Source organism: Camellia sinensis, chromosome 5, assembly GCF_055761805.1.
Source record: "Camellia sinensis isolate YWXY chromosome 5, ASM5576180v1, whole genome shotgun sequence".
Lineage (NCBI taxonomy): Eukaryota > Viridiplantae > Streptophyta > Magnoliopsida > Ericales > Theaceae > Camellia > Camellia sinensis.
Window position 1 is genome coordinate 158,570,138 of NC_138965.1, and position 72,089 is coordinate 158,642,226.

At 34.2% G+C, this 72,089-nt stretch overlaps 2 protein-coding genes and 1 long non-coding RNA gene across 3 annotated transcripts; 2 read left to right on the forward strand and 1 right to left on the reverse strand.

Moving 5' to 3' along the window:
* The first annotated feature begins 19,328 nt into the window (after nucleotides 1-19,328).
* LOC114297997 (calmodulin-like protein 3) lies at nucleotides 19,329-21,337 on the forward strand. The gene has a single exon (XM_028242487.2). It carries the CDS (start codon nucleotides 20,012-20,014, stop codon nucleotides 20,720-20,722), a length of 711 nt encoding a protein of 236 aa, XP_028098288.2. The 5' UTR covers nucleotides 19,329-20,011; the 3' UTR covers nucleotides 20,723-21,337.
* A 1,080-nt stretch (nucleotides 21,338-22,417) lies between these two features.
* On the reverse strand, nucleotides 22,418-35,565 carry LOC114297996 (uncharacterized). The gene is made up of 5 exons (XM_028242486.2): nucleotides 34,242-35,565; nucleotides 28,187-28,340; nucleotides 24,220-24,440; nucleotides 23,404-23,577; nucleotides 22,418-22,868 (listed from the first exon to the last, which is right to left on the reverse strand). The coding sequence occupies exons 1-5, from the start codon at nucleotides 34,455-34,457 to the stop codon at nucleotides 22,782-22,784; spliced, it is 852 nt and encodes a 283-aa protein (XP_028098287.2). The 5' UTR covers nucleotides 34,458-35,565; the 3' UTR covers nucleotides 22,418-22,781.
* Nucleotides 27,038-27,678, forward strand: LOC145790942 (uncharacterized). Its single transcript, XR_014330383.1, has 2 exons — nucleotides 27,038-27,218; nucleotides 27,354-27,678. It is a non-coding gene; the product is annotated as an uncharacterized LOC145790942 (long non-coding RNA).
* Nucleotides 35,566-72,089: the final 36,524 nt, after the last annotated feature.

The following is a 72,089-nucleotide window of genomic DNA, read 5'->3' on the forward strand; positions in this document are numbered from 1 at the left end:
GGTTTCACTTTATAAACCTTGGGAAGTCTTCTTTGTTGGATGGTCGAAGGAGTTTACTGTGCTCACAGCACCAGTACTGTAAAAAAAAAATTGAAATATGTTAGATAGTTCAAAATAGGTGGATGTTTGATATTTTTGTGTGAAGTAGTTGAGTAGTGTGTTTACCAAAAGTAACATGACGCATCCAGTGACATGCCTTGGGTTGTTGTTTGCATTTGCCATTGAATTCATCAGTGTGTCTTTTATTACCTCAACCCAATTGTACTTCTTGATGTTGTTGAGATTGTCAACATAGTTGAGGAAACTCCAACTGAGTGTATGGCCTATTGTAGGCATGAGAAGTTTCAAGCACAAGTAAAGGGTGATGACCCTTGCAAGATCTTTACGATCATTGGTTAATTTTCCTTTTTTTGTTTGTTGAAACATTTTTGTTAATGACTTACCATCCAATCTCTTTACTGATTTGCATCTTCATTTGTAAAATGCAAGCTTAAAATCCTTTGGTCTTGCATAGGATTTGGTAGTGATGTTGTTTTCTCCACAGTCGATACCAAAAATGAGCCTGACATCACTGTTTCTGAGTTTCATTTCCTTTTTGCCAAGTATAAATGCTCTTTTTCTTTTGTTGTAGAGTGTTGTCATTTCTGCTACAATGGAATTGTAGCATCTGCATCAAGAGGCCTTCAGTTGTGTTGAGGAGAGAACATTTATAATAGGCCAAAAAGGGATTTTTTCCAGCTCTGTCTGTTGGGCTTTTGTGAATTTGACCCCCTTTAACAGTTTGATTATTGTTCCGATGTTGGAACGGTAATTAAACTATTGGACTCTCTTTGCAGGGACTATTCCTTTTTTCCCTTTTGATGGCTTGGTTTTTGTTTTGGGAGTTGATTGGATTTTTTGGAGCTTTCTTTTTTTGGTTGGAGGAACTTCTTGTTTTTTTGTTGGCTTTCTTTTGTTTTTTTGTTTGTTTGTTTTTTTTTTTTTGTGGTTGGAGATGTGGTTGGTGTTTGTTGTATGGGTTGGGTCTGTGGTGTAGTTCTTGGGCTTTTTCTTGTAGGTAGTATGGTTATTTTGTGGGTTTTTTTGGTTGTTTTTTGTTGTGGTGGTTGGGTTTTTTGTGGAGAGGGAGATTTTGGTGGCATTTCAGTGGATACAAGCGAAGGACTGCCAAAAGGGGAGATATTTAAATCCTTGATTGGATTTTTGAGCATATGGGTTTGTTTCTTCCAACATCTTCCAACAGCTATTTCTGAAAAAATGAAAACGACAACAGGGCATGAGTAATATAGTGACAAAACTGTATAATTTTGCAGTTTTATATGCAGTTTAATATGAAGTTATATCTATTTGTTGTTAATAGTTACAAAATTGTATAATTTGACAGTTTGATTTGCACTTTATAATAAGTTACCTATTTGTTTTGAATAGTGATTAAACTGTGTAATTTTACAGTTTCATTGGTAATTTGAATAAATTTAGATATGTTACTTGTAGAGTGATGAAATGAAACTTTCTGATGTTTCAGTTTTTATAAACAGTATCAACAATAAGAACAACCCATTGTATTTTGTAAATAACAACAATAATAACGAGAAGATTAAGTATTCAACGAAATGTTGCAACAATACGAAGAAGAAAAGCCAATATTTAACAACAAGAAGAAATAAGAACAACAAGAATAAGAACAAACAGTTGAATGTCTAAAAACATGGATTTATGTGTAAAAACAGTAGATTAGAATGTTTAAAAATAGGGGACTAAAATGTTTTAAAACAGGGGATTATATATAAAAGAGGGTTTATACATTTTGAAGTATGTAAAATGTGTTTTACGAGGGTTTTTTTTTATGAAAGTGTTATTGAAACGATATATACGAAATATGAAAGAATAATGTACAAATTTAAATGAAAAATAATAGGTGAAGAGAGATGTTACTTTTTTTCCTCATTTCTGTGAATCGGAAGTCAGGAACTATGAAATTTCTTCAGAGTGGTGATGGTTTTTCGTGTTGTTGAGAGTCACCGATTGGAGAAGATGAACGTCTTGGTGTTGTGTTGGTAAGAGTCGACGATTGGAGAAAATGAACAGGTTCGTTTTATGGTTAGGGTAGGGTTTCAGAGGGAGTGGAGTTGAACGGTGGAGAGATGGAGGACTGAGAATGCATAGTCGAGCGGCGGAGATGTGACAGTGTACTGATCAGACTGAGATGATTGTGGGTGAAGGTTGCACGCATGCAAATTGGATGATTTATTGTGGGTATTTTCGTCTGATTGATAATTTGAGGACTTAATGGAGTATTAAATTTGTTTTGGAGCTAAATGGGGCATGATATGTTAGGCTTGGACTTTTGAGTTAGTTTTCCATAAAAAAACAAAAAGGCCCTCCAGGCCTAGCCCGCGGCTCAAGCCTGTCAGCCTGGCTCGATGTCCTAATTTAAGTGGGCATGGGCTTGAATTGAACTTTTCAGCCTGTAAATCGGTCCTGCTTGAGAAAATGAGGAAGCCTGCGAGGCCCAAAAGTGGGCCGATCCAACCCAGACCCTGATGGACCAAGCCAGGCCCAAATTACACCCCTAGTTGAATCGCTCTCTCCAACCCACTTGGATAATGCTCTGTCCAACAATACCTCAAGTCTTTGTTTAAAATTCTTTCATTAATAAAGTCTACACATACATAAACGAAAAAAACAAAAAGTGGTTCAGTAGTGCCTTTATAATGTGAAACTTTGGACTATAATATGTCAAGATTATTTCATGTGATATTCTTTAAATATAATCTCATAATTACAGATGTTCGGATTTGGAAATAAAAAATTAAAACAAAATATCTCCCGTCAATTTATTTTATTTCATTTTATTCTTTTTTTGTCTCCAAATCTCTCTATTGTGGGGTGATTTAGAATGATATAAATAAATATATTTTTTGACTTTTTATAAAATATAAGTTGAGTATAGGTTGAGTTTGAAGTGATGTGTTAGAGAGGCGATGTGATTTAAATAAGGTGATGTGACTTAAATAGGATCGTGACTTTTTAACTTTTTTAGATCATGCTAAACAAAAAATTTTAGATCATATAAAAATCGCAAGATACAAAAATTTTGAAACTTAAGCTTTGTTTGGTTTAGTTTTTGAATCATGATTTAAGTTTTGAGTTGTATTTTGAGTTTTTAGTTTTTCAAATGAAAAAACTTGTTTGTTATAAATTTTGAAAAAGGTTTTGAGTTTTAAAAAGAGTTTTGAATTGTATTTTAAGTTTTGAATTTTTAAATTTTGAGTTGCATTTTGAAATTTTTTGGTTTATTCATTTTAGGGAATTGTTTTTAAAGTCTCTGCTATTAAGATTTTATAAGATAAATGACATACAATATTTTCATAATAGTTAAGTTTCCTTAAAATTTTTACAGAAAAAATTTAACTCAGAAAAATTTTACCCGACACTGAGAAATTTTGGGCCCAACATAAAGAAAATTTGAAATTTCTCCAATATGATCACAAAAAAATTTCATCAAGTGACCTTAGCTAATAAAAAAAATATATCTTAGACTTCTTCTACTACACAAATTTAGCGAGAGATGTTTCACTAATTTTTTTATTTTTTTAAATATTTAATTTTTTTTAATTTTATTCTTTTAGGGTAAATATTTTTTATTGTAAATATTTATTTATTTTTTAAATAAGCCTTGTATTTACTACATTTATGAGATGTATTTTTTTAAATATTTAAAAAAAAATTAAAAAATTTATTTTAAAATTTTTAGTATATAATTTTTATTTTTTAATTTAAATATTTTATTTTATTTTTCAAATATTTCAAATATTTTTAAAAAAAATTTATTTACTTTTCAACTATTTAATTTTTTTAAATTAAAAAAAAATTGGATTGCCCATATATATCTAAATCCTAACAAATTATTACATGTCCAGTACTTAAAAAAATAACAAATACTTTTTTTGGAAAATAAAAAAATAAAAATATTTTTCTACAAAAATAAAAATAATAAAATATTTTTAGAAAAAATAAAAAATAATTTTAAAAAACAAAATAAAAAAAAATTGAATTTAAAAAAAAAAAATAGAGTTTTGAAAAAGAGTTTTTGAATTAAAGTATATATATATATATACATTGAAAAAATAGGAGTGTTTTGAATATATATGTATATATATATACATAATCAATCAACCTTAAAGAAAGATTCTTTAAGATTCTATCCCTCATTGAGAGACAAAAACGAGTGTACTTGGAAAATTTAGGGAAATTTTCAGTTGAGTATAAACATTGAAAAACAATTATAAATTTTATTACTAGTAATAATTAAAATTATAAATTTTTCTATACATATATGTAATAATTTTCTCAACTTCCCATTGACAAGTAATTTCTCCCAAATTTATATATAAGCCAACTAAATGTCACTTTCAATTTAAAAATATACTTCAAAAGGCCTTTACACCATTACTCTCTCATAATTTTTTATGATCTTGGAACAATATTTTACCCAACTCAACACATGACACTTGTCATGTTCTCTCCTAAACCAAATAAAAACTATTAAATCCACTATAGTAACTAATGAAAATCATAGACTTGCTCCAACATCATCAAATAATTTTGCCTTGTTCTCATCCTCAATGGAATCTACCTACTTATCAAAAAGTCATCTCTCTCTCTCTCTCTCTCTCAGTATCAGTTTGATCAAACGGCTCAAGATTCAAATGATATTTTCTTAGATGGAAATGTTTGAAAATCATGATCAGAGCTTGTGTATTTGCATGGTGAGATTGTTGTTATGTGATGTTAGTTTTAAGAGAATTGCTATATATATATATATATATATTATTTAAGAAATGTATTACAATTAGCCCATAATACATTTTCTTCATCAATAAAGGCATAATTGGAAGAAAAAATTGCATTACATAGTGATCAAATTAAAATTCAAATAGTAAATCACATTTGCTAAACATAAATAAAACTCTTTAAAAAAAAAAAAAAACAACGGGATAAAAGATAATTTTATTCCTTAAAATATGCATTCTTTGTCATTTTAATCCCTCAAGTTTTAACTTTGTCATTTTAATCCTTAAAGTTATCAATTTGAGCCAATTTAGTTCTATCTCTAACATCTGACGACATTGATAACTGGAATAGTATTTTATCTTTAGATAAAGGGCAAATTACATATACACCCCTTGAGGTTTGGCTAAATTACAGATACCCCCTGAGGTTTCAGAAATTACATCCCGCCCCCTGAGGTTTGTATTTTCATAACAATTTGCCCCCTGAGGTTTATATTTCATAACAAATTACCCCCTAATTTCTTATGCAAATATAGCATTCAGGGGGGAATTCGTAATTTCTCAAACCTCAGGGGGGCATCTGTAATTTAGCCAAACCTCGAGGGGTGTATATGTAATTTGCCCTTAGATAAAAGACAATTTTTGGAAAAATTTCACTTACATCACAATTTTGTCTCTTTACACATATTTCCTCATTACGCCATTAAAAAATAATTGAAATTCTCGTTAAACCTTTTATAATACCAAAATTAATCCTAAATTAAACCCTTTTTAAAACCCCCAGAGATTTTTCTCATTACAGCTATTCGTTTTGAATTACTCCGTCGTTATGGTACCAAACAAATTATATTTGTCCAATCATTTGTTGTCACACGTTTATAGATTCACTTTTCTTAAAATATATATATATATATATATATATTCTAAATTTATGATGGCCTTGTTCGGTTATACATTGCCAAACAATTTGGATTATTCCAGTGTCATATTACCGAACAAACTAGATTTGTCCATCCATTTGTTGCCGTACGTTTACAGATTCGCTTTCCTTAAAATATCAAGCATCCATAAAATATGAAATATACAAACATCCATAAAAATATTCATAAAAATTTTTAATACACATATTTTTAAATTTGTCAATACAAACATATATAAAAATACACTGAGATGTTATCACAATCCATCTATTTATGTTAATAGTTTTGGTAGTTATACTATATCAAGGCTAACATGCATACAAAATTGATCAATATATGCCTTTTCCCATCCATTAACATACATGGTGATGAAAACGAATCCAATTACTTATTTTCGGGGATACTGGATGACTAGGAAATAGATAAATCTAACAAACTATTAACAATGCATTATTAGCATTATTGCAATGAATAGAAGCACAATCCTTCAAAGCAAAAAAATAAATAAATAAAAATGTCAGAAAAATGAAACTGCAAATTAGGGGTGGGCAACGGTTTATCCGAACCGCTCAACCCGCCCAACCCGCATATACATGGGTGGTTTCGCAAACATAATGCGGGCGGATGCGGCTTGAAATATGACAAATTTGCGGGTTGCGGATTTAACCCGCAACTCGCAAAAACCACCTGCACTTTAATTATCATTATTATTATTTTTTATATACCAACTTTGTAACTTTAATAGGAGCACCATTATGTTCTCTATAATACTACGATCCTTATTTTTAAGTATTTCTCAACTTTCTTAATGTCGTAGAATTATCAAGTCCTAAATTTGGTTTCTTATATGATTTTCATTGGTGACTCATCCACTTTTTCCTTATAAGATTTTCCTTCTGGTGGTCGATAGAACTTCTAGTTTGATCATTGATCACTGAACTGACAATTTTAATTGAATACAACCTTTAATGCATTGATATACAATTTGTGGGACTGTCTAATGGTTTCCCCATGGTGGTTATAGAAAAGATTTTTTTACTAAATAAATCAGTGAGAATGCTGTTTGAAGGAAGTTCATATTTTATTTATTTTTGAAATGATATTCATTTTTCTTTACTACAATGAATCCCAGAGGGCCAAGTACACAATTAATGTTGGAGCATGTTGAATGATTTTGAATGATTTGTTTGTATTAGGAATTGATTTTGTTGTGTTTTTAATTTTATAAGTTTTAATTCATTAATTATTAATGTTGGAGCATTTTAGAAAATTGGAAGAAAATGACCCAAATAAATATTTACAAAATGGGAAAAAAAAACTCAAAAATTAAATTTTGAAGGAAACAATCCAAACCGCAAACTGCCCGCATATCAGCAAACCCTATCCGCACAAACCGCAAACCGCACTACAGGCGGTTGCGGTTTGACTTTTTCCCAAACCGCATATATGCGGGCGAGTCAAAACCGAACCGCAAACCGCACAAAACCGATCCGCGAACACCCCTACTGCAAATGTTTAGTAGTGAGTTACCGGACATATACTTTTTGTTCGACAGTAGGTTATTGAACAAGTATTTTTTGTTTGGCAATGGATTACCGAATATGTATTTTTTGTTTGGCAGTGTGATTCTAAGTTATTTGATTTTGTTCTGTTCTAGTTCACCAAACAATAGTCAAACAACCCTCTACAAAAATGAAACATAAAAAATGAAAGAAACTCACCATTTCACTTTTTTGCTACTCCTTCATCACCATTTCTTTGTCTATTTATATATATATATATATATATGATCAAGACACTATGATTCTCACTTTTTAAAAGTAGATTTGTAGTAGAGTAGAAGAAATGAGTAAAGAAATAGGGATTGAAGTGTAATGGGTGTAAAGAGATAATCAAATCTATTTAATTTTTATCTTTTGTCCTTAAAAGTAATTTCACACATGGGTAAAACTGAAAAATATATATATATCTCAAATAGAGGATTTAAAGAGGTAAATGTATTTTGTAATTAAGGTTGAATTGTGCAACATTGAGTCTGTTAATTAGGTCCTCTTAATTTTACTTTCTTGTCAAACTATATATTTTATATCTGTTTAATATCAATCAGGTTGTACATAGTTGGAGCATAAAATGGACAAAAATATAGAATTTTGAGAGAAAAGAGCTTTTCACGCACGTGTATTGACTTTTCACGCACGTACGTTGACTTTTCCGCACGTGCGTTGATTTTTCCCGCACATGCGGCCGTACCTCAAAAAACGGGCCCGATGTTTTGAACCTGTTTGAAAGACAACAGAGGTATAAAAAGGCAAGAGAGAGGTTGGATTAGGGTTTTGAGATTTTTTCCAACGAGAGAGACGCTAGGGTTTGGAGAAAAGGATTTTCAAGCTTTTAATCTAACTTCCATGGGGTCTTCCATCTCTTCCCACTCCTCCATGAGTGGCTGGGCTCTTCTTTTTTAGGATTTTGATGAAACCCTAGCCATGTAATAAGATTTTTCATAAGCTTTCATTATGAATTGGTTTGAATCAATGTATGGATGATTTAGAAGTTTTTAATAATTGTTCATTTCATCTCTGCAAGTATTTTGCTCTCTGTGATTGTTTAATACATTTCATACATTAGTTTTCTTTGTATTTGTGTTCAAAGTACGAGACAAGTCATGCTACGAGAGACGGGTCGTGTTACTAACATAGTTTAGAGAAATGCCTCGTGCTACTTGGGATAATTCGTGCCTGTATGTTGAATGCGACAACTCTCTTGATCAATATTTCAAACTTGTAGTTGTGAAATATTGGGTATTTCAAACCGGATTGCAATTGATGGCCGATGTTAAATCTCATTTATGTGGTTAGTGGTGAATTCTTTGCTCTAGAATTTTTCCCAAAAATTAATATTTCAAACCCTAATTTTAATTGTCAATTTAATTTCTCAATTTCATTTAATTCATGTTTAGTCATAAAATCTCTCAATCTTTTTAATCAAAATTAATTTAAGAATTTAGCGATTGAATTAGTCTAATTTCACATTTGTCTCTATGGATTGATACTTGGACTTGCCATTATTCTAAAAGAATTTGGTATAGTTTAGTGTTTATTTTTTGTGTGTGTAACAACCCATCATTTTGCAAGTAAAATTTTTCCAATTTTAGTCCCTAAAGTTTGTGTTTCTTGTCATTTTAGTCCCTCAAGTTTTAAATTTTATCATTTTAGTCTTCAAAATTATCAATTTGAGTTAGGATTAAATTGACTTAAATTGATAACTTTAAGGATCAAAATGATAAAACTTAAAACTTGAAGGACTAAAATGATAAGAAATGCATACTTTAAAAAATAAAATTGTCTTTTATCCATATTTTTGTTATCAAATATAGACAGACATTAGACGTAGCACCAAATTAACTCAAATTGACAAATTTCATAATCAAAATGACAAAATTAAAATTTAAGAAATTAAAATAAAAAATAACGCATACCTTGGAACTAAAACTATTTTTTATCCCTAAAAATAAAAAAAGACAACACCACAAAAAAAAGTATGTTCTATAAAGTACAACCTCCTCTAGGCCAAAAAAAAAAAAAAAAGAGTACAAACCTATACACAAACTCCATGAAGAATTTGAAAAAGGAAAATTGAATGGTTTTAGGTTAGGTCCAACCATTCCAGTGGCTGGCTACACTTAACATCAACTATGCCTCATCACAAACAAAGAACTATTTTGTTTTGAATATATTGATAAATACTCAGAATTGGTGCCATGTAAGTTAAATTCAGAATTAATATAATTTATATATTTAAAAAATTAATTAAAAAGGCAATAAAGAAAATTTCAACCAAAAAAAAAAAAGAAGAAGAAGAAGAAGAAGGATCAATAAAGTATGATTTAAAATAACCAAAGAAAACTATGTCAAAGGAGGTAGCTCAAGACTTGGACCATAAAAAAAGTCAAACAGAAAGATAGCTTAGGATTAGAGCCTAATAGGAACAATGGAAGACAATGTCAAAAAGGAGGAAGTTTAGAACCTGTTTATAAGTATTCCATTCAACCTGCCAAGGACAATGTCAATAAAAGACAATCTGCCAAGGACAATGTCAATGGAAGACAATCTTTTAAAAAAAATTAAAAATTAAAAGGAGGATTATAAGCTTTTTATTTTATTTTATTCTTAAAATTGTGGATTTATGAACAAATTTATAAGTAGAGTAGAACATGTTATAATAGATAATTATTCAATAATCTTAGAGTACCAGTGACATTATTCATGCAGTGCTCTCAATCAATGCATAATAAAAAATTTTACAAGCTAAATAATATAAATTCACGTTTGTTAGGTAATTAAAAGACAAAGAAATGACCCACCCATTATCCTTTGAGCTTTCTCATTCGTCAAGATCACTGCATAAGTAACAACACATACTAAAATTACTTCTAGACTTCTAGCCCAACAAAGCTACCAATAATAACAAAATATATAATTACCAGCAGATCCTATATACCGAACTTATTTATTCATAAGTCTTGATTTTTTTTTACATATTTGCTCATTTTGATAAAAAAAAAAATTAAAAATTAAAAATTAGGACAACTTTTTAGATGTATATTTTGTAAATCGTAAAATCATCATTTTGTACTAATAATGATAACGAGAAATTTCTCAAAATGATAAATAACTATGACATTTTGACTTTTGTTTGTGAATTTTGATTTTTTTAATTTATTTGTGTTATTTTATATTCAAATATGGTGTGAAAAATATAAATAGATTAATTGTATTTGTTAAAGATATTTATATAATAAAAAATTTATTATTAAAAATTAAAACAGGACTTAATGATAAATAAATTCGATACATAGACTGACCCGAAAATAGACCAAAATTGCCCAATCGCAATGCCGGCCAATGCCGCCTCCCAAATTGTACGGGTCATTTTCCATTGACTCAAACCAAAAAATAATATTTTCAATTTTTTTTTTTTTTTGGCTTTGTAAATGACAGTCTTCTTTTACCCTGACTCTAGACCCTGTGTTTCGTTTGGAATGTTCGTTAATTTTTTGATTTTTTTGATTATTTTAATTTGAGATTAAAATTTTTTGTTTAAGATAAATTTTTTAATTTTTATGAGAAAAAAATAAAATGATCTTATTAATTTTTTAACTTATTTTATTTTTTATGACTAAAATAACTAAAAAAAACCTCCTATTTTTTTATGCCAAACGAGTGCAAAATTAAAAAGATGGTCGTCTCAACCCGTTTGAATTGGGTTCTATGAAAAACAAGAAGAACAAGAAGTGTATATATTTCTTTTGATTCATGTGACTCGTTTGGATAAGTAAAGGAGAGAAATAGGGTTAAATGGAAAAAAATTTAAAAAAAAAAAAAAAAAACTCATTTATCTTTGTATTTTTATGTTTTCATCAAAATCTTATTTTAATGGGGTACTTACGTGTAGGTCTTAATAAGTGGATTTATTGTCTAATAGGTCCTATGAAAAAAAATTGTCACAAAAAGTCACTAATTGTAAGTTTAACGACAATTTATAAAAATCATGACAAAAAAGTCACTAATTATTAATTTTTAGCGACGCATGTAAAAAATTGTCAAAAAAATAATTTTTAGCAACAACCTTATTAAAACTTTTTTTCAATAGGACTTGATGGGAATTAAATCTAACTATTAGGACCTATTGGTAGTTTATTCTATTTTTTTTTTTACAAAAATGTCTAAGACCCCATTTTTTTCTCACCCCCTTTGACCCTCTCTCTCTCTCTCATTGGTTGGATTTTTTTTTTTTTTTTTTGTTTCCCTTGTCCTCCAATCACCAACCGCCACATGTGTGTGGGGGGGGGGGGCTGGTGGGAGTGGTGATTGGAGAGGGTCTCCATCACTCCTCTTTTTTTTAATCACATCACTTTAGTCTTATCACCTTTAATTGTGATAGTCAATCTTCTACCCTTTAAGTTAATTTGTAACCTCACATTTTTATCCATCTAACAAAGTTGACGAAAATTTTCATTTGGAACATGTGACATTTTTATTATCTCATTAACATCATTACACTTTTAATAAATTGCCACTTTAGTCCTCAAATTTTTACTAAAATCTCATTTCAATCTCTTCGCTTTCAATTTATGTTATATTTATGAATGGTAGATGGACCAAATGATAAGATTAAAACTTTATGTATGGTATACGAGTTAGCCAATAGCTTCCCTCCGGTCTCAGATCATATTAAAGGGTGTTGTTGGGCCCGTAGGGGTTTACCACGAGTCCCGTTTCGATAATTTGAATCGTCAATATGTAGAACTCGTTGAGTAATATATATGTTACCCAAAAGACAACCTAAGAGGGGGGTGAATTAGGTTTTTACAAATAAAAATAATAATACCCTAATAAAAAATTATGACTAGCACAATAGATAAATATAGTTAATAAAATAAAAATAATTAAAACAAGTGTTCAAACAACTATGTCAATTAATGATTTTAGCACAATAAAAATATGAAATATAGTTATAGCAATTTAAATAAAATAAAGAGATAAGGGAGAGAGAGGCAAACAAATTTCTAGTGGTCCGGTTTCAACTCGGCCTACGTCCACTCCTCAAGCTTCACTTGAGATTTTCCACTATTCTCTAGCTTCACAGGGTGCTAGCAACCTTTTCACAGATGGAGCAATCCTCTACGGATTTTACACAGACTTTCTAAGTCCAAAAAACACTGAGAGTACTACACTCTTACAAGATTGAAAAGAAGGTATTTTTGCTTTTACAGAAAGTTACAAGAATTATCTCTCAAAAATAGATATAAAAGTGAGACTCTGATTTTTCTGTAATCCTCACACAGGAAAGATGGGCTTAAAGGTATACGATTTAATATATAATTTCTGAGAGAGGATGTAAACAAAAATTGAAGAACACTTCTTAGAAAAAATTTCAGAGAATAGCTGAGAGTGATTTTAGATCAAAGAATATTTTCTGGTTTCTGTAACTTGTTTGTTCTTGTTGTAACTTGTTCACATCAGAGGCTTTGGTATATATAATAAAACTTATAACTGTTTATAGCAGTTGTATTCATTTGAATTTATAACAATTTATAACCGTTGTATTCATTTGAATATCTTTCACTCCATCATTACTAATTTGAATATCTTCCACTCCATCATTACAAATTTGAATATCTTCCACTTGAACCTTTTGAACTACTGCTAGACTGGGTTGAGCTGTTTGAACCTCTGTTTTTGGACGGTTTGAACCTCTATTTTGGGCTGTTTGAACTCGTGGTTTAATCAAATATTGAATACATTCTAACAACATTTAAGATAAAGGTTTAGGTGAGAAATAATGGGACAAAAAAAATTTTGATTCTATTTTTCTCTTTTAAATAAATTAAAACACAATTAAATAAATCATAAAAATAAATGTCAATTCTATTTTTTTTCTTTCAAATAAATCATCAAAAATAAATTGTGATTCTATTTTTCTCCTCTAAATAAATTAAAACATAATTAAACAAATCATCAAAATAAATAAGTCTAACAATATACATGTAAAAAAATCACGTTGATCAAATATCGATAACTATCTCATCAGATCAGTTTTTTGTCAACCGTTTATTTTTTCACCGTCCTTTTTTTTTTTATATACAAAACTGATTTAATCACGCTGCTATCGATATCCGATCAACGTGATATTTTACACACATATAGTACTCAACAAATTCTATACATTCAACGGTTCGGATTATGGAAACGGGACCCGTGGTGAGACCTCACAAGCCCAACAACACCCTTCAGTCTGATCCAAGACTGGAGTGAAGCCAGGTCTTACTAGTTAACTGTTATAATTGAAAATAAAGAAATAGACAAATTACATTGCTAGTGCTCCTACGTCAGCTCTTGTGTCAATTTCATTCTTATAATTTCAATTAGATCGATTTTAATTATGATTTTTTTATTTTATCTCAAATTAGTCCATTTGATTCTAATTGTTAGCATTGTTTATGATAAATGCATACATAATCACACGTATCATGTTTTTAAAAGCAAAATTATAAACTTGATTTATAATTCAGTGACTAAACCTCAACTAGTTCAATGAAATTTTTTTGTCAAAAATCTTAACGACATTATCAATTAAAATACATGGACAAAAAATCTAAAATTAAGGATTAAAACTAAATCAATTAAAACTATAAAAGCTAAAATGATACAAATAACCAAATATATAGACGCGATCCGTATAAATTGTCATAAAGAAATTAAAGTAAAAGAGTAAACCCAAAAAAAAAAAATATTCCGTGTGTTTGGAATTTTAGGTAACAAACGTAATCGGAATTTAATAAGGGCATGGCCAACGCGTTGTAGTAGCTAACACGGTAAAAAAAAATTATTTAATAAATTAAATTAAAAAAGAAACAAAGAGGGGAAGATAGTGTTGTTTTATCCTGACTTTAAATTAGGATAAATTACAAACACTGCTAGAGATTTGGTGGAAATATAGATTCTCTCTTGAGATTTGAAAAATTACATCCGTCCCTTGAGATTTATATTTTCATAATAAATTGTTCCATGAGGTTTTTATTTTCATACAGATTCTCTCCTAATTTCCCTTAATTTGTTATGAAAATTTGACCCTCAGAAAGTAATTTGTAATTTCTCAAACCTTAGGGAGGAATCTGTATTTTTATCAAATCTTGAGTGGGTGTTTGTAATTTGCCCTTTAAATTAAAGCCATTGACCCAAAAAACAAATCACAAAGAATAAAACAAAAAAATGCATCCGATGCCCCCTCTGTAATTTAACACGGTTGTTGTTGGTTGCTTCACTCATTCTCTCTCTCTCTCTCTCCAATCCACTAGAAGAATAACGCTACATTCAACAATACCTCAGGTCTCTGTTTAAAATTCTTTCATTAATAAAGTCTACACATACATCAACATTATAATGTGAAATTTTGAATTTTAATATGTATTGTTAAGATTATTTTACGTAATTAGTTATATGCCCCTTCACATAATTCAAGAGGTAATTTATTCTACTTTATCTATTTTACTTTTGATACAGATTTGACGCTTTGACATGAAAAGTTATTTAGCGATTTTGGAATACAATTACGTGGTGCTCTAAGGGTGTTCTGATTGGTGAAAAATGTGAGTCAATAATTTTGTATTCAGTAATTGAAAAATAACATGAGACATAGTATATAATGATTGGTGAATGACACAAACACGTGGTACTTCACGAACACTAAATAACTTTTCCTTTGACATGTTAATTGAGAGCGTACAAAAGCCTCTTATTTTTATTTTTTTAATTTTTTTTTTTATTTGTAACATTATTGCTTTGTTAATCACAAATTCAATATTACTATGTTACCATCAGCCAAATTATTTTCTTCTTGCCCAACTACTTATAGACAAACCCAAAAAATAAAATCAAAAGATGCTACAAACTTTAAAGTCATTTTCTAGCGGCCTTTAATTCCTAGGTGCCCTCTTTGTCATTGATCTATCTTAACCAAATATATATATTTTTTATTTTTATTTTTTTTCTAAACTTGTCATATTGTCGAAAAACACTCAATCTTCAAGTCATACAAAAATTTTGAGATATAAAAATCTTTAAATATAATCTAATAATTATAGATGTTTTGAGATTTGAAAACAAAAAAACTTTTAAACAAAATATCTCTTGTAAATTTTTATTTTTATTTTTCTTCTCTAAATCTCTCGATTGTGCTATCTTTGGATCGTATAAAAATTGCAATCTACAAGAATTTCGAAACTTAATCTAACGGCTACGAGTTTTGAAAGAATATATCTATATATATAATCTACCTTAAAGAAAGATTCTATCCCTCAGTGAGAGGTGCACATTGTTCTAAAAACGAGTGTACTGAAAATTTAGGGAAATTTCAGTGTAAGCATTGAAAAACAATTAAAAATTAATGATAAATTGTATTAATATTAAAATTAAAATTATAAATATAAATTTTTCTATATATATGTAATAATTTTCTAAAATTTCCACCGACAAGTGATTTCTGTGAAATTTATATATAACCCAACTCAATGTCACTTTCAATTTATAAATATAAACAAAATTTACACTCTTGTTCTCTAGTGATTTTTTATAATCTTAGAACAATACTTTGCACAACTCAACACATGCTACTTGTCATGTTCTCTCATAAACCAAATAAAAAATATTAAATCTGACTATACTTACTAACTAATGAAAATTAAGTTATAACGCCACACATAGACTTGTCCCAACATTATCAAATAATTTTGCCTTGCTCTCATTCCCAATGGAGTCTACCTACTTACCAAAAACTCATCTCTCTCAATATTTTATCAGTTTAATCGAACGGCTCAGGATTCAAATGATACTTTCTTAGATGGAAATGTTTGGAAATCATGATCAGAGCTTGTGTGAAATGCATGGTGAGATTGTTGTTAATTATGTGATGTTAGTTTTAAGAGAATTGCTATATATCATTTATGCTGTGTTTTGTTGGGGGATTTGAGGAGGGATTGAAAAAGAAAGTAGAAAAGAAAGGTGAAATGTGAATAAAGCATGCCTATATTTCACCTAATTTCACATACTTTTTCCATTTTCCTTTCCCTTTCCACGTCCCTCACCAAATCCCCCAACCAAACACAGCGTTAAAAAATATATTACAATTAGTCCATAATACATTTCTTCATCAATAAAGGCCTAATAGATAAATTGCATTACATAGTGATAAAATTTAAATTCAAATAGTTGATAAGGAAGCAATCTCATTTGCTAAACATAAATAGAACTCTTTAAAAAAAACATGGGATAAAATACAATTTTAGTCCTTAAAATATACGTTCTTTGTCATTTTAGTCCCTCAAGTTTTAACTTTGTCGTTTTAATCTTTAAAGTTGTCAATTTAAATCAATTTAATCCTATCTCTAACGTCCGTTTACATTGATAATGAGAATAGTATCTTATCCTTGGATAAAAGACAATTTTAGTCCCTAAAATATGCATTTCTTGTTATTTTTGTCCCTCAAGTTTTAAATTTTATTATTTTGATCCTCAAAATTGTCAATTTGAGATAGGACCAAGTTGACTCAAATTGACAACTTTAAAGATCAAAATGACAATTTAAAACATGACAAACTAAAATGACAAAAAAATGTATATTTTATGAACTAAAACTATCTTTTATTCATATTTTTGTTATCAAATGTACCATGCATATGGAGATTGATAGACACTTCATCAAGGAAAAACTCATTAGTGGCATCATATGTATTCCATTTGTGAAGACTAGAGACTAACTAGCCGATGTCCTCACCAACAGGCTAAGGAACAAACCATTTCATGGCATTCTCAACAAGCTGGGCATGAGAGATATCTTCGCGCCAGTTTAAGGGGAAGTGTTGGAATAGGAAATAAATTAGAATAGAAAATAAGTGAGGCGTTAGATGTAGGACTAAATTGACTCAAATTGACAAATTTGAGGATTAAAATGACAAAATTAAAATTTAAAGGACTAAAAAAAAAGGGCATACTTTAGGAACTAAAACTATCTTTTATCCAAAAAAAAAAAAAAAGTATGTAATATAAAGTACAAACCTATACAAAACTCTGAAGAATTGGAAAAAGGAAAATTGAATGTTTTAGGCTGGCTACACTCAACAGCAACTATGCCCCATCACAAATAAGAACTATTTTGTTTTGAATATATTGAAAAAATGGTTTTAGGTCCAACCATTCCATTGGCTGGCTACACTCAACATCAACCATGCCTCATCACAAACAAAGAACTATTTTGTTTTAAATATATTGAAAAATACTCAGAATTGGTGTGATGCAAGTTAAATTCAGAATTAATATAATTTATATATTTTAAATTCTAAGTAATTTTTAGAGTGCATGGCATTACTAGCAAATATGAGTTTGTTTGTCTCTAGTCCAAACCGTGCTAATCCAGGCTTTTAAATCCACTACGAACCCTACTTCGATTATTTAATCTATTCATTTTATAAGTCTCTACATTTATGAAAAAAAAAATTACTTTGCACTTAAGCGTCGTTTGACAAGTGATTTTTTTAATCAAAAAGTCAAAAAATCACTAAAAAAATCAAAAATCCAACAACTCATACCAAAAAATCAAAGATTCTTTTTTCTCTATACTTTTTGCACATCTTTTTATAAAAAACCAAAAAATCATCCTAAGCATACTAGTTTTTTTTACATCACATTTCAACTTAAAAGTCAAAAAGTTACTAAAAAAAATTTGTTCCCAAACGAGGCCTTAATGCTGGGTGGGGTAACTATTGTGCCATACGTATTCACAAGAAGTCCTGTGCTGTGAGCAAGGGCGGGGCTCATTCTAATCCGTGGAGATTGTTAGGTAGAATCCGCCAAGTCAATTATTTAGACAAAAAATTAAATTGATGGAACATCAATAATCACATAATTAGATCACATTTATATTTAAAAATTGAAAAGTATATTCTTAAAATTACATTAGTCACTTAAAATGAATAATCTATTGACGTGTACTATTAAATAAAAGATTTAAATCATCTTAACAGACTTGGGTAAACCCCAAAAACAGTAGGCCTTATGCTGTGCCCCCAAATAGAGATGGCAATTTGATCCTGGCCTGATAAAGACCCAACCCCGATTAGAACGGGTTTTTCCCAAATATTACTCCATATAGGGCTGGGGATGGTATTAAAAATTAAATTCTCGATGATTTTTAGACCGGGGATGGTGATAGGTTCTCCAGCCCAAGCCCAGCCCGACCCTACCCCGAACAGCCCCCGAACAGTTATTATATTATATATCTTTATTATATATATATATATATATCTCAAGTTCTTTGAGCAGGTCGTAACTATCTTTATTATATTATATATCTCGAGTTCTCAACTTTCTCTCTCTCTCTCTCTCGTTCTTCTCCCTCTACTCTCTGTGAGAGAGATGAATAAGCATCTTCTAGATCTAAGCCGCGATGGAGAAGTCTAGAGACAAATCAGCGACAGAGAGCACTTTCCAGATCTGAGCCGCGATAAACATTTCTAACTATCACTGTCAGCCGCTGATCACACCACCGTCACCGACACCACCACCACCACTACCACTCTCTCTTTCTCACACCTCCATTTGCTGCCTCGTCTTTAGATCTATTGTCATTGTTCTTCTCTCATTGTTCTTCCGATCTAAGGTAATATATATACATACATATATACACTGGTTGGTTCTCAAGATCTTCACTATATCAACATCATTGATTTTGATATAGATATAGATATAGATATACATTTTGTTTTTGTTGTTGATGATCATTGATGATGATTTTTTAGACTATAGTTGTAGTTGTTGATGTTGATGATGATGAGATAGCTGTTGTTTTGCTTCTTTTTTTTTGGAAAAATTTTCGGGGTCAGGGAAACCCGATCCCCGTTAAGGGGCGGGGCTAGGGACGGTGATAGATTCCCCATCAAGGATCAAGGTCGAGGCCAAGGGAATTTTCACCATTGGAGATCGGGGACGGGGAGTGTGATCCCCGCCCCACCCTGCCCCGTTGCCATTCCAACCCCCAAATGGGAAGAAGGTTAAGTTAAAATAGTCTACTAAAAGAGAAAATAAATTAAAATAGTCAATAACACAAAAATATTACATCAAACCTATAATTATTTTATTTTTTTTCTTACAACCATCAAATCAACTATAAAAAAAATAAAAACAACAACAACCAACTTTCCAAAAAAAAAAAATTTTAGCCAAGTTAAAATAACCAAAAAATTAAATAATCAACTAAAATAGTTAATTTTCCAAAGAAGGCCAGTTTTAGATTAAGAGTTGTTTTGAGAAATTAAAAGCTGATTTTTTTTGAAAAAATATGTAAAAAATAAAAAAATAATGTGACTAAAAAAACAAAAAACAAAAAAGTGACTTTTAATCAGCAAGAGACTTGGAGAGGACCACCATAGCGCTTTACATATACTTAGGTTAATGGAAAAGACAGCACAGATATTTCCGTTCCTCCACGCGGCAGACAATTTATTTTACGGTTACATCAGATCAACGCGTTTTCTAGAATAAAAATTATGCACCAAACAACGCGTAACTTCTTTTCTCTTCAATGATCAATTTAAAAAATCACCCTCTGTCCCAACTAGTCCCCTTGCCCAACTCTCTATCCTTCTTTATAAAAACCATGTAACCAATCCTATTCCCTTGTTCTTTTGTGCTTTCTTCTCTCTAATTTTTCTCTGTTGCATTGAAGCTAGATCTACAGAAGAAGATGATGTTGATGGCCTTGGTATTTCTAGCACTTCTCTTCCTTGCAAGCCTCTTACACACACTCTTCAACTTTCCCAACAAGAAGACCATGGCTTGGCTTCAATCTTTCTTCACCAAAACCACTACTTCACAAGATCTTCGCAAGGCGGAGAAGAGTAGCAACACTACCACCACCACCACCACTGTTGCTGCTGCTGCTGCTGCTGCTGCCGTTGTCGCTCATAATAAGGGTGAGTTAAGGAGCGTCTTTGCCACGTTCGACAAGAACAACGATGGCTTTATAACGAAGCAAGAGCTCAAAGAATCGCTTGGGAACATTGGAATCGATATTACGGATAATGAGGTTGTGGATATGGTTGAGAAGGTGGATTCTAACGGGGATGGGTTGATTGATCTCGACGAGTTTTGTGGGTTGTATGAGTCTATGGTGAGCCGAGAGGAGGTGGTTGGGGAGGAGGAGGGTGGGGGTAAGGGAGTAGGAGAGGGGGATTTGAAGGAGGCTTTTGCTGTTTTTGATGGAAATGGGGATGGGTTGATTACAGTGGAGGAGCTAGGGTTGGTGTTGTCTTCCTTGGGGTTGAAGGAAGGGAAGAGAGTGGAGAGTTGCAAGGAGATGATAAGTAAGGTTGATATGGATGGAGATGGAATGGTTAACTTTGATGAGTTCAAGAGCATGATGAAGGCTGGTGGAAGGCTTCTTGCCGTCTCCTAAGCCTCTCTCTCTCTCTCTCTCTCTCTCTCTCTCTCTCTAAGTTGTGTAGTAAGCCCATTTCTCTCTCTCTCAAAATTGTACATATAACCAAGGGGAATTCTTACAACTATGTGTTCTATCTTCAATGCCTCTTCCCAACACACAACATCCTCTGCACTCAAAATTCCTATTCTATAGTTTTAATGCATTACCAGTAGTCACATGATCATATCTCGGAATTTTTTGTTTTGTGTCTTGAAATTTCTGTATTTCGAGATTCCTCCAAGTAGTATTATGGGTGGAAGTGCATTGGGTACAGAAAAACATGGGATTTTGGTGGTGTTAACAGATGCTGACCTGGATATTGATGAAGCATATAAAATGCTAGTGCAAGAAAACAAGTGAATCCCTTCCTACCTCAGTGTGCGAGATTCCCTGAAGCAAAGTCAAATGTTTTGGTGATTTGTCTGTCTGTCAACTCTCAGGCAAGTGGAGAGATTTTACTAGGTCAAGTATGTACTACTTTGTTGTTTTGTATCTTCTAACTTAGATGTCTGTGTGGTGTGGTGTGGTGTGATGTACAAAAGATTACATGCCATGTTTGAACTTTTAATGCAGATTGTCAGCATTTGGATACAGGAACTCTTGTTTGTTTAAGCATAAAATATTTTTTGCATTTTCTAACTATTGGTACAATATAAAACAAAAGTAAAAGAAAATATTTTCGGTGATCAATATAAAATATACTGTGGCAGAAACCTTTTTTTTTTTTTAATTTTAGAAAGGTGAAAAACATTTTTAAAACTAAAGTGTCACTAATATTAACACAATACCACCACAAACAACCACTAGTACATGAATTTTAAGGGGACAGCCAAAAATAGGAAAACATTTTCCGTTAAAAATATTTTCCGCTGAAACAAATATAGTTATACCTGTATTGAAAATCAAAAACTCCATCATATGATTGATAATTATAAAAATGTCACTTCTATACTAGTTTTCTATGCCTACATAAAAATTACAGTCAAAATATAATGATCCGACATGGCTTAGCCATTTTGAAAGTAGAAGAAAGACAAGCAAATGAAGTTGGATTGGTCTGCTGGCGTATATGGGCCCTTCTAAAAATGGTCTGAATTTTGTATGAGAGAGAGTCCCTACCCACTAGCCTCCAACAAAGTAGGCACATTGGCATATCATCAGCCAGATCCATCCCCTGCCGTCTCAATCCAACGGTAGTGCTCTACACAACAGAATGGGACAGAGAAGTGGGGCAAATAAGAGACTCCAGGCTGCTCAAGAGCTGTCAATAGCCTGTTTTGGGTGGGTTCTACTCTAGCATGAAAACACACACAAAGATTCCTAGCAATACCTAGCCTTTGCTAGGGTTTCAATATTCACTGGCCACCTGTGTGGACACCACAACAGTAGAGGTTAACGGCAAATATGCATAGAGCACTGGCAGGCATAATGGGTATTTTCTCGTTGTGATTGAATACTAAGGCCAACAAGAAAACCAAGCATAAACGGTATGTCATACATCAAGCATTCAGTTCTAGGGTTATAGCAAAACAATGGGACCCAACTACTAAGAAAATAAGAAAACTAATTAATTTCATGTCAATTGTATGTGATGCAACCAATTTAGGAAATAGATTACAATAGAGAGAGAAAATGCACAAATAGGAACAAAAAAGCACTAAACTCAGAAAATGCAATCTCAAAACATCATAAACTGATTATTAGGTGCTTAAACCACCTATTTATAGGCTAAAGACACAATTAGCCACCTCAAACAGCTCATGTATAGTTGGCCAACATTAAAAAAACACAACCCGACTCAAAATCTTAACGTCAGTATATCTCCTATTGTTAAGCAAATCCCCACAACATTTATGACTAGGAAATCCAATTTTGTAAAGAACAGAAATAGACAGATTCAGAAGCCTCTACTAAACATTAACTTACCTTTTGGCATGAAAGACGAGCGACTGCATGCTAAAAGTGTCTTTAAGATATCATTAGGCACTACCATTGCAGTAGTACTTGGGAGGAACCCTAGCATGTGACTAATGCATTAAAAGACATCAGGATTGAAATGCCCTGGGATGGAGTCGCTTTGTTGAGCCTGCTTGAGGTGCATTGTCAGAGCGTAATTATTGACCTGGTGACAATCACAAGGTCAAAAAGTGATCAGAAGCCAGTTAAATTGGTGAAATTAGCATAAACAAAGTAACAAGATTTTACTTCAGAGTTGCCAAATTGCAAGTAATCTATATGTTGATAGAAAGATAGTATGAAGATTCAACAAAGATGACTGTGTGGCCACAATACATAAATGCATTTTCCAAAGGGCCGGCCATAACAACCAAAAGAGGCTTTTGTAGGCTTAGAGTAATAAACAATTGTTTTATGCTCTAGAGCTGTACATTGCTTTAGCAAAAACGAAGTTGTTTTGGCAATAGCCTCACACATTTAACGTGTTATTCAGAATGCTAATGATTATCTGATTTTGTTTAAATTTAGAAAATAAAGTTGTCAATTACTCTATAGGAAATAACCAGTTTCCTTTTCTAACTTTTCCTCTTTCCATTCCCTTTTTTTTCTTTTTTGTTTTCAAACTGTCCTTCCTCACAAGAGCACCACCATAATGTTCTATTCATAAATATATAATCATTGTTTATGTCAGAAATTCCAACCTCAAGAGTTCTTAGTTGCTCCTGGTACTGAGATGCCAGCTGCTTCAGATGATGCAACTCCTGAGTCGTATCCTCAAACTCTTTTTGGCGCTCATGTTGAATAGCAACTGCTCTCTTAAGCACAGCATTCTCATGAATCAATGCTTCTAGTTGTCCCTTCAGCATAATGTTCTCCTAACAAGCCAAAATTAGAATTGTACAACAGCCATCAGAAACAAAATCCACCATCTATCACTACATTCTACCCACCCTAACAACCATCAGAAGGAAGAAATAAAAATAAAAAAATAAAAAAGAAATGAGAAATTGGCAAACCCTAGAGGGGGTGGGCTGGGACAAAAAAGCCATTAAATAGTAATAATAACAAAATCCATTTTAATTTTTGAATTATTATTTTATGCTAATCCAATCTGTATTAAACATGAGATCATCTATACAAGTTTAATACTCATTAAAGAATACTTATAAACAAGGAAGAGACTTGTCTCTAGTTGGGTCCTCGAACTGGAGCATAATGTTGGGCCTCAGTAGACCCACCACAGGATCCAACTTGATAATCTGAATCGTTCAGATCATCTGTGCAAAAAACTTAGGTTGATTGGATAATCCTAGCCACAGATAAATGCTTCCCGGTCATATGTGCCTATGGTTATTGAATTAAATTGATTTTTTGCATGAATGATCTGTGCTAGGAGGATCCTACAAAATGAACAATTCAAATCATCGAGGTGGGTCCTGTGGTGGGCCCATTGATGCCATCAGTATGCTCCAGTGGAAGACCCAACTGGAGACAAGCCTACTCTTATAAACAACTACCTGCTGGAAGTTCTGAGCTGCCTCTGCAGTTGCACGAGCACAAATGGACTTCTCCAAGGCCTCAAGTGCTCTGGATGCACGATCCCTAGCATCATCCATATTAGATGAATTCATCATTTCTCTAACAAACAGCTCCACCCAGTCTGCACCACCCATGGAAAGGTTCTGCAGAGCCGATGGATCCTCGGCAGATGCAACCTTGGTACTGGCTTCCACCACACCTGCAAAATAAATGTGAGAGTATTGCTTTTACTATTCTTAGTAAGTAGCTATGTCCAAAATGGCCTATAAGATAGAGATTAATGCTTGGATGCAAAATCAAATACAGTGATAATGCTGATGATTGTTTTATTATGTGTTCTGGAATGGAAGGTTGAGCAGGTAAGATCAGGATTCAGGCAGAGGGGAAGACAAATTTAATGAGACAATCATAAATGGCCCTTCAAAGAATGACAACAGTCCACAACAACGAATTCTTTACAAGAGTTCTAGAGGGAAAATTCCAAAGCCTAGCATATCTACTTAGCTATTGTCTTTGTGCGAACATGGATTGCAAGAGGTCATAAGACAACCAGGTTTTGCTTCTTATATAATAGATGGTCTTATAAAATAGATGGTGACTCCTCTTCAATCCAAATGCCATGTCAAACCAGCTTCTGCACAGTCCACTGACCTTGAATGTGGAATAAAAATTGATTTATAGAGGATCTCCACAAACAAGAGGGAGCTTGTCCATCGATTGAAGAACCCATTAATCCTGATCACAAGACTATCATGATCATAGTTGTTAAAATTGTACTATTTGCAATTCAAACCTTACAATTCTGAGTGGATTCAAGCCCTAAACAACATGAATTGGTATAGGGCCCGAATTGGTGAATCAATGAATCAACCAAAGAGATTGAGACCAAACTCTTCTTTTATTGGGAATAATTAACGTGTAGTGTAGACCAGTATTTAATTACTGTGGTGTAGTGCTTAGTCTAACATAATTAATTAGAGTGTGTTGATTGCACTTTTCATCACAAAATTCAGTACATATGACCACAATTTTGGGCTACTTGACATACAAAATTCGACTTTATCTCAGCATTCGGTTCATGGGCCCACGACCCAACCAGCTTTCCAAAGACCTTTTCAGTCTATGTTTGGCATGGACTTTTTTGGCTATTTTAGCCACAAAAAGACAAAATAAGCTAAAAAACCAATAAGACAAAATGTCACACCTGAACCATAATCATTTCATTTTTTCTCTCATAAAAGTCAAAAAAATTAAAAAGCCCATCCCAAACAAGACTTTTTAGCCCCAGGCTAAAATAGCCAAAAAGCCAAAAAATCAACCCACATCCCAAACGAAGGCTGAGATCTCATTCAGATAGACCAAGTCCCTAAAGAAGCCCAAGTTATAGCCCGGAAGAGACCCATTTGGGCACTTTATACACTAGAAAGCCCAAGGTCTTAACTCTAGAAATAAGCCCAAGGTCTTATCTGGCTTGGCACTTCGTCTAACTTGGCCTTAAGTGGCCCATTTTGGCATTTTTAAGCTCTTGGAGTTTTGGCAACAACAACTTTGATCAATTTTAGCCCTTTGAATGGTTGGACTCAGCTTATAATACAAAGCCCAAGACCCCTAGAGTGGCTTGGCACCCTCAGACGACTTCAAATACACAACATAGTCCATTTCAGACATTCTTCAGCAGCAAACAGCATAAAATTGCCATCAAGCAGCATCCACAACAAAGCCCAAGCACCTCAAACACTTGACACATCAGTTAAAGAACTAAGAAGGCCCAATCAGCAGCCCAAGAGCTCAACAAAATAAAGAAAAGCCACTTTTGGCCCACAATCTAGCATTTTGGCCCACTACTTCAGCAATATAGTACTGCCCGGCCCTTCCCCATGCATAGTAAGCCTTCTATAACAAAGCCCAAGTCCTCCTTGTCCTGGCCTAACCAACCACAACCTTGGGAGAACAACTTCAGTAAATTTTAGCCCATTTTCAGCCGAGCTGAAGCATATTTGGTCTATTAAATTAAGGGTCCAGATCAAATCTTGTGATCTTCAATCAGTTTGCCATGTAGCCAGCCCACTTCCATAGGGCTCTTGGGACCACTGATCTAGAGGGCATGAAAGTGTCCAAAAGGTCTAAACATGTACCCTCCAGTAGTGAGTTCAAAATACAATGAGCTGGTTGTACTGGAGCACTCCTTTGGACCTTTGAATACTTGCTTTGGATAGGGTCTCACCTCGTGTGTCAACACCTCATTGGTTGATGCCTTTTCAATCATTTTCAGCCATCATTTAGTCCGTTCAGCAGCAGTGGCAGATGACTGCCATTGCTGAAAATTATTATTTATGGTAAGATTCCTTTTCCATTAAAGAAAACAAAATCTGTACACATCAGATCAGTATCAATATGCACTAATTACTTTGTACACTTGTCAAAATCTAAGAGGCTCTGTTTCTCTATAAATAAGAGGCTCTTCTTCCACATTAAGTGGACTCTCTCAAGACTTCCACCATTAGAGAGTTTGGAATAAGCTTAAATTCCTCACAAACTTAGCTCCTTCAACTCTTTTTAACTAAGCCAGAGGTTCCAGCCTTATTCTGCATTCGTTTTCTCTCTGATTCAGCCTCCAAACTCAGTCTCCTTGCTCCCACGAGTGCTTTACAGCCAAATCTCTGCTACTGCACGCCTGCCTCTAGCAATAACGAAATCTACACTTATACACTAAACAGTGCATCATTTCAGCTATTTCTTACCATATCTGTCAACATTCCATTATATTCAGCTCTGATAACTGCTTTATCCCAATAGGCCAGCGGGCAAAACGAGGAGAGGGCCCGAAAATCATACCGCCGCCGCGGCGCCGCGGTTTACTCAGCTTCTTTGAGGTCTGAGACCACCTTGACACTCTCTCTCTCCCACCTTGAGCACTCTTCCAAGTGTTCCCCACTATTTTGGTTTACCAAGAATAGGCCTCCAAAACCCATTATCAGTATGTACCAGCTCATATTGAAGATTCAGCCTGCCTACCAAGCTTACAACACATCTCTCTCTCTCTCTGTTTTCTTTGTACATATGTTTACTTTAACATATTGCATTAGTAACTATCCTCAACACAATTTTGTAGATGCAAACGGAGGATGTTAGGGGTTGGACATGCCCCCTAATATCGTAAGCGCAGTGCTTGACTCCATCTAAACCCGAGGGTGTTTCTCCAATGGTAACTCAGCAGCCTTTCAAAAGCGTTTGGGAAGTCTCTCAGGTTTCTAAAACACCATAAGAAGGTCCAATGGCATCCAGACAATCTGCATGAGAAGCACCAACCGACAACATGGCATCCGAATATTATAGTATGATATCATCTAGTTTACCAACAAAAAAAATAGCTTCCAAATATTATAGTGTGATATCATCTACTTCAGAAATTCAAACCAAATAACATCACTTTATTATATTTAAAAGAAGGAATAAAATTCAAACTACATAATATCTATTTCCTAAATTTAACAAAGGCATGATTATAAATAAAGTAGTTGTTCCCTTTCTATTGGAAGCAAAATTCATCCTCTATAAGAGACAACAGAAATAAAAAGGAAGTATAGGGAACCCTTTCACAAACATAAACATTTAGGCAAGAGAACAATTCAAAGTTCAAATTCAAACACGCACAATTAAGGTACTTCAAAAGTTCTCCTTTTAATCACTAGTTACTGTTTTTCTACATAATGGACTAATAAATTCACACACACAAAAAACAAAACAAAACAAAAAAGAGAGAGAGAGAAAGAAAGAAAGATAAAGAAAAAAGAAATGGAGAACTGCGAGTTCAAGTTCAAGTTCAAGTAATTAAAACATTAACTCCCACATAAGTGAACCTGCACACGGCGTAAGGAAAGCCAGAAAAACCACGAGTATAGAACTTTAGTTCAATTAACAATGGAAGAAATCATTGACATGTACCTGAAGCTTGAAATTGCACATTTTCTTCTTGTGCAACACCACATTTGCTTGCAATAGAGCCCAAGTTTTCAGCGGATCCCAATCGTAGCTCATTCAAACTTCTGATAGCCAAATCGAGATCATCACCACATTCTTTGAGTGCTCTCTCAAGAAGCTGAAATCACAGGATTCAGAAATGATCAGTAACTTGTCCTATTGACTAAAGCAGATGTCTTAGAAATGCTCCACATATTCAAAAAAAAAAAAAAAATTGTATTTGTGTAGTGGGGGAGGGGAGGGGTAATCTACATTCAATCAAGAAAACAACATATATACTCAAAAGTAACAATATATAAAATCGAATGTTAATGATTTAAGGTCAGAAAAAACTCTATTTTATTTAATAATTCCCTTCGAAGAGGTAGCATATACAAAGATTGCAGTAATTGAGAACTCCAAATCAATTTCAACGAAGGAATAATATTGAATAAATGTTGCATCATATCCAAAAAATGGAACCCTAGGTCATACAGATACCATGATTAGACAAACAATAGACTTCTTCCTCGATTTGTTGGTTTTGTATCTACTCACAATCAAAAAATCTACATTCAATCAAGAAAACAACATATATTCTCACAAGCAACAATATATAAAATTGAATGTCGATGATTTAAGGTAAAAAAGAAAACTCCATTATATTTAATAATTTCCTTCGAAGAGGTAGCATATACGAGTATTGCAGTAATTGAGAACTCCAAATCAATTTCAACGAAGGAATAATATTGAATAAATGTTGCATCATCTCCAGAAATGGAACCCTAGGTCATACAGATACCATGATTAAACAAACAGTAAACTTCTTCCTTGATTCCTCGATTTGTTGGATCTATATCTACTCACAATCAAAAAATCTACATTCAATCAAGAAAACAACATATATTCTCAAAATTAACAATATACAAAATCAAATGTGAATGTGAATGTGAACGATTTTAGGTTGACAAAGCTTCATTTTATTTAGGGTAAATCACACTGGCACCCCTTGAATTTCTTTGATATCACATTTCCACCCCCTTTATTCACTGAAATATCACTGACCACCCCTGTCAGTTAACACTCCTAATTAAGTGATAAAAGTAACCATATTACCCTTGCATGTAAAAAATAAAAAATAAAAATTCCCCTTTTACTTCTTTTTTTTTTTTTTTTCTCATCAATTCTCTCTTCTAAGCCTACTGCCACCAACCTGTGGATATGGCAATGTGGGGGTGAACACCAAGCAGATTCACTACAGTGGGTTGTCTTCTCTCTTGAAATAAATATAGTGCAGAAAGTGATTGAAGTTAATCCTCGAAATAGAGCAGAGTTATTGAAGTACATGCTTTGGCTACTATAATTCAAGATGATAATTTTATATTGCACCGGTTAAAAGGTAAATCAATGACGTGAACCCACTTCATTTTCTCTTACAATGTTTGGGCAAGATATGAAGCTATCGTCTTATTCTATAATCATTCTTCTAAATTTCATATATGCTTATATGGATATCATTGCTCCAAATGGTAATTCAACAGCAAACAAAAAACCAACTGAAAAACCCTCGAATGACAAACCAATTGGGAGGCACATAATAGAATTGATAAAAGACATAGTTAAAGTGGCATTTTTGTTGTGATAATGCTCTTTGCAGAGAAGATAATTAAAGGGGCATTTCATCGAACACATGGTGTGTGATAGTGAAGAAGAGAGAGAACACATGAGGAAGAGAGAAATAAGAATAAAGAGAAGAAGGAACCACCAGCAGCTCCCGTAGCCCCACATCCTAGTTGCCTCCCCACTGCAGTCCAGCCATGCATCACATCCCCCTCCCCACCGCAATCCAGCCCCCTCCCAACCTATACTGCAGCAAGTCGCAGATTCCGAGATAAAAGGGAAAGATCATCATGGGTTCAAATTATGGAGGTGTTGTTCATCAGTGAAGAAAGAGATTGTTCATTTTCATTGGTAGAAGAAGTGGCAATAGTGGATAGAAGTGGTGGCTCTTCAATGGCTACTCTCTCTCATTATTATCTTTCTCTTTCTCTTTCTCATCTGCAAGGTAACAAACAGTAGGTGTTTTTTTGAGGCTCATTCCTCTCATCTATTTAATTTTTAACCCCAAGGGGTTGGCTGAGCGGTAAAGACTTGAGGATAAGATCCAATGTCTCAAGTTCGAGTCACCCAAGGGGCCACTAGAGGTTTACCCGGTTGTTAACTTCAAGGCCCTGGGCAGTTATCCAAAAAAAAAAACAAACAAACAAACAGTAGGTGTTGGTAAAAGTGAAAGGATGGTGTTTGGTAATTGGGGCAATGATAAAATAGGAATAATGTAACCCTATTGGGAAGAAGATTAGGAAGGGTAATTTTGGCATTTCAAAATATTAAATCAATGACATCAGCAAATTCTACTCAATCAACTCACGGTTGACTAATGGATGGGTCTATATGTTACACAAAATTCTATAGTAGGGGAGGTCAACAATATTTCAAAGAACAAAGGGGGTGACAGTGTGATATCAGATAAATCCAAGAGGTGTTAGTGTAATTTGCCCTTCTATTTAATAATTCCTTCAAAGAGCTAGCATATACGAAGATTGCAGTAATTAAGAACTCCAAATCAATTTCTGCGAATGAATAATGTTGAACACATGTTGCATCATCTCCAGAAATGGAACCCTAGGTCATGTCATACACATGCCATAATTAGACACACAACATATAGAATTTTTCCTCGATTTGTTGGTTTTGCTTCAACTCACAATCAAGAATTACTCCAATCTTATTATCTACTTACTCTAAAAAATATATATAAACTACAATAAGAAGGCAATAAATGCGAAACTACCACATAGTATGTGTCAATACTCATTTGGCTTAAGTTATGCGTTAAAGTTGCAAACTTGCAATACAGTTGGTGTACGAATTTAGAATGGAAGTAAACTTTGTAACGTTTCTATGCTTTTCAACCTAATAAAATTTCAACTATCTTGCAAACTAAGCAAGATATTTTAAGTCTATAAACCAAAAATAAGTAAATGAAGATAGTTTTTCAACACTTTTCAATTTGATATTTTTTTCTAAAAATATGAAGGCCAAGTTTGGAATCTTATAAATTGTTTCACATGATATATTGTCTCTATGTTCGTGATATTGTCTCACACAGCATACCGTATGTACTGTCTCTGTGATGAAGTTAGGCTAACTCTTTTTCTTTTCTTCTCTCTCTTATAAGATTAGAAATAGGAATATAATTAATGATGAAGGTAAATTGGCAAATGAAAATTCATTGTTTCTCGCCTCTGAAACACTTCAGAGGGAAAGGCCACCCATGAAAATTCTTCAAAGCATTTTCCTTTATAACTATAGATAAGAATGCATAAACTATGAAAACATATCCAAGTAATAGAATTCATAAGTATAATCAAAGACGCATCTAGACAATGCATCAAAGCAGACTTGCGGCGCCTCAATACCCCTGAAGAGAGGCAACTTTAATGAAGCGCAGCCGAGGCGCTCAAGGCATGCAAAGTGCGTAAAGAGGCGTGCACCTTTTTCAATTTTGAGATGTGATATCAACCATTTGATCTAATGAAGTCCATTATAATTTTATAAATTGTAGACATCCTATCAAAACTTTCCTAATAAATAGATAGCCTCAATCCTAAATAAGAAATTAAAAATAAACATCTAATTTTTTATGTTTTGGATCCGTATCTTTTATTTTACTTTTTTTCCCCTCTAGTCAGTAATAATGGACAAACAATAATTTGTTGTCCAAGCGTTTATCATTAAATGACTTAATTTGCTTAATTGATTATTTTAGTTACTTAATTTGTGTAATATTTAATTGCTTAATTATTTATTTAGTTGATTAACTGCTTTTAATTGTTTAATTTAAATTTCCTTCGTTTGAAATTGTTGATGTGGTGCAAGCTTTTAAGCGCAATGTAATGTACTTGGTGGTAATAATCTCATGTAAACATACAATGTTTCATTGGATAGCATATGGATATGGTAAATAAAATGCACAATAAATTTCTCATACCTATAAAAAAAAACCATGCAAAATATTTATAATATGTGCTTTGCTTCGATGAAGCCCGCACCTCGTAATGCGCCTTGTGCGTAGGCCCAAAAAGTTCTTGGAGCCTCAGTGCGCCTCTTGACTTAAATAACACTAGAATTTATAAATGTTTTATTTCTAGATTTAAAGCCAATAATCTAAACAGTTCATTAAAAGCATGGCAGAAAACTTACCTTTATGTAGCTAATTTTTAAAGTTTGAAGGGTTTAAAGACAAGGGAAGGTTCAGAATTGGCATATTGAGATAAGAACGAGTGAAAGATGAGTAGTAATTCGTAAAGCTTCAATAACCATTGTTTGCAAAAGACCATAAATATTTCATAATTGGAAAAGGCTAAAGAACTTGGATTGAGTACTGCCTTTAAAGTACAACCACTTCAAACATGTGATAACACAATACATGGCTATTTCTTCATCATTTTAAGAGGTGGTGAGGGCGTCTTAGTATTTCTAACAATCAAACAACTATTCGTAATTTAGAAATTTTAGTGCTATTGTTGTTTGACATGTAATATATCTATTAGTGAGACGGTTAAAGTAGGACAACAAAGATATAATGATGCAGGGAGACCCACCACTGATCATAAAAGTCATAGCTAGTGGTAGGAGGCAAATGAATCCCTCTTCCATAGCCCAGGTTCAAGTAAATCAAGGCAAGACCCACATTAGCACGAGGTGATCCTCCTGTTCACATGCCCGCAATGGAAGAGTTTCAAATGCAAGACCTATAGCTAAAATACTGTTTGATGCAAGTAGACTCGCCACTAATGCCAAATGTTGCAGTTACTAGGAGGAGGTGAATCAATCCCTTTATTTCATAGCCCAAGGTTCCAATCAATGGGGGTGAGACCTATGTTAGGGTGAGGTGATGCTCCACACTAAGGATGCTCCTACATCACATTACAGTACGAGTGCATCGATACAGTAAAACCTACAAAAGTAGTTATGGGTATGGCTAGGTATGTTCGTAAAAATAGTTATGGGTATGCTTAGCATGCTCCATAATAAGGATGCCCCTTTAATTTTTAATTTGGAATAATGCCAAAATTAGTTAACTGGTTTAGTTGGTTAAGATCCAACATACAATTTACATTCAATGCCAAAAGTCAGATATAAACCCAAAATCAAATGTCATTATATCAAATAACTCACGAACCAAAGCTTAATTACAAAATCATGCTAAGCATAAAAAAATCCAACGAAACTTGTACTTCTGAATAGAAAAAAAATACTATTTCAGCCAAGGTATGGCTTGGATATATACTAGGTAGCTAGGGTATGGCAAAAATTAAGAACAAAAAATTTAAATACGAGTTTTGTGTACTCCGTACACATGCGAAAGTACCATGCAAAGTACCAATACTCAGTACGGATACAACATTTTTGTTGAAGTACCTATGCTTCATAGAAGAGCATCCTGGGTGTTAAGCATGGTTCCGTGTTACCTCCTCCCACTAAATGTGACTTTTGGGATCAGTGGTGGGTCTCCCCTATATCATCTAATATTCAAATTTGCTTGCACGGAAATGTAAGCTTCCTCTAGGAATTTCAAATGATACTACTCACCAACTACCAACTAACAATAATTTGCTTGCACAATCATCATGCCCCATCCCACAGGGACACCGAAGAAATTTTAAACAAGAAGGCTCTAATTACATTCTTTTATTCACTCCTAAAGCTACCGAATTTTGAATCAAAACAAAGTCCAGAAACAAGAAATGGATTTTAATTTCCACCCTATAATTCCAAAAGATGCAATCACTTTAAAAAAAAAAAAAAATTATACAACAATCAAATTGAATGAAAATCACAAAAGAATAGAAAAGCCATCATCTCTCTCGAAATTAGCCCCCCAAAACAAATACAACTTCCAATTTAAAAAAAATAATTAAAAAAAAATAGCAAAAGTTTTATTTAACAGGGCTTAAATTCACAAAATAAAAGAAACCTGTTTGTCCATGTCAGGAAAGTGAGCTGAGAGGTAGTCAAGGGCCGATAAATGCGATGGAGACGACGATAAACTAAACGGAGAGCCGGTGGTGGGCCTCGGAGGAGAGAATCGAACCGGCGACGAAGAGGAACAGCGAATTCTCTTAGATACGGGCGGAGACGATGGGAGGTCTTCGAAGATGGATGATCTCTTCCCGCACACTATGGCAGACATGTTGTGTGCTCAGTTTTCTGATCCTACTCTCTGAGCAATCGATCCGATTCCTCTCCCCCCTGTATCGTTCATGCAGCGATTAATCAATCACAATTCCAATTCTCCCCAAAAATCAATTCCGCACTGTTTCTTGATCGAATCGGTGACCAAATGTATCAAAAAGAGGGCTTTTTTCAAATTTCTGAGATTGAAGACTCGATTTCAATGCCGAGTCGCTATACAGAGAGAGACTGCGAATGATTGTATACTTGCAGAGAGATGGAAAACTAAATAGTTTTCTATATATATATGTAAATGTAAATGTATGTATATATATATATATATATCTACACTTTCTCTTTCCAAGATTAGGGTTTGGTGTCTTAGGAAGGAAAGAGACTGCTCTTTCTCTCTGGTTGCTTCGTGTCGTCGTCTACGATTTATGTTGTGTCTCAAATGATGTATGATAAATTGATAGAATAACGCTTGGTGGGGGACAAAATGAGACGGACCATTAAAAATAAGCCACGTAAGCAAAATTGAGCAGTAATTTGGAACGTGGCTCGATTTAATTGGGTGTCAAAAACGGCCATTGCTGGGGTTAGTGTTTTTTTTACTCTTGACGACAGTAGTGTAGACTGAAGTTTAACAAATGATTGTATGATAGCCTCAGGGTGAGGTCAAAAAAATCATAATGTCAAAAGCCAAACATGTCAATAAATACTATTTTGGAAAATAAATTAAAAATTGATTTTTTGATTTTCTAATTTTTTTTAAAAATGTGTAAAAATTAAAGAGATTATGTGACTTTAAAAGTTAAAAAAAAATTAACGTTTAAGAAATTGGCTAAAAATTGATTTTTTTTAAAAAAACATGTAAAAAAATAAAATGATCCAAAATAACTTAAAAACAAAAAATTGACTTTTAACCAAATTCATATATTATTGCGTGTATAATCAATAAAAAATTAACATTTATCAAATCAAATCAAATCATTGCAGTTGAATTATGAGACATTTTTAAGGATCTAAAATATTTTCCTAATTAGGTAATGCTAGAGATCTGCAATTTAAATCCTTAAATTTATTCACAAAAATGTCAATAGAGATAAATTCTATACAATTGAGTATATGATAAATCAAAAATTAATATGTATTATGCTACATTATTATGGCTCAAATTATAAAAGATTTTTTATAAGTCTTAAATATTTTTCTTTTTTAAATGAAACCTATTAACAAATTTGGTAAACTTTTGTTTTTTTCATGCATGTGGTGATCCATTTAGTCCTGATGAATTTTTTATATATCAATTAGTCTCATTGATTTTGAAATGTAAATTTAATATATTATTTTTAAATTAAATTTACGGTTTATACCCTTATTTCTATTTTCTTCTCTCTTTTTTTTTTTTTGTAGTAGAAAAGTGAGGTACACAATATATGATAATCAAATTTAAGATGAATTTTTATATAACAATCTTTTTTATTTGGAAAACATTTCAAAATGACTTCAAATATAAGATTCTTCAAACATTCCAAAACGATGTGGGATTCTTCAAACATTTCAAAAAAAGTATAAAAACTCCTTACTAAGTTCCTTACTAAGTTTTGAACAAATTTATAATTTCAAATTGTAATACTCCAATGTAATACTTCATAAAAAAATCCTTAGTGTATTTTCCTCAAGCATAACACTTCAAAAACCTCTTTAGTGTAACACTATAATGTAACATATAAAAAAATTCCTTAGTGTACTTTTTCTAAATGTAACACTTTAATATAACATTCTAAAAAAACTTCTTAACGTAACACTTTAATGTAACATACAAAAAAATTCCTTAATGTAGCACTGTAGTGTACCATACACAAAAAAACTATTTAATGCACTTTTTCCAAACATAACACTTCAATATAACATTTCTAAAAAACTCCTTACTGTAACAATTATACAAAAAAATTCTTTAGTGTATCTTTCTCAAACATAATATTCCAATATAACACTCCAAAAAAAATGATGTGGGATTCTTCAAACAATTCTAAAAAGAGTACAAAAATTCATTACTCCCTCCATCCCAAAATAATGGTCCTTTTTGGGGAATCCAACTTTTTTTGGTAGTACAATTATTGCATTTGAAAAAAGTTGATTTTCCAAAATTATCCTTTTGATAGTACATTTTTTGAGAATATCAATGCATAATTGTACTTTTTATGTTGTTTATTAATTTAAAAGAAGGGTAAAATAGGAAATTTATATTATTTTTGTACTTGATTTTTGAAGAGGGACTAATATTTTGAGACGATGAAAAATGGAATAAGGGACTAATATTTTGGGACGGAGGGAGTACTAAGTTTTGAACAAATATATAATTTCAAACTGTAAGTGTTGCGTTTGGAAAAAATATACTAAGGAGTTTTTAGTGTTTTTGTGTGTATTACATTGAAGCGTGTTATATTAGAGTGTTACGTTTGGAATTACATTGATTGGAGTATGTTACTGTTGGCTTTTTTGGCTTTCAAAGGTTAATAATGTAATTTTAAATGCGCCAGTAAGGATCAATTAGTCCTTCTAGAATATTAATTACCAACAAATTATCAGACGATTGTGTTATAGTTCTCTCAGCCTCAATGAAAAGGACTTTTACTGGTGGCTTGTTTAGGAGAATTTGATAAATAACAACAAGTGAAGAACAATTTTAGAATCTGAATTTCATTAAGTAAAATGAAAAACTTACAATGATCTGACCCAATCTCGTAGAGGTTTACAGTAACAAGCTATTTGAAACTACTCCTAGGAAATGAAGTGTAATACAGGAATTGAAGTGCAGAAATGTAAAGAGCTGTAAAAACTGAAAGGAGAAACGAGGTAAATAAACTGGTTTTTTGATCTGAGTATGGGTCCTTCTTTCTAGGGCTTTCTCTGCTATTTATACTTTTCAATAATAACTGTCGAAGTGGGCTTTCAATCGTCAAAATGTCCTCCCATGATTGCTGAACATGCTCTCTCTCAGTCAATCTCACTACGCCACTCTTGCAGTTAAGCTTCCCTCCTGATTTTGAATTTAAACTTTGTGAGTAACCGTTAAGCCACATCATCTTGTATCTCTCGATTATTCCAGTGCTATGCAAATCCATTATTACAAATACGAACTGCCACGTGTCCAACTTTGGTTGGCAATTTGTATTAATTTCCCAAACTGCCCTTTTCATGCCACGTGTTGGATTGTGTTGGCTGTTACAAATTATACAGCCAACATTACCCCCCGCACTAATATACCCAATACTTGGTGATATTAGTGAACTAGTGCAATCCATCCACGTTCTAGGACGTGCATAGACTCTGTATATTGTGGTAGGATAAACGCTTTTTGAATAATGAAGCTGTGACAACCCTTACCTCTGATTAGTGCTAAACTGTGATTGAGCATGATAAGTAATTGATTAAGCTGAAATTCTGAACTGTTTGCATGAGTATGTTGCGTAATTGCATTTCTATTTGTTTGTCATTAAACGATCTGTTCATGTTTTGATTTTGAATTGCGAATTGAAAGCCTTATCGGCGACCGATTCAGAAATTGGTTAGTGTTATATGCTAATTAGGATTTATGTGATTTTATGGTAACTTTAATTAAATTTTGATTTGGAACGATTAAATTAGATTAAATAATATTAAAACAAATTAGTTTGAGTTATTTGCATTTTTGCCACTAGTGGGCATTTTAGGCCAATAATTGATTTTATATCATTTTGTTGCATCATCTCATCCATTTCCTAGACCAAAACTGAGAGAGAGAGAGAGATTAGGAGGAAACTTGAGTTCATCTAGATTTTGACTTGGAATTCAAAGGATTGAAGGATAATTGCAAAATTGAGCTAGCACACTTGGAGGTCAAGACCTAAGGTAGGGAATCCTTTCTCTTAATTGTGAATTTGAGTTATTTCTCGCATGGTTCATAGGAATATTGGAGATTTGAGCCAAGATATTGCTTAAAGAGTTGAATTGAGAATTAATTCATGCATACATGTACATATTCTTGAATTTTGAGGTTGTTTTCATGGGAATTTCTTCATGCATGTTCATATCTTGGTAGAGGTCCATGAATTGATCATGTTCTTGAGCTCAAACTTGCATTTGATCTTATTTTGGAACATTATAGTTCATGGGAACTCATGCATGTATGATTTTGCATTGTTCTTCATGTCTACATTTAATTTAGTGTGCAATTGGCTTACCTTTGGGCCTTGATTTTATCAAATGATCTTGAAAACATGTTGTATTATGAGTTTCCAAGTGTTTTTCAGAAAATTGGCCCAAAAGGTTGATTTTGTTGTGTTGAATTCTTGGTTTGAGCTTTGAAGGCAAATCTGGAAAACCCAGAATTTGGCTTCCTTGCTCGAGCGAAGGATTCCACGCTCAAGTGAACACCTTTGTTTTCTGAATTTTGCTCGAGCGACAGAATACTAGCTCGAGCGTAGATTGCATGCTCTCAGGTTTTTGTGCACGCAGATGCACACTCGAGCTACGAGACCTACGCTCGAGCGAGCATCGAGCGAGGATTTTCAATATCCAGTACGTTTGCATTTTTACAGACCGCTCGAGCGAAGGAGTTTACGCTCGAGCGACCCCTCTGTTTTGGCAAGCTCGCTCGAGCAAAGAAAGCCACACTCCAGCGAAACCCCTGTTTTTAGCAAATTTTGAAAAGTGTTTTAAAGTACATCTTTGCATCCTCATTTCATCCTAGGCATTCCTAGGCCATGTTTAAGGCATCTTAATGAGGATAATGTTATAGAACCACACCAAGTCAAGTTAAGGGGCTAAGCCATTAATCCCAAGAGTGCAACTTAGTGTGTGTGTTCATTCTACAACTGTATAGGGTTGGCACCCGGGGACGCTGACTAACCTGTCTGTAGCCCAGTACTCTGTAAGTAACAATGTTCTAAAGATACGTTCAATTATAACTATTTCTGAACGATTGATTATACTGCTTTCTAAAATGGCATCGTTTACTGAATGAATGTTTGTCCTATTTGTAAACTATATTCGTGGCATCCTTAGCAACTTACTGTTACTGTATTGTTACTGCTACTGTTACAGAGATCTCTGTCGGTTCCAATGTTGGGACCACTACTGTTTACTGTTTGATGGCCATCAACTGACTGTTCGGTCTGTCAAGACCTACTGTACTATTTTGCTATTGGATGTACCACATATGACTATTATGGTTTCTAAATAACTGTTATGGCATGAAATATGAGCCGCTGATTGAATAAATGATTTACTGATACAATTAACTGTTTTAATTACTGAAAGGACATTCATTCTTAACCCCTTTACGCATATGTTATTCACTGGGCTTTAGCTCACTATTTATATTTATATGTAGGTGTCCAGGCACCTGACCGAAGCTAGGTTCGTCGAGTTGAGCTCCCTTTTTGTTAAGCCAACCACTGTGCCTCACTTCGAGGTTCCGAGTCTGTTCAAGCTAAGGCTGTTTTGGGGTGTTATAGATTCCCCCTTTTGTCTCTGTTTTGTATTGACTGAATAAGTCTTGACTGTACAGTTATGGTAAAGGGATTTGGTCCCTAACCTGGATGTTTGTGTATATGATGGTTGTATATATGTTTCGGTTATGAACGTGGCTTGTTCATAAAAGTCTTTTTGCATTCAGTTTGTCACAGCTCATTGGACATCTTTTTATTACCGTATGGCTTCCACCAGCCCCTCACTCTGTATTATTGTTATGATTGTTAAGCAGACCTTTGGTAATCACGGATTACTGGCCGGTTACGATGCTAAACCCATAGGGGCGGGTTTGGGTCGTGACAGAAGTAGTAAACTTCATTAAATCCTTGCATCTTGCACTTCCATTCTTTGAGTAAACGAAAAGACTGTGCATCCCCAATGGCCAATCACGCCTTCTCTTACATTGATCGAGCATACGAGGAGTCTTTGGAAGATGATTGCAGGCCTTGAAAGAACTTTAGTGCATTTATTGGTTACCCCTATCCACCTTCATTCATACAAGTCATGGAAGTTTTACAAATTACCAATCTCTAGACCAACAATCTGTCAATTACAAACCTTTGGACCAAGCATTTACAAAAATGGATATTGGAAGCTCCTTTTCGGCCCCACCACCTTCTGCATGGGACACAGCTGCTGCTTCTTCTTCCAAGTCTACTGGTTGGGGAAGCTAGCCAGAACTTGATGAACCCAAATTGAGAGAGCGAATTCACCATCAATTTTTCGAATTCGATGATCCTCTGTCTATCCCTCATTATGCTCGGAGCTTAGTGGTTTACCCCCATGTACCCATTGATCACCAACGCAGTCTGGAGGACAACTTACTTGTGGCAAGGTACACATCTTCCATACTAACAAAAATAGTACGAGCAACTCTTCGTCCAGATGAAGCACAAGGATACAATCCGTCATTCTTGGCCAAGAAGGCAAAACTTTACTCTTCTGACTGTCTTGAATGCGTGAAGAATCCACAATTCCCCTATTCCTTTAGGATGGACCCCCCTGCGTCTCCTCTTCCTCAAAATCTTCACTGGTTAGAGGAACTGAAACTTACTTTTTCAAGAATTAGTTTCTTCCTTCCTACCAACCTCTAGATCTTCCCACTACATCTGAGCGACACCAAGCTCAACCACTGCTTGCTGCCTTCTCTCACTTGCCCTTTAATGTTCTTGGAGATGAGACTCCTCTCAAGAACTTCCAATGGACCTGTGATATTATGACTCGAGGTCATGTCTTCAATCCCATTGCTCAGACAGAGCTTCAAGCTTTCTTAGATCAACTCTAGCTCCTTCTTAATTGGTACCAAATTTCTTTGGCTACTAGTAATTATTTGGACAAAATATCGGCCAATCGAATTCAAACCCAATACGAAGCAGAGAATCTCATTGACGAATATAATGACTTCAAGAATAAGGATTCTGCTTATTGGGATGATCTAGATATGGACGAAATAGAACAAGGATTAAAGGAGATTGAGTTCGAGATGAAAGCTGAATAGCTTTTCCAACAAATAAGAATATATCAGCTGCAGCAACCCAGCCTTGATAGGACAAAAGACAGAATAAAGAAGGAACATAAATTCATTGACCACTGCTGGGCCAAATTTAATGAACTTGTTACTTTTTCCATTCCTTAGTTTTATGAAATTGAATTTGTAGCCAAGAAGGCTTTCTAATGTAATTGCTTACATATCAACAAACTAGTTTTTTTTTTTTTCTTAATTAGGCATGATCTAGTTTTATATTCCAATTACATGCTTGTGACCATTTTATTCACCCAATTCAAATAAACTTAGAGCTTCGAATTTGCCAATTTTTTCCTTCAAAGCCTGATTTGAACATTTCCAATGGAATGCTTGAAACCTGATTTGAATATCTCCAACATATGGAGTACAATTAACAATCTTTGCCTTAGATCTTTTCATTCTAATCGTATGGTCAATATAATTTTAACAGCTTTGAATTGACCAACCTTTGTATCAAAGTTACTTTTAAATACTTCGAAGTACTTAGTAACAATGCTGTTTTCCAAAAGGTTTACATTGACAGAAAATCCCATAAAGGCATTTTCCATATTCAGGCAAGTCCTTTTGGATCTTGATCTCTTTACTTGACTTAGTATTGGCTCTGCAACTTTGGAGTCTAGAACATCAAAAAGAATCAGATTCTAGCTTACAAAGTACTTAAAAATTTACTTTGAAGGATTTCATCTTTCTCAAGAAATATAAGAACAAGTCTCCAATACCTTTTAATCAGATCAAACCTGCATTCTCAGTAATAAAATATGTTTCGAAGTCAACTTCTTACTCTTGCAGCCTTGGTTGGTTGTTTGACATTCGGCTTTGGAACCAAATCTTGACTTCGAAGCCAAATATCTGTTTTCGAAGCCAATATAATTGTTTGAGATACATTTCCTGCCCAAACAATCACCCTTGAGAGAACCTTTTCATGTTGTGCTTTCAAGACTCCTACGAATTTTAAGACAAATTGTTAAACTCATATGGATTCCAAAATCAGACAAACAATTCATCTCGAGTCTTTTTTACCCATTTAGGCAAACTGGGTATCTTTCGTACAGAAATGTTTTTTTAAAAAAAAAACCCTTTCCCTTCACGCTTTTAATTTACTTACTTGCCCAAAACACAAACCCTTTATTTCTATTGCTCTTCTCTTGCTCTTTACCCTTTTCTTTGCTTCGTCCTTTGACAACTCTTGTTAATGGCTTCTTCCTCCTTGAAAGTTCCAGTTATGGAACGTGTGATCCCATCTTTAGCTTTAAAGAGGTGTATCGATGAAGAGATATCCAAGCTTAGAGCTGGTGAACCAAGTACCATAGATAGTTGCCTCTTTATTCCTCGCCATAATGAACAACAGGAATACGTCTTAGGACCTATCTTCGGAGAAGCCCCAGCTCAACTTCTTACTTTGTATCATCTTCTAGAGGATCACTGTCTCCTCTACGAAAAGCGTTTTGATTGGAGAAGCTGGAGGATAAACCACCCCCACCACCACTGGCCCACATTGAGGGCTGAATAGGAGGAATGGTATGACAGGGTAGTGCCTGCTAGAGAATGGAATTTGCAGGAGCTCTGTATTCTTGATGCCCTTCGCCTTTCCAGGCTTATTATCCCTAAGGATCCTTTCTTGATTCCTGCAGCCCTTTGTTTCTGAAATTCGGTTTTCAATTTTTTCCAGTTTCGGTGTGGTACAATGGCCCCACCATTCTTGATTTTTTCCATCTCTTAGGGCTCTCACCACTTAGTACTCCCTTTACGCTATGGAACTTGTTAACTATGTCTTGTAATAGACTGCTACAATCTTATCTTATTCTATAACTGATTTATGGGATAGATTGTAATAACCTGACCCTCTTATATGCTTTACATCCCTAATTCTATGAGAAATTATATGTTTAATGTGAAATTCCATGCAAAGTTATGCTTACATATGTGAATTGTTTGATCATGTTTTTCTACCTGTTGATTATTGGAATACATCTGTTAAAATTAAAATGTTAACTTGGAAATTTAAAGCTGTAGAGGCGCAATAAACCGAAATTGAGTATGTGAATATGCTAGTGGGAATTTTTAAAGCTACTCAGGAGGTTGAATTGAAAATTTATTTTGTCTGATTCACTAAGGCTCGTTTGGCAAGTCTAGAAGCTAAAGACTTATTTATGTGTTATATAAGTCCCTTTTTGAACTCATCTCCTTATATGTATTGAGTGGAAATTCTGAAGAGCACCAAAGAGAGAGAGAAAGAAGAGAAAAGAAATGGCACAAGGAGAAGAATTTGGGGATTCAAGATCTTGCTAGGGGAAATTGAAGAATACAATCTAAAGTAAGTATAGATCCCTAGTCAGTTCATACTTTCTCTTCAATTGGTTGAATTAAGCTTTGAAATGAAGCATCCTCCATAAAAACTAGGGTTGATTATGAGTAATCAATTCCACAAATGATTGTGTATCTCTTGGGTGTGTATAATAGGAAACTTGATCTCTATGATATGTTAAATCTCATTCTTTTGTATGTTTGAACTTGTGTGATACATAAGCATGTATATCTAAACATATATGTACATGGTGAAAATGAGGAAATTATGGAAAATTGGAAGTGTAAAAGCCTAAGTAAAACAAGCCTTGATCTTAATTGGCTAAAATTACATGTGTCACATGTTTATATGTTCTGTTTTAGGATAAAAGTTGCCTTGCTTCTAGCTATGTGACTATTCCCCTTGTGACTTAGAATTGTTGAGATTCGGACAAAAAAACAAAGCAAACAACCGCACGTGCGGCAGCCCATAGCCGCATGTACTGGAGGCACAACCGCACGTGCGAGGCTCACAGCCGCACGTGCAGAAAATAGGGGAAAAGACTGGAGCTATACTGCTAAAAAGGCACGTGCAGCGAGGACTTCCGCACGTGCGGCCCAAGTTAGAAAATTTTGGAACTTTCTTTCGCTCTTCTCAACCCTCTGAATGTGTTGTTATGTCCGTTCAGTGTTCCTATAATTTATTTAATTACATGAAACGTAACGAACCGAATAATTAAAAATTGAAAGGAAAACTAAGAATAGTGATGTGCTTACGATTTATGTGATATGTGTAGGGCATCCGCAGGAGGAGACCAGCGTTTACCCGCATCGCAGTGAGTGATAGCAGCGTAACATTATGCTCTATTCACATTTTGTGTTTATATATGTTATTCGAGATCTTATTCATTTTTGTGAGCACCTTATGTTATATGCGATATATCTAATGTATGCTTGAAGTTTGACATGTGTGATATGAACCCGAGGTCATTCTGTTTGCTAATTCGGTGGGCCCAAGACCATTTTGTTAATATGATGGGCCTAAGGCCGTTCTGTGTTTTGTTGGGCCCAAGGCTGTTTTGTTAATATGATGGGCCTAAGGTCGTTCTGTGTTTTGTTGGGCCTAAGGCCGTTTTGCTAATATAATAGGCCTAAGGCCGTTCTATACTACGATAAGCCTAAGGTCATTCTGTATTTTGTTGGGCCTAAGGCCATTCTGTCTTATGTGGGCCTGAGGCCGTTCAAAAAGGAAAAAACGAGTGAGATTATGATTTGTGAATATGCACTATTAACCCATGTTCATACTTTTAATTGTTGGTACTACTGTTATTCACTGAGCCTTGCTCACTCTACTTTCTTGAATGTTTTGTATGTAACTAGCTTGCGGGTCAACCCTAGGTCAGCCCAGAAGTCTGTAACTAAACCCGTTTCGCTGAGTCACCCAAAGTGACTCTTTTGTTTTATTTGGAAAAGCCTTTTGATGGCATGTTTTGTTATAACTGGGGAAAATAGATATGTATGTAAATATTGTCAACACTAAACATTTTGGGTTGGTTCCCTTTACATTCAGTAATATGAATGGTACATGGAATGTTATGCATGTATGGTATTGGAACATGATCTTGGCATTTAGACACAACTCAATGAATATTTATTCTTCTATTATTTTGCTTCCGTTCAGGCCCCAAAATTGAGTAACATTTAAAATAACTAAGTTAAGGCCTCGAGACAGGCCGGTTATGTCCAAACTTTTAGGGGCAGGTTTGGGTCGTAACAGTTGGTATCAGAGCACGAATTATTACTCACACAAGGGTTCATTGAGCTTTAGAGCGTCTAAAAAGGACTTACGTTTCATGTATGCGATGTTTAGTGTATACAAATGCTGTGTAGCAGTTAGGTGGCCCGTGAAATAATTATTGATACCCATCTTTATGCTTGCTTGTGCATTTTTTATGTATTATAACTAACCATTACGAAGATCATGGTAAAGACAAGGACGGATGATCCGGAAGATGCTACCGCCGTACGGTTGGATAGAATGGAAAGGATAATTATAGAGATGACGAAAACTCTGAGGCAGCAACAGTAACCACCACCACCACCTATTCCTGTACCACCGCCAAGGATACAATATTATCAAGCTGAAGATCGGACAATTACACTCACGAAGGAATTAAAAAAGATGAAGCCGCCTTCATTCAAAGGAGGAATTGAACCAATGAAAGTAAAAACGTGGGCGTTGGGTATAAAAAAGTTATTCGAGGTTTTCCTTGTACTGAAGCCTAAAAAGTGCAACTTGTTACCTTCACTCTCGAAGATGAAGCACGAAGGTGGTGGATGCTCACGAGAACTATACATCAAGGATTAACATGGGATAGATTTTTGGAGCTGTTCTATGACAAGTATTTTCCTCAAAGTATGCAAGATAAGAAGGTGACTGAGTTTGAGACTTTGAGGCAGGGAAACAGGACTGTTGTAGAGTATGAGGCTCAATTTGCAGAATTGGCCTGTTTCGCACCACATATGGTGGATACGGACTATAAGAAGGCGAGAAAGTTTGAAAGTGCATTACGGACTGCTATTCTCAACCAGATCATGTGTTGAAACTACCTACGTATGTCGATGTATTGGAAAGGGCAGTGATTGCTGAAAGTAATGTTGCCGCTCAAAGCCGAGTCTCGGAATGGAGAGGAAAGAGACAAAATACCCAAACCTCAAGGGGCTCAGTGGCATCGCCAAGTAAGAAATTAAATTCAGGAACTTCTAGTACATATACCTCTACCCGTGACTCTGCACCAATTTGTCCGGATTGTGAGAAGAGACACCTTGGGATTTGTTATCGGGTAACAGGGGCATGCTTCAGGTGTGGCAAAACAGGTCATGTGGCCAGGGAATGTCCGCAAAAGAATCTACAAAATGAGAATAGAACCACCTCAAGTTCAGCAGGGTCAACCCCTACCCCAACTACAAAGGCAACTACGAAACCCGCCAATGCTAAAGATACCGCCAAATAAGGAAGGGTGTTTGCGCTAATTCCGGGCGATATACAAAATACCAAGGCTGTGGTATCAGGTACATTTTCTGTTAATGGTCATTTCGTACATGTGTTATTTGATTCAGACTCTACCCATTCCTTTGTGTCAAAAGCATTTGCTAGTCATTTAAATAGGCCGATGGAACCACTACCTCATGTTTTGTGTGTATCTTCACCTTTGGGGGAGTCCATGGTATGTGCGGCAATTTACTTTGCTTATGAAATCCTAATTGGGGATGTTTGGGTAGATACCAATTTGCTACCTCTTGATATGGCTTATTTTGACATAATCTTAGGGATGGATTGGTTAAGCAAGTATCACACGATTATAGATTGTGTCTCAAACCAAGTTACTTTCCAACTTCCAAGACAATCTGAGTTTATTTTTAAGGGCTAGAGGGTAGTTTCCCCACCCTACCTGATTTCTGCAATGAAAGCGTGTAAGTTATTATAAAAGGGTTGTCAGGGGTATTTATGTAGTATATTGGGTGAACAACCAGTGGATCGGGGCATTGATACAATCGCAATTATACGGGATTTTCCGGATGTTTTTCCAAAAGAGTTACCGGGGGATCTTATTAACCGTGAAATTGAGTTTACAATTGATATTGTGCCAGGAACTCAGCTCATTTTTAAGACCCCTTATAGAATGTCTCCTGCTGAAATAAAAGAATTGAAAGTCCAACTGCAAGACCTCCTTAACAAAGGATTTATTCGCCCAAGTACTTCTCCTTGGGTGGCACCCATCCTTTTTGTAAAAAGAAAGATAGGACCTTTCGGTTGTGTATAGATTAGAGAGAGCTCAATAAAGTAACTATAAAGAATAGATATCCTTTGCCCAGAATCGATGATTTGTTTGATTAATTACAAGGTGCACAGGTCTTCTCTAAAATAGATTTGCGGTCTGGGTATCACCAACTAAAGGTTAAAGCTGAGGATGTCGAGAAAAATGCTTTCCGAACCCGTTACGGACATTATGAATTTTTAGTTATGCCATTTGGGGTCACTAATGCACCAGCGGCCTTCATGGATTTGATGAATCGAGTTTTTAGGCCCTATCTGGATGACTTTGTGGTTGTGTTTATTGATGATGTTCTTATTTACTCAACAAGTATGGCAGCTCATGAGAACCATCTACGGTAAATTCTTCAGACTCTTCGGGATAAAAAATTGTATGCAAAATTAAAGAAATGTGAATTTTGGCTACATGAAGTAGGATTTTTGGGACATGCGGTGATGAAGGAGGGTGTTGTCGTTGATCCGCACAAGATTGAAGCTATTGTGAATTGACCGACGCCTACTAATGTGTCAGAAGTGCGTAGTTTCTTGGGTTTGGCCGGATACTACCGACAGTTTGTTAAAGACTTTTCCAAAATTGTGGTACCACTTACTCAGTTAACCCAGAAAGGTGTTTTGTTTGAATGGTCGGAGCAACAGGAATCTGCCTTTCAGGAATTGAAGACAAGATTAATCACAGCACCTGTTCTAGCCTTACCGTCTGGTAACGAAGGATTTAAGATTTATAGTGACGCTTCTCACAAAGGTTTAGGCCGTGTACTTATGCAAAATGGAAGGGCTATTGCATATGCCTCTCGTCAACTTAAACCCCATGAAAAGAACTACTCTACACACGACCTTGAGCTAGCTGCAGTGGGCTTTGCTTTGAAAATATGGCATCACTATCTGTATGGGGCTAGATGTGAGGTTTATACCGATCATAAGAGTCTTAAGTACTTCTTCACTCAAAAGGAATTGAATATGCGTCAGAGACGGTGGTTAGAGCTTATTAAAGATTATGACCTACAAATTCATTACCACCCCGGTAAAGCTAATACAGTTGCAGATGCCCTCAGTCGAAAGAGTATGGGGAATTTGGAAAATTTGCTCATGAGGCAGAAGGAGTTATTACGTGACTTGGAAAGAATGAATGTAGGAATTGTGTTACATGATCAAAATACAACAGTAACAGTGATAGTAGCCTAACCAACAGTTATAGAAGAAATTAAACAACAGTAACTAGAAGATGAACTTCTACAGAAAATTTGTGATGAATTGGAAACGAAACCAAGGCCCAGGTTCATAACTAAAAATTCGGTATTGAAATTCCAAGGTAAGTGGTGTGTTCCCAATGTGCCAGAAATTAAGAAGAGAATCATGGAGGAAGCGCATAGCTCTAAATTTGCGATGCATTCGGGTAACACAAAAATGTACTATGACTTGAAGCAGAATTTTTGGTGGCCGGGTATGAAGAAGGAAATTGCAGAATATGTCTCAAAATGTTTGCAGTGTCATCAAGTAAAAGTGAAGTATCAAAGACCGACAGGTCTACTTCAACCCCTTCCAATTCCAGAATGGAAATGGAAACGGAAACATATAACTATGGATTTTATTATGGGCTTACCGCGAACTCCTCGGGGCATGAACTCCATATGGGTTATTGTTGATAGACTAACTAAGTCAGCTCACTTTATACCTGTAAAGACTCAATACAACGCAGACAAGCTGGCTACTATATATATAGATGAAATTGTGCGACTACATGGCATACCAATTTTAGTTGTGTCCGATAGAGATCCAAAGTTTGTATCAAGATTTTAGCAAAGTCTACAAGATGCCTTGGGAACAGAATTAAAATTCAGTACGGCCTTCTACGCTCAGACAGATGGTCAATCTGAGAGGACCATACAAACACTGGAAGACATGCTTCGAATGTGTGCTTTGGATTTCAAAAGAAGCTAGAAAACTCATCTACCATTGGCGGAGTTCACATACAACAACAGTTACCACTCGAGTATAAAAAAGGCACCCTATGAAGCTCTATATGGAAGAAAATGTCGCTCTCCTGTGTGCTGGATTGAAGTCGGTGAAAAATCGTTGTTTGGGCCAGAGATTGTGCAATTGACAACAGAGAAAATTAAAACTATTCAAGAAAAGTTAAAAACCATACAGAGTAGACAAAAGAGTTATGCAGATCACCGGCGAAGGGACTTAGAATTTGAAGTGGGTAATCACGTTTTTTGTAAAAGTCACACCAATAAAGGGGCATTCAAGATTTGGTAAAAAGGGTAAGTTAGCACCCCCGATATGTAGGTCTGTTTCAAATCCTGGAAAGGGTAGGCCCGGTAGCCTATTCTGTTGCTCTCCCGCCAAATATGGAGCAAGTGCATAACGTATTCCATGTTTCAATGTTACTAAGTTATTTGCAAGATCCATCCCATGTTATCGACTATCAGCAAATTACCTTGGATGATAAATTGATTTATGAGGAGAAACCAATTCAGATTCTGGACCGGCAAATAAAACAATTACGAAGTAAAGTGATTCCTATGGTGAAAGTAGAATGGCAGGAGTATTATGGAAAAGAAGCTACATGGGAACGAGAGGAGGAAATAAAACAACAGTACCCAGAGTTATTTACGACCTAAGGTAAAACAAGTTTGGGGACCAAACTTGTTTAAGGGAGGGAGAGTGTAATAACCCGACTCTCTTATATGCTTTACATCCCTAATTCTATGAGAAATTACATGTTTAATGTGAAATTCGATGCAAAGTTATGCTTATATGTGTGAATTGTTTGATTATGTTTTTCTACCTGTTGATTATTGGAATACATCTGTTAAAATTAAAATGTTAACTTGGAAATTTAAAGCTGTAGAGGCGCAATAAACCGAAATTGAGTATGTGAATATGCTAGTGGAAATTTTTAAAACTACTCGGGAGGTTGAATTGAAAATTTGTTCTGTCTGATTCGCTAAGGCTCATTTGGCAAGTCTAAAAGCTAAAGACTTATTTATGTGTTGTATAAGTCCCTTTTTGAACTCATCTCCTTATATGTATTAAGTGGAAATTCTGGAGAGCACCTAAGAGAGAGAGAAAGAAAAGAAAATAAAGGGCACAAGGAGAAGAATTTGGGGATTCAAGATCTTGTTAGGGGAAATTGAAGAATACAATCTAAAGTAAGTATAGATCCTTAGTCAATTCCTAATTTCTCTTCAATTGGTTGAATTAAGCTTTGAAATGAAGCATCCTCCATAAAAACTAGGGTTGATTGTGAGTAATCAATTCCACAAATGATTGTGTATCTTTTGGGTGTGTATAATAGGAAACTTGATCTCTATGATATGTTAAACCTCATTCTTTTGTATGTTTGAACTTGTGTGATACATAAGCATGTATATCTAAACATATATGTAAATGGTGGGAATGAGGAAATTATGGAAAATTGGAAGTGTAAAAACCTAAGTAAAACAAGCCTTGATCTTAATTGGCTAAAATTACATGTGTCACATGTTTATATGTTCTGTTTTAAGGTAAAAGTTGCCTTGCTTCTAACTATGTGACTATTCCTTTTGTGACTTAGAATTGTTGAGATTCAGATAAAAAAAACAAAGCAAATGACTGCACGTGCGGAAGCCCATGGCCGCACGTGCGAGAGGCACAACTGCACGTGCGAGGCTCACAGTCGCACGTGTAGAAAACAGGGGAAAAGGCTGGAGCTATACCGCTAAAAAGGCACGTGCGGCGAGGACTTCCGCACGTGCGGCCCAAGTTGGAAAATTCTGGAACTTTCTTTCGCTCTTCTCGACCCTTTGAATGTGTTGTTATGTGCGTTCGGTGTTCCTATAATGTATTTAATTACATGAAACGTAACGAATCGAATAATTAAAAATTGAAAGGAAAACTAAGAATAGTGATATGCTTACGATTTATGTGCTATGTGTAGGGCATCCGCAGGAGGGGACCAAAGTTCACCCGCATTACAGTGAGTGATAGTAGCGTAACATTATACTCTATTCACATTTTGTGTTTATATATGTTATTCGAGATCTTATTCACTTTTGTGAGCACCTTATGTTATATGCGATATATCTAATGTATGCTTGAACTTTGACATGTGGGATATGGACCCGAGGTCGTTCTGTTTGCTAATTCGGTGGGCCCAAGGCCGTTTTGTTAATATGACGGGCCCAAGGCCGTTCTGTGTTTTGTTGGGCCCAAGGCCGTTTTGTTAATATGATAGACCTAAGGCCGTTCTGTGTTTTGTTGGGCCTAAGGCTGTTTTGCTAATATAATGGGCCTAAGGCCGTTCTGTACTACGATAGGCCTAAGGCCGTTCTGTACTACGATAGGCCTAAGGCCATTCTGTATTCTGTTGGGCCTAAGGCCATTCTGTCTTATGTGGGCCCGAGGCTGTTCAGAAAGGGAAAAACGAGTGAGATTATGATTTGTGAACATGCACTATTAACCCATGTTCGTAGTTTTAATTGTTGGTACTACTATTATTCACTGAGCCTTGTTCACTCTACTTTCCTGATTGTTTTGTAGGTAACCAGCTTGTGAGTCAACCCTAGCTCAGCCCAGAAGCCTGTAACTGAACCCGTTTTGCTGAGTCACCTGAAGTGACTCTTATGTTTTATTTGGAAAGCCCTTTGATGGCATGTTTTGTTATAACTGGGGAAAATAGATATATATGTAAATATTGTCAACACTAAACATTTTGGGTTGGTTCCCTTTACATTCAATAATATGAATGGTACATGGAATGTTATGCATGTATGGTATTAGAACATGAACCTGGCATTTAGACACAACTCAATGAATGTAAAGGGAACCTATTATTTTGCTTCCGTTCAGGCCCCAAAATTGAGTAACATTTAAAATAACTAAGTTAAGGTCTCGAGTCAGGCCAGTCATGTCCAAACTTTTAGGAGCAGGTTTGGGTCGTAACATAGATATATGGAGTTGGTTGACTGAAATGGATCTTTGAATTGCATTGACCAAGTGTGATAGAATTGAATAATGTTATGAGACCGAGGTTTCTGATCTTGTTACAAGATAACATAAGTTTGGAGGACCAAACTTCTTAAGGTGGGGAGACTATAACTACCCCAAAATGCATATCACAATTATCTTAGTGGAATTAAGAGTTAATATGATTTAATTTGGAAATATCTATTTGAATTAGGAAAGTACCTATTAAGGCTACAGCTTCGGGACTGAAATTGACGACCATAATGGGTTCAGAAATCAAAATTGGGTACATGGATATGCTAATGGGAATTTTTATAGCCATTTGGGAAATTTAATTGAAAATTGATTTTGTCTGATTCGCTAAGTTATGTTTGGCTTCACTTATATACAATTATATGTATATATGAGATATGAGCTCATTGAGCTCATATTTATCAACTTAGACCCAACAAAAATTTGGGAGAGAGAGAGAGAGAGAGAGTTCTAGAGAACACCAGGGAAGAGAAGAATGAGAGAACTTGAAGAAGGAGGAAGAGTAAAGCTTTGACCTCCATTAATCATCTATCTAAGGTAAGACTTCACTCCTAATTCCTTGAATTTGAGACATCTCCATGCCTATCCTTTTGAATTTAAGCTTAATTAAGAAAGCATCATGTATCTTTGAGAGGGGTTTTGAGGTGTATGAGGTGGAATATCTATATGAACATTCATGGCTAGATTTGTAGGAGTTAGTTCAAGATCTTGTGCATACACTTGCTCTCTTGTATGGTTCTTGAGATTTAAAGAGGAAACTCCTAGATTTTGAGAATTAGGACTCGAGTATACATAATTTATGATTTTACATCTCAAGTCTAACTTTGATCTTTTACATGGCAATTGGGTTTTGTTATGAAGTTCTATTTTTTTTTATTTGATGTTAGAAATTGTTCATTCAACTTCTTTTAATGAGTTTTAAGCTTTGAATTGCATGAAAATAAAGTTGATTTTTGCAAAAGAATGAGTTCCCCTTCAAACAGATTTTCGGACTGAAAATATACCTAGACCGCTCGAGCGGCCAAGCCCTTTTTGGCTAAAATTGCATTCTGAAATCACCGCTTGAGCGGCCAGGCCATTGTACGTACGGCCAAACAGGGCACTTTTCCGGTTTTGTTTTCTATCCATTTTCTGACTTCTAGGCCTTTATTTACAGGGTTTTCACGTGAAATTTACATCCATTAGCATCTCATAAGCATGATAGAATTTAGAGGAAGCAAACGAATGAGTAACGGATAATTGAATAGAACTGACTGAATGAATAAGAGTTAATGTAAGAAACGCCAAGCCATGTTGGCCACTTTAATGTGTATAATGATAAGATATGTGTTATGTTATGCACATTGTGATTGTAGGTCACGAGTCAAGGACGACATATCCGTTTCTAGAAGCCACTGTGAGTAACAACTTATATATATTTTCTGATTAATATAATATGCTCTGTTGAACGTTCTTTCTTGAAATAAATGAATGATTGTTTATTCTTCTAAAATGTAATGTGGCTTTCTTATGATCACGCAGCCCTTACCGGGGAGTAACAATACCGTGGTTTATGTTTATATGTTCACGTGGCCTTTACCCGAGGGTAACAATACCGTGGTTTATGTTTATATGTTCACGTGGCCCTTACTCAGGGGTAATAATACCGCAGCCTATGATCATGTGGCCCTTGTTCGGGGGTAACAATATTGTAGCTTATGTTCACGTGTCCTTCGATTGAGAATAACAATACCATGGCTATATGTATATAGAAATCTCTGGTATGGATATATTGGAACCACCGTACCATTATGCTAAAAGACGTACTAACATAACTGTTTATAAGTATTAACAAGACTGTCTACAAGTAGTGGTATAACTGTTTACATGACCTGATAAGATATGATATAAAGTTCTGATTCAAGAATCACTAATGACCTGACTCTTTGAATTATTGATTTGGGACTTCATTCATTAACCATTTACCTTGTTGTTATTCACTGGGCTTTAGCTCACTGTTTTTATGTGTATGTATAGGTAAGCGTTCTGGAGGATAAGCCTAGAAGGGTCTTTAGCCGAGCCACTGTTCTAAAGTCTATCGAGTCGTTTTGTGTGCCTCCGAATTGGAGCTAGGCCTGGAAGGCCGTTGTCGAGCTTTTTGATTTTGGCGTACACTTTTAACTTGTGCATATGTTTTGTATAAGATATTATGTTATCGTTGTGTAATGTAAGTGGGTAAATTAACGTTTTTGCATGTAAATATTGGTTCATATAGATGTGCAGCTCATTGGACTATTGGTATTTTTGTATATTGCTTCCGCTAGCCCTGATTAATTTTGATTACAGGAAGGCCTTTGGTAATCCAAGGATTACTAGCTAGTTACGACGCCAAACTTTTGGGGGTGAGTTTGGGTCGTGACAAAATGGTATCAGAGCACGAGTCAATTTACCCACACACATGTCCATATGAGCTGTAGGGTGTCCTAAAAAGGAAGTAGGGACATTGCATTGGCATGTGTGAGTGTGTGAACTGTTATAAATAAGACTAACAAGAAAATAAAGATGAAGAATTATGTGAACTTTTGTGAACACATCCGAAAATGAAATGAAATGTACGCATGTGAATTGAAAGGAATATATCTGAACTGAATTGAAATCTCTGAAAATTGTAAAGCATTAATGGCCTATGGTTATGAGTGCTAGAAGGAATAAGGAATGAATCTGACTTGAATTGAACAATATGAGAACTGTAAGAGTTTTGCCTATGTTTATTAGTGTTTTGTTACATATAGAAAGAAAAAAAAAAGAACAAGAACAATCAATGGAAAGACAAAATGATGTGAACTGTGTGAATACATGAGAATGAAAGTTATATGGACTTGTATTATGTTAATTCTGATATTGAATATGAACTATAACATGTAGACGTATGATTCTCGTTTCAGCATGAATACGAAGGTTATGTAACCACATGTATGATTATGAACTTATCATTATGCGAATGTGACATATTAATATGAACGAAGTTATGAGACTTAATGTGTAGTAAACGAAATGTGCAACTTTGTTTGTTTATCCTGATACATGTTTATATATCTAGAAAAATAGAGAGAACAAGAAATCTAGATGGGATTGAATCCGGTGAGGCTAGAATAGAACGGTTAAAAAATAATAATAATAGAACTAGTAAGAACATTTAGAAAAGCAAATCGGAAAAGCAATGTTGTCACACCTAACTGTAAAGAGTATGGGAAACAACATTGGGGTATCTATCGCCGCTTATCTGGAGCTTGTTTCAGATATGGAAAGAGAGGACATTTAGCTAAATCTTACCCGCAAGCTCATACAAATAATGATAGACTGAATGCCAGTGGGACCGATTCTCTTCCTGTACTAAGAACCAACGCAACTGCTCTTTCCGAGAATAACAATATGAGACAAGGAAGGGTCTATACCCTAGTGCCAGAAAATACTAAGACGACTGGCGCAGGTACTATTTTATTTGTATGCAAAATGTATGTGTGAAAATTGATTTGGGGAAAATTCATATAACCTTTGGCAAGAAATGAATTGTTACTACGTTGACTGAATCATGAATCTATGCTTTACATTTTGGTATTACTGATGAGACATGTTATTCGAATTGATGAAATAGAACCCTACATATTGCATACTCTTGAACCTCTATTGTTTGACAACTTATCTATACTGTAGAAATGCTTGACTTTGTGGATGGATATGAAGCATTTGTTGATTAGTCCTCACACTGAACTTGGCAATTTACTATGATACCTATTGATATGATTATGATATGACATGGACATGAATTTGAGAACTGTAAGAGTTATTCCTAAAAAAAAATATGAACAACTGACACAAATTATGTGCAAAATGATTATGTGGCAATGAGTATGGAAATTGAACACTCCTTGATTCGCTAAAACTTGGGAACATGCTGACTGAACTCAAAGGGTTATTAGAACTCTGGATTTGAACTGCTAATGGGCTAGTAATAGACTTGTGAATGTATTAAATGTGAAAGAATTGACTTTGGTTTTTGAACTATTCTTGAGAATTATGGATGAACTTCTGAATTGCTAAATAGATGGGAGTAAAATTGTTTCGTTATTATATGGTATGTATTGTTACTGTTTGACTAATGATTGCCTATGGGAATCTAGGATAACATGAATGTATTTAATCGTATCTATGTATATGGAAAGGTTGACCTCACATTGTTGAATACTCCTAAAACTTACCAACTATATGAAATATATATGTGGTGCGTTGAAACTCTATGACATTAACAAAGTTGCCCTTGCTATGGTAATGTTTGGACTTGTGATTTTAAGACTGGTTATATGTTTGTTTATTGCGTGAAACTATTACGTACCTGCTTGAACCATAACTTCTAAGGATATTATGATGGGTTACTAACATGATCCCTACTATTATGCCTTTGAAGTGATTTTGAGAACTCGGGAACGTAGAACACCTTGTGAACTTATTAACCTTGTACCTAAATGAAAAGATTGTGACTGATGGAACTACACGTTGATGAGAATGATAGGGTAGGATTTGTGTCTCTATCTATCTAACTTGATTTTGGTTTATAAGGAACATTGTGAATTATTTATGAACAAATGACTGGATTATGATTGCTAAGGGAATGGATGAATTTATCTGAATACTTGACCTTCTAGTAAACTATTTGGGTAATGAACATATATGAAAACCAACATGCAATTATGGAGGCATATATGTAACTGAATTGTGATTGATTATTAAATGTTTCAAAGTAACCGCTTCTGTGATACCGTATTTAACCTCTGATACTATGGGAATTGTTAAAGATGGATTGTGTTGCTTATGAATAGTAATTGTATATGTATCTTAGACTGAGCGGGAACATATATATTATGCTAGACTTGGACTACGTCAATGGTATTGGATTTTGTGAATTCTACTACGGAACTATATGAATTAAGTGCTCCGGTATTACTTTTCCTATCATGGGAATATATGAATTATGTACTTAAGAGAATGACTGCTACCGTGTCATTATACTTGGAAATTGATGCTATAGAACTTGTTAACTATGTCTTGTAATAGATTGCTACAACCTTACCTTATTCTATAACTGATTTATGTGATAGATATGGAGTTGGTTGATTGAAATGGATCTTTGAATTGCATTGACCATGTGTGATAGAACTGAATAATGTTATGAGACCGAGGTTTTTGATCTTGTTACAGGACAAGATAAGTTTGGAGGACCAAATTTCTTAAGGTGGGGAGACTGTAACGACCCCAAAATGCATATCATAATTATCTTAGTGAAATTAAGAGTTAATATGATTTAATTTGGAAATATCTATTTGAATTAGGAAAATACCTATTGAGGCTACAACTTCGGGATTGAAATTGACGACCATAATGGGTTCAGAAACCGAAATTGGGTACATAGATATGCTAATGGAAATTTTTAGAGTCATTAGGGAAGTTTAATTGAAAATTGATTTCGTCTGATTCGTTAAGTTATGTTTGGCTTCACTTATATACAATTATATGTATATATGAGATATGAGCTCATTTGAGCTCATACGTATCAACTTAGACCCAACAAAAATCTGGGAGAGAGAGAGAGTTTTCTAGAGAACACCAAGTAAGAGAAGAATGAGAGAGCTTGAAGAAGGAGGAAGAGTGAAGCTTTGACCTCCATTCATCGTCCATCTAAGGTAAGACTTCACTCCTAATTCCTTGAATTTAAGACATCTCCATGCCTATCCTTTTGAATTTAAGCTTAATCAAGAAAGCATCATGCATCTTTGAAAGGGGTTTTAAGGTGTATGAGGTGGAATACCTATATGAATATGCATGGCTAGATCTGTAGGAGTTAGTTCAAGATCTTGTGCATACACTTGCTCTCTTGTATGGTTCTTGAGATTTAAAGAGGAAACTCCTAGATTTTGAGAATTGGGACTCAAGTATACATAATTTATGATTTTACATTTCAAGTCTAACTTTGATCTTTTACATGGCAATTGGGTTTTGTTATGAAGTTCTATTTTTTTTTATTTGATGTTAGAAATTGTTCATTCAACTTGTTTTGATGAGTTTTGAACCTTGAATTGCATGAAAATAAAGTTGATTTTTGCAAAACAATGAGTTCCCCTTCAAGCAGATTTTCGGACTGAAAATATACCCAGACCGCTCGAGCGGCCAAGCCCTTCTTGGCCAAAATTGCATTATGAAATCACCGCTCGAGCAGCCAGGCCATCGCAAGTGCGGCCAAACAGGGCACTTTTTCGATTTTGTTTTTTATCCTTTTTCTGAATTTCGGGCCTTCATTTACAGGGTTTTCCCGTGAAATTTACATCCATTAGCATCTCATAAGCATAATGGAATTTAGAGGAAGCAAACGAATGAGTAACGAATAATTGAATAGAACCGGCTGAATGAATAAGAGTTAATGTAAGAAACACCAAGCCATGTTGGCCACTTGAATGTGTATAATGATAAGATATGTGTTATGTTATGTGCATTGTGATTGTAGGTCGCGAGATGAGGACGACACAACCGTTTCTGGAAGCCATTGTGAGTAACAACTTATATGTATTTTCTGATTGACATAATATACTTTGTTGAACATTCTTTCCTGAAATAAATGAATGATTGTCTATTCTTCTGAAATGTAATGTGGCTTTCTTATGATCATGTGGCCCTTACCCAAGAGTAACAATACCATGGTTTGTGTTTATATGTTCACGTAGCCCTTACCTGGGGATAACAATACCATGGTTTGTGTTTATATGTTCATGTAGCCCTTACCCGGGGGTAACAATACCATAGTTTATGATTATATGTTCATGTGGCCCTTACTCGGGGATAACAATACCGCAGCCTATGAACATGTGGCCCTTGCTCGGGGGTAACAATACCGTAGCTTATGTTCACGTGGCCCTCGCTTAGGGATAACAATACCATGGCTATATGTACATAGAAATCTCTGGCATGGATGTATTGGAACCACCATACCGTTATGCTAAGGGACGTACTAACATAACTATTTATAAGTACTGACAAGACTGTCTACAAGTAGTGATATGATTGTTTATATGACCTGATAAGATATGCTATAAAGTTCTAATTCAAGAATCACTATTGACCTGACTGTTTGAATTCTTGATTTGGGACTTCATTCATTAACCATTTACCTTATTGTTATTCACTGGGTTTTAGCTCACTGTTTTTATGTGTATGTATAGGTGAGCGTTATGGAGAACAAGCCTAAAAAGGTCTTTAGCTGAGCCATTATTCTGAAGTCTATCAAGTCGTTTTGTGTGCCTCCGAATTGGGGCTAGGCCTGGAAGGCCGTTGTTGAGCTTTTTGATTTTGGCGTACACTTTTAACCCGTGCATATGTTTTATATAAGATATTATGTTATCGTTGTGTAATGTAAATGGGTAAATTAACGTTTTTGCATGTAAATATTGGTTCATGTAGATGTACAGCTCATTGGACTATTGGTGTTTTTGTATATTGCTTCCGCTAGCCCCAATTAATTTTGATTACAGGAAGGCCTTTGGTAATCCAAGGATTACTGGCCGGTTACGACGCCAAACTTTTAAAGACAGGTTTGGGTTGTGACAAATATTTCTTAAAAAGGTCTTTCTTTTTGAATTCCTGGTCTATTGTAGTGTCCTTATGAATTAACGCCTCACAGGTCATACGATTTTTCCCTACGATCTTTGTTGCATCAATTTCATAATTAGGGTCCCTATAATAAGTCTTATATGATGCATTACTTCGATCATGTTCTTCCTCAAGTAAAGATTCATACCTAGACACTTTATAGATTAATTCCACTAAGTCTCGAAACTCAGTTGAATCAAATTTCTTTCGAAGTCTAAACTCTAAATCATTTTGAGCCAATCTTACAAATTCAAGCTCTAATAGAATGGCCCTACACTTGTTTCGTGCCCTTTTTGAATCTGAAAATAAATTGAGCAGCTTTCTCATGAGGCCTTTAGCTCAACCTTGCCAAATCTACCATGGAAACTTCAGGCTCAATTTGGAAGAATTGGGCATGAAATGCCTCCTCCATTTGTTGCCAAGTTTGGATAAAACCAGGTGTAAGGTTAATATACCATACAAAAGCTGCCCACTTAAAGAATTTGGAAAAAGTCTTAATTTCATATAATCATTATTGGTAAATTCACCACATTGGGCTGCAAATATGGCAATGTGTTCTACTGTTGACTGGTTTCTATTTCCATGAAAGAGAACAAAGTCTGGTATTCTAAACCCCCTTGGGTATTCGTGCACCTTATCCACCCATTCTGGGTATGGCTTCCTATGTACAGGAGTCTGAACCCTCCTAAGCCATAGGTCCATACATTTCTCTGACAATATCAGCAATTTGGTCCCTGGGAACCATATTTTGTACTTGTTGGACTACTACTGGAGGAATAAACACAAGGTTTGGTAGAAACCCATGAGCTTGAGGTCCTCTTAGTCCATAGGGAGGTACATTTGGGATTGGTTGTCCTTATGGTACTAGTTGCTGTTGAGGGTATGGTTGGCCTCTCTGAGCCTGTCCTGTGAAAGGTGCTGCAATAGGAGGAACAGGTGTTGTTTCTCTCCCAGCCACAGGAAACCCTTCTAACCCCCCAAGTGTAAACTCAAACAGAGGGTTAGTGAACCCCCTTGTGCCAGGCATGGCTTCGAACATGGGATTTGGAAACATTCTCATGCTATTTTCTTGTGTTGGCCCAAATCCACCAATTTGTATGGTGGCTTCACTGTTGGGTAATAAGATATTTTGGTTTACCATAGGCCTCGAAAGAGGCTCATACCATGACCGAGGTATAGGTAATGGTCTTTCATAATTTTGATTACTAGTCTGACCATTAGTATGTTCACTAATTTGCATAGGCTATTTATTTCTAGCCAATCTTTGTTGAGGAACATTTGAATTTTCCTCCATATGCCTTGTGCTAGTTGGTTGATGGAAATTTATTCGATCCATGAAAGATGTTGCCTATCTTTCCATTGTATACATTAACTGTTGTCCCATGGCGTCTACCAAGCCTCTCCATGAATTTATTGGCTGGGTAGACGGAACAGTAGATGGTCCAATTCCATGGCCTTGTCTAATATTTTGAACATGTGGTGCATGTTCAGAATTACTGGTCTGTTCGACCATAGGTTCTGATGAGATAAGTGCTTCCATAGGATATGTTATCATATTATCCTCTGGATCAAGTACTTCTATCTCTCCCTTCACATCTTCTTCTAGGCATTCATTTTCTCCTTGTCTCATACGTCTAGCCATTTTAGTGTCCCATTAGGCGTGTCAAAAATATATGTTGACTTTTTTGGCTTTCGAAGGTTAATAATGTAATTTTAAGCGTGCCAATAAGGATTAATTAGTCATTACAAAATATTAATTGCCAACCAATTATCAAACGATTGTGTTATAGTTCTCTTAGCCTCAATAAAAAGGGCTTTTATTGGTGGCTTGTTTAGGAGAATTTGATAAATAACAACAAGTGAAGAACAATTTCAGAATCTGAATTTCATTAAGTAAAATAAAAAACTTACAATGATCTGACCCAATCTCGTAGAGGTTTACAGCAATAAGCCATTTGAAACTACTCCTAGGAAATGAAGTGCAGTACAGGAATTGAATTGCAGTACAGGAATTGAAGTGCAGAAATGTAAAGAACTATAAAAATTAGAACAAGAAACGATATAAATAAAACTGATTTTTTGATCTGAGTCTGGGTCCTTCATTCTGGGGCCTTTTCTGCTATTTATACTTTTCAATGATAACTGTCGAAGTGGGCTTTCAACCGTCGAAATGTCCTCCCATGATTACTGAACATGCTCTCTCTCAGTCAGTCATACTATGCCACTATTGCGGTTAGGCTTCCCTCTTGATTTTGAATTTAAACTTTGTGAGTAACCGTTAAGCCACATCATCTTGTATCTCTTGATTATTTCGGTGCTACGCAGATCCATTATTACCAATATGAACTACCACGTGTCCGACTTTGGTTGACAACTTGTATAAATTTCCCAAACTGCCATTTCCATGCCATGTGTTGAATTATGATTGGCTGTTACAAATTATACAGCCAACAATTACATTGAAGTGTTACATTTATGTTATATTTGAGTGTTGCATTTGAGAAAAATATACAAATAATTTTTTTTTGAGTGTTACGTTATTATGTTTAAAAAAAGTACATCAAAGAGTTTTTTAGTGTAGTACATTAATAAAATGTTACGTTTTTGTTCGAAGTGTGGAATTTGTTTTAAAATGAGGGAAAATCCAAAATTTCTATAATACGGATTGCCCAAATATATAATTTTATATTTGGAGAAACCTACCTTTATCCCTAAAAAATTTAACCCAGACATGTAAGTGACTATCATTTTGTGTAATTTTCACTTTAATGGGACCTTTAAGTTCCTAAGAAAAAAAGAAAAACTAAACAATTTACAATATCACATTTTGAAATTTATTAATATTTCACCCTATTTTTATTTATGTAATTTATTTTTATATTCATAGCTCAACTGTTCCCTAATTTCATTGATTCCATTTGAATTGATTTAACAGAAAAAAAAAAAAAAAAACAGAGAAGATGATCGTTAAAATGATAATTATATAAGATAAGTACAAGATATCAATTCTTTTTTTCTTTTTGACTCGAACTTATCTACAATAGATTAGATTTATAAAATTAAAACATAAAAAATATAATGTATCAGTGAAATTTTAAACATAATTCACACAATGATTTGAATAAATCTTAATCATGCTTGGTATGAGTGTGGTACAAAATTATAATCTTCTTTTGATTTATTTTTTAGAAAAATTAAAATTAATTTAGTAAAAAAATAAGTAAAAAACAATCATCAATCAAATAGTTTTTTACCTTTTTTTATGGAGAAAATATTTTTTTTAAATTTTAAAATATTTTTATTGGTGATTGCTTTTATCAAATTAATTTATATTTTTTTAAACAAAAATAGATATTTTTAAATTATTTTTACCCTCTAAAAGGTAAACTTATAAGGAAAGTTTTTTATTTTTTTTATTTTTCATCAAATTATTTTTTAATTTCCTTCTGAAACAGAGTTCAAAAACCAAACCTAACAGAGCCATTATTACTTATTTAATTATTTTTGTATTTTATTTCATGTAAATTGCACTTTTACCCCTTGAAATACAACAATTGTTCACTCTGAGTCTTAAAGAAAATATTTCCTTTTTAACCTATTTGTCTTTTGCCCCAAAAAATTAAGGATCCACTCCAATTTTCCACTAATAATTTTTTTTAACAATTACTATGTACGCTCTTTTAATTCTTCTTGAACCACGTCCGCGGAGAATGCACTTGAGTTTTCAAATTAGTCAAAATAGGCGTAAATTGGTCCGGACATTCCGATCATAAAAAAACACTCTTGTAATTCTAAAAAGAATTTACACTAAAAAAATATATGTTAAAAAATAATTGCCAGACCCACCATTGTTGACATTAGAATGTTATCATCACATGTAATGGGTCGGTCAACCAAACAATGTTACTTGTGATATATGGGTTTGTAGCTCTGCATTGAAGATATTAGGCCCAAAATAAGCCCATTCAGACAACCAAAGTGGGCTGGGTTGATCTAATTTGAATAGTCACAAAACTTCTAGAATATGTACATTTGCTTTTTAAACCATCGGAATTGTTATATATTATTTTTTTTTAGAATAATGTAATAGTGACATACTTTAAGTTATCATAATTTCTTATAATAATTTGTACAATTTTTTTATTTGTATAATATTATTTTTTAAAATATCTTTTAAAACAACCATAAGAACTAAGGAAAAAAATAGAAATCTTTCACCCTGGGTGTTTTGGAAAGATGGTTAAAAGTTGACTTTTTGATTTTTTTTTACTGTTTTATGTGAGACGTGATATGACCCAAAATGGATTAAAAAGCTGACTTTTAACTTTTTTGATGTGTTGCCAAAACAACCCTATGTAACTTCATTTTATATGGTCTAAAATAAAATAACTCGTGTTAAAATCGTTTTCAACCTTCAATAACCTATATGCCTCACACTTTTCTCTGTTTATTGTATAGTTCTGTGCAATTTTTCTATACACACAGCAAAACTCTATAGTTGGTGGAACAATTTGAAATTGGCAAAAATTTTGTCATTGAACAAGTGTCATGCATGGCTTGTTTTAGATGCTTTAGAACCAACAAAATGTCAAACGTCCCAAGGTTATTAATAAATAAAATTAAACTTCTTTTTAGCTACTTCCGATGATGCTAGTTGTCAAGTTGAATTGATTATTTGAGTTGACTCTCCATTTTGTAAAAAATGAATTTTGACATTCAATTGGAGAGGGTTTGTTGTATCTCATTCGACTCATTTTAGGATATATTTTAATAATTCGAATCATTCATCTTCTAAGACTCGTTCAGAAAAGCATTCATGTAAAAAATTAAGATGATCAAACATCAACAATTACATTTATCTTAAAAAATCATGACAATCTATAATTTTTTTAAAAATAAATGTGATTCAACCGTGTAGTTACTGATATCCAATCAATCTGATTTTTTGCATGGTTGACTAGTTCAATAGCATCTATAAAAAGAAAATTTTCAATTATCAAAATGATCACCAAAATGATTCCACAAAACCCAATAGTACATCTCCTAATATATGCCGAACTCGAAAAAACTATTTCCTTTTTTATTTTTATTTGTCAAAGTTTACTTTCAAACTATAATGGCAATTAGTCAAGAAAGCATCTTTGCATCAACCACATATTCTCATGGGATACTTATCCACCAATGGGATCTCATGAGATATAAATATATAGCTCTATAAACATGATGATGAGTTGCACAAGCAGTGCATTGTAGTGTTTATCAAATAAGGGAAGTCTTGCCTAGCTCAACATGGCTAGTCAACTACTATTATGCTCATATATCCCAAAGATTTGATGGTCCTGATGATTTGCATAGACCAGAGCCCAAACATGGTACCATGGAAGGATGCTACATCAATATACACTTCTACTACTATCTCTTTCTCTCAAATTATTATTTAAATTTAAAACATTAGGTCAATTCAATTCATATATGAAACTTTAGATATTTAAAGATGCTTTTGTTATTCTCAATAAAATAGTTTGATAGCAGATCGCTCTTACTACTTTTTAATCTTGTAACCCTTGTTATTAGATAGGCAAATCGTAAATGTGATGTTTCAAAAAACAGTAACATCACAATTAAAAAAAAAAAAATCATCAAAAACTTATCCATAATTCAAATTATATACGTTAATTTTTGGAGTATTTACACACAAGTTTTAATTTATGAACTTATACTCCATTAAGTCATAACTAAGATTTTTTAGACTTTTAAGTCCTATTAAATTTTTAATAGTCTGAATTACCTTTCAAATAATGATTGTTCATCATTTATAATTATCTATAAAAGAATATGATGATTTGACATTTATTTTGATTTTCAAAACTTTAAAAATCAACTTTCAAATTGGAAAAATAAAAATAAAAATTATGTGTAAAAAAAATGTTTTTTTTTAAACAACTGAAAAAACTTAATTATTTTTTAAAAATTTTGTGATTATAAAGAAGCATGATGATGGAACATTGATGTGCAAAACTTTAAAAAAAAAAAAAAAAAAACTTTAAAAATAAAAAAACTGATAATGTTCTCAATTTTTAAACTGGAAAAAACTGTTAATGTTATCAATTTTATTGGATAGTTGAATTAAACCAATAAGTAGAATGACAAAAATGTTTAATCTCATGCTTTATTTTTTTCATCCGTTAATGAAATAATTATCTGAAACATTACTATACAAAATTGATAATATTCTTAATTTTAAAAATTGGGAAAGATTGATAATATTATCAGTTTTACTAAATATGACTTATTGATTCAAACAATTTTAAATAGGACCTAAACTACCATAACATTTATAAATAAGATTTTAAGATAATTAACTCCCAATTTTATGACAAGTATGGCTCATAACACAACAAGTCTTCATTAACATCAACAATCATTTTTTAGGCAATTTCATAATAAAAATTCTGAGATTGTATGTTTTATGTTTGAAAAAACATGATAATTACTTCTCAAATATATACACATGGAAATTTATACTCAACCAATTATAATGCTTCAAAAATAGAATATCTTGTTTGCCTAAATGATGGCCTTGAGTGGGCTGCATAAAGTATTTGAAATCTCTCTTTGTGAAATCTCTCAATGTGGTGGGACCCTACACACTTAGTGAGGGGGCAATGGGCATCATACCTTTCCAACAAGGCCATGTCAAGTTGCAAAGCATAGTGCAATAAAAAATAATAATTAATTTTATAAAAAAATCTCATTGTTTTTTTCCCTCACACAAAGCATCACAGAATACATTTTGTCTATTTTTATGTTTTGATGAAATGACCTCTCACCAAGCTCTCTCCATCACCACCTTGTCCTCTAAGGGAAAAAAAGACACCCTTCAAAAGAAGCCTACTTATGATAAAAGCTTCCATTTCCAATCTATTTGGACTATCTATGATAAATAGTTAGTTATTATAATAATGAATAGTGACAAAATATTATATTTTGATGATGTTACTTTGAATGATGTAAATGTTGTTTCTTCTATTTTTTCACACAAATTTGCATTAAAATGATATATGTGATCCTTTCATGAGAGATGTAAAAATAAAAAGACTTGCCGAAAGCATCACGTATAAATATTCATTGGAGTGAAAAAAGTTGAGTTTATTATTATTTTTGGACAATAACAATCCATGTTAACCATCAGAAAAATAATAATATATATGAGTAATGCTAAAATCTCTAAGAATTCATCCATAAATTTATTCAAATTGATGTCACGGGAAATTATGCTTTAATTAGTTAATTTTCAAGCAAATCAATAATTAATATATAACAATCTAAGTCATTGAGAATTAATTTAGAAGTAATATTGTAAGAATTTAAAGTATTTTTTTTATGCATATGCCCTCATTGCTATTTAGAGATAGTGAGAGAGATTGATGGGATTGCACTCAAATATGCCCTTGACCATCTTCCTATTAGTTTTGACCACACAATAATACAACAAACTAATGTTTGTTAATTTAATGGAAGTTATTGGTCCCTCGCGAAGAAAAGCTCTTGAAGGACTCACAAAGTGCCTATACTCAACTGATTGGCAATAAAAATCATAACCCACACAAACTAAACTTAACAAATTAAAAATAAATAAATAAAGGAAATAAAATTAAAAACAAAAAGAAGGCAATGATTCTCTCTCTTTTTTAAATCAAACATCTAGAAGCTTGAGCAGCCATGCTATTTTAATTTTGTTATACTCTATCTTACTTTTATTTTTAAAACATATGTTGATCCTTTATATAATTTCATCACAATTATTGTTAGGTCTTCTTTGATGTAGATTATTGCAAGTTTAAAGTAATAATCTAAGCATGTAATAATTTGAAAAAAAAATCTGTTCTCCAACTTAAGTTCATTTTCTTATTGACATCTGAGTACATTTCTAACACCTTAATTTTTTTGTGACAATTAATAACTTAACATAGAGTTCTCATTTAACAGATTCGAGGCTCAAGTCTTGTTATCATTCCTCTATTTTGATTATGTACATTGAGGGTTATTTTAGGTATAACTTGTAGGTTGATTTTTTTAATTTATTACAAAAGACGTGTAAAAAAATAGAAAGATGATAAATAAGTCAATAAATTGACTTTTTTAAATGTTGTCAAAAGTATTATATTTTCATGTGCACAAAGTGAGAGTGTTAGTTTGATATTATTGACTATTCTTCTTTTTGCATTACAACAATGAAATGGGGAACAAAAAAAATGAAATGAAAAGAGATAAAATGTCAATAGTAAAAATGATTTTAGAAAAAATCTTTCATCCCACTTTATGCTTTAATAAAAATAAGTATTGAAGAATACAGAGCTCCACTACCTTAGTAACATTCTTTCTAATTGCAAGTTTCTCTGAGAGCAACTCATTCCTATCGGCTTGAGCATATCTATTTAGAAGGGAACAAATGTACAGATATTTTGGCTAACAAAGGTTTTGCTAGAAACCATGGTCTCACTATTCTGATTCTATATGTATTTCCATGCAACTTTTTGATGATGCTAGGGGTTATTTCTACCCCATGGTTGTAATCTCTTAATTTTGTTGTTTAATTTATTCCATCTTTTTACCAAATAAATAAATAATAAATATTAAATTTTGGTTTATGTTATGAGTAAAGTTTTTATTCACTAAAAAATAATATTTTATTTCAATATATAGCTATAAAAGAAAACAAAAGTTCAAAGGAAGCACCAAAAAATAATAAAAATAAACATCAAAGAATGTTACTCCATCCGTTCCATAATAATAGTCCATTTTGGAGATTTTAACTTTTTAGTGGGACATGTAATTATTGTTTTTGTATGGGTGAGAACTATTCGTCATCTTCCATATGCCTCACTACCAAGCTCGTCTCGTTCCGAATGAACTTCGACTCATTGCGAACAGAATAGAGATGAGCTACTCGGTGGGAGGTTTGCTGGAAAACCCCTCCGACGGTCATGTTAGTTCACTTGAGGAAGAAAGAGAGCAAAGCATTATAGAGACAGAATTGCTAAAGTTTTCTTACCTTCTCAGTGCCTGGTCGCGCCCCTTATCTAGGTTGACCATGCAACTCTAGATTGTGCGCGCACTACCTTTGCTATCCTTTGCTAGTCGCATGGCTGTACTGCCATCTCCTCTTTTTACACGTGTATGCGTCAATACTACCAAACAACATTGGTCAAACCGCCAAACGGTATTGACGTGCACCTAGAGAGGATTCCTCTCGTTATGTCAATAAACCACGTAGAGTGCCTCAACCGAGCAATCACTTATGGCATCTCCAAAATTGTAATAACCCTCGCCACTGTTTACTGATAAGCCATTGATTACTGTTAAACTGAGGCTAAATATGTTAATTGACTGACTGACTGACTGAAAACTGAAGCCGAATTGATCGAGTATATTAGTTAAATTGCAATTCTATCTGTTTGCCTGCCAAATTATCTGTTCATGTCTTTGTGTTTAAACTGCTAATTGAAGGCCTTATCGGCGGCCGAATCTGAAATTGATTGATGTTCTGTGTCAATTAGATTTTATGTGATTTTATGGTGTATTTAATTAAAAAAGGTGTTTTGGTATGATTAAATTGAATCAATATTGATAAATGGCATAAGTTGCATTATTTACCAAAAAGCCATATTGGTGAGCCACTATCTAAGACATATTGAAGCTTTATTACACCTAAACACAACATTTGCTCTATTCATTTGAGAGACAAACCGACTGAGAGAGAGAGAGAGAGTTAGGAGATTGAATTGTTCTTAAGGGTTTTGCTTGGAAACTTAAGGAAATTGTAGAAGACTTGCAACATTGAGCCTCCATACCTCTAATTCAAGACTTAAGGTAGAATAATTGCCTTCTTAATTGTGTATTTAAGTTCTATCTAGCATGGATCATGATAGTTTAAAGAGCTAAGTCAAAAATTAGAATAGATTGTTGAATTAAGGCTTAATTGTTGCATACATGTCTATATCCTTGCATTTTGATGTTGATTTCATGGCAATTGGAGCATGCATGTTCATATCATTGTCATAGACCATGATTTCATCTTGTTTTTGTAAGAGTTGGCTCACTAGAGCATGTATTTGAGGCTTGGAAGTTATTTAAAGTCATGCATGTCCCATGTTTATCTTGTTCATGATAATTGGTTTGAATTTGGATTTATTTGAACTACCTTTGGGCCTTGATTTTACAATTGAGCTTTGAAATATGTTATACTATGGGTTTTGAGGTGTTTTCCCAAAAATGGGCCCAAAAGGATCGAATTTGATACATTGAAACTTGATTTGAGCTTGAGGTTCAAATCTGGGAATTCCAGATTTTAAACTCACGCTCGAGCGGGGTGACTGGCGCTCGAGCGTGAAATTCGTGCTCCTAGCACTTTACACTGTTTTGATGTCCGCTCAAGTGGAAGAATTGACGCTCGAGCGGGACCTTGTGTCTTACGCTCAAGCGGCTGTCAAACGCCCGCCGAGCGTAAATTTCGAGCATCCAGCACTTTTGGCATGTTTTGCAGTCCGCTCGAACGGAATAGTCCACGCTCGAGCGGGTATCCTTTGACTTGGGCTCAATTCAAGGAGTCCTTCTTCGAAAAGTATTTCCCTCAGTGTGTCAGGGACAGAAAAGTGACTGAGTTTGAACAGTTGAGACAGGGTACCATGTCTGTTGCTGAATATGAAACAAAGTTCACCGAACTTGCTAGATATGCACCACATATAGTGGACACTGACTACAAGAAGGCCAGAAAGTTTGAGGGCGACCTTAATGTTGCAATACTGGACAGAATAAATGTTTTAAAGCTACCGAACTATGTAAATGTTCTCGACCGAGCATTAATGGCTGAGTCGAACATCGAGGCACTGAAACAAACTGAAGCACCAGCATCTGAATGGCGTGGTAAAAGGCAGGATTTTAAGTTCAAAAAAGGCAAAAATAGCCCATTGAACAAGAAACAGAATACGGGGTCAACAATTAGCCCTAGCCAGGGGAGTGGTTCCATACCACCCTATTCTGAGTGTGGCAAGAAGCACAAAGGGGTTTGTTACAAAATATCTGGAGCTTGTTACAGGTGTGGCAAGGTAGGCCACATGGTTAAAGACTGCCTCTCTGCTCCGCAAGCCAATAGTAAAGCTGCACCTAGCGCAGCAGCATCGACTGCTACACCAAAGCCTAACCCTAAAGCTACCGGGAAAGAGCCTATGAGGCAAGGCTGAGTGTTCGCACTAGTACCGGGAGATGTGCAAAATACCGAGACCGTTGTGTCAGGTATTCTCTCTATTTGTACTCAAAATGCATATGTTCTGATTGATTCGGGGTCTACACACTCATATGTATCGCATGTTTTTTCGTGAAAATTGAGTAGACCATTAGAACCCATGAATTATCTGTTAGTTGTATCTTCACCTGTTGGGGGATCTATGACTTGTGCTTTTATGTACCCTGCATGTGAAATTATTGTTGGGGATGTGCATCTGTATATTGACTTACTGCCTCTGAACATAGATCATTTTGATGTTATATTGGGGATGGACTGGTTAACGAAATATCATGCTACCATAGACTGTGTAACGAAACAAGTAGTTTTCCGTCCACCGGGTTTACCTGAATTTGTGTTTAATGGGGTTGGAGTAGTACCTCCTCCATATCTGATTTCCTCCATAAAAGCCTTCAAACTGATTACGAAGGGGTGTAAGGGATATCTGTGTTTTGTATTGACTATACATACTAATGTTAAAACTGATGTGAACTGTATTCCTATAGTCAGAGAGTTCCCAGATGTTTTTCCAGATGATCTGCTAGGG

Bases quoted from the DNA above. Each gene is read 5' to 3' on its own strand.
- LOC114297997 (XM_028242487.2), top strand. From the start codon at position 20,012: ATGATGTTGATGGCCTTGGTATTTCTAGCACTTCTCTTCCTTGCAAGC.
- LOC114297996 (XM_028242486.2), bottom strand. From the start codon at position 34,457: ATGTCTGCCATAGTGTGCGGGAAGAGATCATCCATCTTCGAAGACCTC. The intron at 24,441-28,186 runs GTACATGTCAAT...TTTATTTTGCAG, and splicing joins TGTGCAATTTCAAGCTTCAG to GTGTGGTGGAAGCCAGTACC. The intron at 23,578-24,219 runs GTAGTTGTTTAT...TTGGCTTGTTAG, and splicing joins CAGCTCAGAACTTCCAGCAG to GAGAACATTATGCTGAAGGG.